Genomic DNA, 72,089 nt, shown 5'->3' with positions numbered 1-72,089 from the left:
CCCATTATCCATCTCCCCACTCTCCTCTGGTCACTGTCAGTTTGTTCTTTATTTACATGTCTCTGGTTATGTTTTGCTCACTTGTTTGTTTTATTGATAAGGTTCAACTTATAGGTGAGATTATATGGTATTTGTCTTTCACCTTCTGGCTTATTTCACTTAGTATAATACTCTCCAGTTCTATCCATGTTGTCTCGAAGGGTAGGAGTTTCTCTTCCTTTTTGCTGCATAGCATTCCATTGTGTAAATGTACCAGTTTTTTTTTAATCCACTCATTTACTGATGGGCACTTAGGCTGTTTTCCAGCACTTGGCTATTGTAATTTGTGCTGCGATGGACATTGGGATGCATAGATTCTTTTGAATTGGTGTTTCAGGATTCTTAGGGTATAATCCCAGCAGTGGAATCACAGGGTCTAAAGGCAGTTCCATTTTTAATCTTTTGAGGAAATTCCATACCATTTTCCATAGTGACTGCACCAGTCTGCATTCCCACCAACAGTGTACTAGAGTTCCCCTCTCTCTACATCCTCACCAGCACTTGTTATTTGTTGATTTGCTAATGATGGCTATTCTGACCAGTGTGAGGTAGTATCTCATTGTGCATTTTTATTGCTGCATTTTTAACTTCAATGCTCCTTTTCTATGGCCTGTTCATTCCACTCACAGGCCATTCACTGAATTTTTTATTTTTTATTTTTCAATTCTAAAATTTTAATTTGCTTCTTCTTTATATCTTTCATTTATTTTCTGGGACTTTCTGGTTTTTATTTGTTGCAGATGTGTTCATTATTGCTCCTTGAAACATTTTTATGACTTCTTTAAAACCTTTGTCTGCTAATTCTAACATTTCTGTTATCTTGATGTTGGCATCTACTTATTGTCCTTGCCATTGTTAGAGATCTTTCTGGTTCTTTGTATAACAACTGATTTTTTATTGAACTTGGGCATTTTGTATTATGTTGGGAGATTCTGGCTCTTATTTAAACCTTCTGATTTAGCTGTGTTTTTTTTTTTTCTGACTCTGATCTGGCAGGTTAAGGCGAAAACACTGCCTCCTTACTGACAGGTAGAGGTAGAAGTCTATGTTCTCTCCACTTGGTCTTCATTGACACCTGGGGTGGATCATTACTGTTACACAGAGTTGGTAATTCTGGCTTTTTGTGCGGTCTCCAGTGACATCTGCTTGGGAGAGGTTTAAGTACCTTGTTATTGCTCTTTCATGGCCTCCATTGATGTTGGGGAAGTATGGGTGATGTTGGGTGACCCCGGGCAATGGTAAAGCCATGATTCTTCACTATACCTCCTCTGACCCCACCCTAGTCAGGGGATCAAGACACCTTGTTACAGCCTCTTAAAGGCGGAAGTCTATGTTCCACACTAGGACTTCACTAGCATGGTTGGGTTGGGGAATAATATTTTCTGTGGGGTTTGACTGGAGTAGAGCAGTTATTGTCTAAAAGGTTTCTGTCTTACTAGGCTACCCCTCTGTCATTTGGCTAGAGAAAGTAGGCTTTCCTTGGGACTGTTCTGTCTGTACCTTAGGCATTTTGATTTGCCAGCTTCTCCACCACCCATTCTAGGATACAGAAAGCAAAAGAATGCAAGAGAATCCACCATTGTTTGGTTCCTTGTGTCCAGAGTTTCCTACTCCACCTACCTTTTTCTCTCTACTCTTCAGTGTCTACAGGAAAGATAGGAGAAAGCACATGTAGCCCATCTTTCTGGACATGGAAGGCCCCAAATGTTTTCTGAAATTCAGAATTTGGGGGATTTTAAGATGGTTATGTGATACACAATTGTTCTTGAACTGGAGTATGCATTAGAATTGCCTGGAGAACTTGTTAAAGTACTGTTGGTAGGTGCTTCCCCCAGCTCTTCTCATTGGGTAAATGTGGGGTGGGGTTTGAAAATTTGTATTACTAACAAGTCCTGGACAATACTGCTGGTTTAGGTACAACATTTTGAGATCACTCCCTCAGGGAGCCCAATGATTCTCAAATATGGCTGTTAGTTTGAATAACCTGGTAAACTTAATTTTTAAAGAAGAATGTCCAGGCACCATGTATTCTCCACCCATCAGATACTTTTATGCTAATGGTCTGAGGTGACACCTGAGAATTTGGTAGTTTTAAAAGCTTCTCAGACATGACTATTCATAGAAGCATTATTTATAATAGACAAAAGTGGCAATAATCCATGTATCTATCAACTGATAAATGGATAGTCAAAATGTGTTACATCCATACAATTGAATAATATTCATCCATGTAAAGGAATGAAATATTAATACATGTTATAGCATGGGTGAACCTTGAAAACAATATATAAAGTGAAAGAAGTGAGAAGGCTGAAAGTGAAAGAAGTGAGAAGGGCGAAGAGTATATGATTCCATTCATATGAAGTGTCCAGTATAGGCAAATCCATAGAGCCGGAACTTCATGGTTGTCAGGTCTGGCATGATTGGTTGGAAATGGAATGACTGCTAGTGGCCATTGGCTTTCCTTTTGAAGATGATGAAATGTTCTGGAATTAGAGTGGTGATGGTTGTACAATCTTGTGAATGTTCTTAAAGCCACTGAATTGTACACTTTAAAAGGATGAATTTATGATGTGTGAATTCTATCTCAGTTTAAAAAATTCTCCCTAAGTGTCTGGGTAACTAAGGGAAGCAGTGTTCCCATAGACTTGGAGGGGCCTAATAACCAGTGTTCTCATAGCCTTGACACTGGGTCCGATAAACTGTTCCCATAACATGAAGTGAGCTTGCATGCACAGAATTATGTTATGTTATTTAATGTGTTGGCAGTTTCCCAGCTTTGTTCCCCTCTAGTACTTAAATAGATAGGGGCTCCCTGCTGGAGGGCAATGATGAGAGACACACTCAAAAGGACAGGTGCCACCATGGATGACATGCTGGGGAGCAAGGGCCATGACATGTGCCACTCAGAGACATGCAGATAGATACACAGCTTGCAGTGTATGTGGCTTGCCCACCCATGAATAAAAGCAGGCCAGACATCCCAATGGCTCCATGACTATTTTTCTGTCTGCATGAATACCACAAACCTGCCTGGCCTTGAAGGGTCACAACACAGTGATATCCAACATGTTCTGACAACTGGAACAATGCAGCATTATACCTCACAGGAAGTTGCACATGCTGACAGGAGTGATAGAAAATTTAAATGTCCGGATAAAGAGTTTATATTTATATCTGTAAGTCACAGATTAATTTTCTAAATTTGTCTGATTAAGAGAATTACTTGAGAGGTTGTTAAAAATATTGAGTCCAGACCCCTTCAGTGAGGATTCAGATTCTGGGTTATAATAACATTCAGGTTCCTGAAAAATCTGTTCTTTTAGCAATACCTGAGGTGGTTTTGATGTTCAAGCAATTTTGGGGAACATAGTCTTAAGTCATGTGGGGGCACTAAAAGTTTTTCTTCTCTTTTAATTGAAAATAATATTGTTCTCTAAAATGTCTCATTGTTTCAGTAGCTTATTAGAACAGAGCTGATTAATCAGAATTTTAATTTACCACATGTTTGCTGAAGAACAATTAAGTGTTCTTATATTTGAGCTATGTTAAACATAGAGAAACAGTCTGTGTATTTGTTTTCCATATGACATTAAGTCTAACATCTCTTGTCAGTTCTCACAGTTAACAGATGTGAATTGATGTCAACTATAGATTTCTAACTGCTTTCTCACTATTTCCCCCATGTTGTTTCTTTTTTCTTTTATCCATGTGTAGCACATTTCTAACATTTTCATCATCTACGCAATGTTTTTCAAAACAGAAAATTTCTTTCTTTACTGACAGCATTTAAACATTTTTAACTATAAAAGAGAAAATTAAAGTTCATAGATTTACTTATCTCCCAGAGAAAGCTTCTCTTAATGTTACGATATATATAATTCTAGACACTATGCATTTATACCAAATAAAATCATTCTATGCCTTCTCTCTTTTTCCTTAAATATAGCGAACATCTTTTCATGTCAGTGCTTTACAGATCTACTGTATCCATCTTAATGACTCTATGGTATGTCTGTATATACTATAATTTACTTGATCACTACCCTTGGAGACACATAACTTTTAATCCATTCTGTTGCTAATGTGCTTTCCCCTTTGGAGTAAAGATTTAAACATTTAAAAAATAAAATCATAAATGTACTAGGAGAAATATAAACATTTTAATAACCATAGATCAGGTAGGTCTTCTTAAACCATGACAAGAAATCAAGAAGCCATAAAGAATATTTTTATCAAACTTAAAAGCTGAAGAATAGTTACAAATTTAAAAACAGTTTTTAAAAATTTTTCAATTATAGTCGACATCCAACATTATATTAGTTTCAGGTGTACAGCATAGTGGTGGATAGTGATATAACTTACAAAATAATTCCCCTGATATTTTAAGTACCCACCTGGCCCCATACATAAGTTTTTACAGTATTATTGACTGTACTCCCTATGCTGCACTTCACATCCCTGTGACTATTGTGTAACTATAATTTGTACTTCTTAATCCCTTCACTTTTTTCATCCTGCCCCCTAGCCTCCCTCCCACCTGGCAACTATCAGTTTGTTCTCTGCATCTATGACTTTGTTTCTGAGGTTATTTTGTTGTTCATTTATTTTGTGTTTTAGGTTCCACATATAAGTGAAATCATATGGCATTTGTCTTTCTCTGACTTACTTCTCTTAGCATAATACCCTATAGGTCCATTCATATTGTCGTTGGAAATGGTAAGATTTCATTCAAAAATAGAGAACTTTCCTTTTAAAAAAATTTTTATTGATTTTTTTGAAGCAAGAGAGGAAGGTAGACAGAAAGAGAGAGGAACATAGATTTGTTGTTCCACTTGTTTATGCATTCATTGGTTGCTTCCTTTATGTGCCCTGACCTGAGATCAAATCTGCAACCTTGGCATATCCAGACAATGCTCTAACCAACTGAGTCACCTAGCCAGGGCAGAACTTTCCTTTTTTCTAATGGGTCTCTTTCAATGTCCTTCACCATCTCACCCACCTCACCATTTCTTGTCTAGAACAGTCTCCCTCCTCCTCCACATCATTCTTCACCCCTACCAGCCCTCCTTTGCCAGGCTACTTCCTACATTTCCTGTGAGTGAAGGCTTCAATGTCATATTCTTCAGGAAATCTCTGCACATCCCCCTGACCTCTCCACTCCCTCTAAATATACGCTTTTTCTCAGTGCTCCCACAATACCATGTATTTCTTCTCTCATAGCACTTATATCACATAGCATCTAATCTTGATTATTTTTCCTACTAGAATGTAATCTACAAGAGCATGAACTGTATCTATTCTTGCTCTTATTTAACACTTAGATAGAGCTTACTCTGTGCTACGCACTTCTATAAAGTCTTTTTAAATATTAATTCATTTAATCCTCATAATCTTATGAGAAACTATTGTTATTACCATTTTACACATGATAGGGCTGAGGCAGAGAGAGGTTAAATAAGTTGACCAAGGTCACATAGCTAGTAAATGGCAAAGCTTGGATTTGAGACCCCAAATCCAAGCTCTTAAACACTACAGTATACTCTTTCCCTTCTTCACCAATGTGTTCTCAGTGCCTGTCATATAGAAGGTCCACCCAATAAATTTTTGAATTAAAGAAAGAATGACTAAATGAATAAAGATAGTAGAAATAACAAATTTCTGGAAGCAAAAGATGTAGCTACAGACCGAGACAGAGATTAAGTTTAGGAGTCAGAGAATTCAAAAGCAGATAATTCAAGGTGTAAGGAAGACACCAGGAGAAGTGGCAGGGGATGGAAGACACAGTGACAGGGGTGAGGGCAGCTCAGAAGGGCAAGTGACAAATAGCTCTGCAGTCAACAAAGGAAAATACAGAACTGACCATGGGATTTGCCCAGGAGCTGGCCCCTTGGGAACTTAGAGCAGTCTCCAAAGAGTGCTGTGGAAAGAAGCCAGATTGCATGGGCTTGAGGAGGGTGTGGGTGAGATTTTGTTCCCTTCTGAGCCATGAAAGGTAGAATTTGGGAAGGGGTAGTAGTCAGGTTAAGTAAGGTCTTTTTTGTTGAGATGTGATTAGAACCTGCTTAAAGGCAAGAAGTAAGAAATCTTTGGAGAATAAGTCAAATCAAACAAGCCTTCACCAAAGCTAAGAGTCTGCTATATGGTGGTGGACCACACCATAGCCAAATATATGGAATGTAAACATGGACAAAGTGTGCTGTGAAGGAAATGAAGACCAGGACAACAGTACTTGGAAGGAAATCCTTCCTGAGAGATTTTTGGTAACCCTAGACATGAGGTAGAAAGGCCTGGTATTGAAGAGTATGGTGACTTGATTTAAAGGCTACTAGTGAAAGAAAAGCAGATAAAGAATGGAGACATGAAGTGGAAAGAGGAAACTATTTTTAAGAGTTCAAAAAGCAATAGAAAGCCAGAAAGAAGACAGGGTTGTTTAGTGAATGTCATCAAGTTGCCATAAGAAAAAGAATTCTGTTAACTGGCCAGAAGTCTGGCAGTGAAAATGGGCCTGATATTTGGGATCACTTGGGAAGAGGATTAGTTGAGTGAGCAAAACAATGAACAGTGACCCAAAGAAGAGTCATTTCAGAAGGGCAAGTACAGAGGTTCTGGATGGGGGTATCAGCTCAAGGGCTTGGCCTAAGGTGCCTACTAGGGCTCAAATCCAAAAATCTCTACATCTACAGAGAGAGGGTGCTGGGCATACTACCCCCTTGGGTAGGGAATGACAGGCAGGGCCAACAGACAGGCTGGGCAGCATGAAGAAAAGAGCAGTTGGAAAGACAATAAAAGAATGGCAGCCACAACATATTAAATTATTTCTTTGAACACCCATTTATTGAACGTGTACTTCACACCAGGTATTGGTTATAGGCTCTGCCTGCTCTCCAGGAATTAACATTCTGGTAAGAGAAAGCCAAAGCACAGATTGTCCTGTAACACAGAGGTTCTGATATTGATGTGTGCTGACGAAATGCAATAAAAAGGGTTGTATACACTCCAGTTAATGCAAGGTCTACTTTGCTTCAGGAGGTAGAAAGAGAGGCTTCGTGCTGACGTCTTGAGGTTTGGTTTAATCCAGGTAAACCTATAAATTCACTAGATGGTTATTTTTTGTATATTTTCCCTTTTCCTGTTTTAAAATGATACGAGTATTTTTCAGAGTCTATATTTACATCATTTCAATTCCATTTCAACATATGCCAAAAAGGGTCAATAATATGCCCTGTTAGAAAAAAATTAATACATTAAAAGACATACACCTGCCTGGGGAGCACATCCTAAGGTCCTACAGGGGCTACATGACCTCAACCTCTGCAGCACTGTGTGGCTAAAACCATTTGTGCTCCTCTAATACTGGTAAATCAGTGCTGAAAACTGTTTCAATAGTATTCACCTTAGAATAATTTTTTAACAGTTTGTATGTAATTTTTTAATTTAACCCCTTTTCTGATTATAAAAGTAAGGCATACGCATTGTAGAAAAGTTGAGGGAAAAGTATAAAGAAGATTTTCAATGTCATCTTAAAATAGCACTTGTGGCCTGGGGAGTATCTATATATCTTTCTATGTCTATATATATTAGATAATATATAAATATATATTTCTTGATATTTAATATATAATTTTGTAATTATAAACATATAAATATATATCTATAATAGATTATATTATATATCAATGAATATATAATGTTATATACATATTAACAAATATATGTTTATAGGTTTATAATTCCATATGTTTATATAAATGAATTTATTCTCATTTATATGTTATAAATATACAAATAAGGGTCCCCAGTCTCTCCTCAGGCATCTCCAGCTCACTCTGCTCCTGCCTTTGTCAGAACCCCAGTTCTAGAAGCCTGAATTTTGAGATCAGGTTGTGGGGCTGGATTGTTTTTTTCCTGAGGACCCTTCCCTTGTCTTGCAGGTGAGTATGTTTAAACTTCTTGTTCACAAGAGTTCTGGCCAAGATGGAGGCATAGGCAGAAACCCTTTGCTTCCTCACACAACCAAAAGGAGGATAACAACCAATCTAAAAACAAAAAACAACAAGAAGTGCCAGAAAATCAAACTGAATGGAACTCTGACAACAAAGGAATTAAACATTCACCCAGATTGATAGGAAGGAGGTAGGAAAGAGACAGGCAGCCTGGCTGATGAAGACCCGTGAAAGGTGGAGGACCATACAGGTGGGGCTGGCTGAAAGGTCCCGAGGCAAGGCGGTGGACTGTGCGAGTGAGACAGGGCTGCCTGAATGGGAAACTAAGACTCAAAGCTAACTGTAAACTATAGTGGGGTTTGTCATGGTGGGAGAAACTCCCAGTCTCACACAGGAGTTCAGTGGAAAGGGGCTAGAGCTAATCAAGTGAACAGCATTGTTCCCTCTCTGACCCTTTCCACACTGACAGCACCACAACGCAGCAAAGAGGGTTGCCCTGCCCTGGAGAATACCTGAGGCCCCACCCCCTTACAATATAACAGGGTGCTGAGACAAAGAAATGTGGCCTAAATGAAAGAACAGATCAAAACTCCAGAAAAAGAGCTAAGTGATGAGAAGATGCTCAATCTATCTGATGCAGAATTCAAAGCTCTGGTAATCAAGATGCTTACAGAACTGATTGAGCATGATTGAAAAATGAAGGAACAAATGAAGGCTACTCAAATGAAATAAAGCAAAATATCCAAGGAACCAACAGTGATGGGAAGGAAACCGGGAGTCAGATCAGCGATTTGGAACAAAAGGAAGAAATAAACATCCAACTGGAACAGAATGAAGAAACGAGAATTCAAAGAAATGAGGAGAGGCTTAGGAACCTCTGGGACAACTTTAAACATTCCTATATCCAAATTATAGTGGTGCCAGAAGGAGAAGGACAAGAGCAAGAAGTTGAAAATTTATTTGAACAAATAATGAAGGAGAACTTCCCCAATCTGGTGAAGGAAATAGAAGGAAGTCCAGGAAACCCAGAGAGTCCCAAAGAAATTGGGCCCAAAGAGCAACACACCAAGACACATCATTATTGCTACCCAAGGTTAAAGACAAAGAGAGAATCTTAAAAGCAGCAAGAGGAAAGGAGAGTTACCTATGAGGGAGTTTCCATAAAACTACTATCTCATTTCTCAAAAGAAACCTTACAGGCAAGAAGGGACTGGAAAAAAGGTATTTCAGGTCATGAAAGCCTGAAAGCAACATATAATTACTTGGAGTTGACTTTAACAAAAAGTGTGAACTAAGCAAAGTTTGTTTTCAGGTACTAATCCCATCTCCACTTAATGTTAGGCAAAATCATTAGGTGGCCCCCATTGTTTCCACCTCATGATGTTACCTCCTGTATATTCCTCTCTCCTGAGAGTGGGTGAGACTTGTGACTTGCTTCTAGTTCACAGAATATGGCAAGGGTTATGACTGGCACTCTCATAATTAAATCAAATTACATAAGGCTCCATCTTTGTAGACTGTAGTGAGTTCCCTGAGGGTCCTAAAGGAGCATACAACCATGCTATGAAGGAGCATACAGAGAGAGACAAGTGGCAGTGAACTGAAGCTGCAGATAGACTACAGACATCCAAAGAAGTGAATTCTGCCAACACCCTGAATGAGGTTGGAAGATGATTCTTTCCCAGTCAAGCCTCCAGATGAAATCACAGCCTGTCTGACACATTGATTGTAGTCTTGTGAAACTGAGCAGATAGTCCAGCTACGCCATGACCAGACCCCTGACTCATGGCAACTGTAAGCTAATAAATGTGAATGTTGTTTTGAGCTGCTGTGTTGGGAACTGCCCTGCCTGGTTTCAGAAGCTGTAACCCCCCATTGCTAAGGCTGGGTGAGAGACCTTGGGACCCTAAGCCACTAAGGAGACAAAGTTTATCTCCCTGGCAGGGGTGCCACCTCTGCCCCCTTTACTTAACCCTGCTTGGCCCAAAGTGGATGACTGGTTAGCCAATGACTGGTAAGGCTCCTCAAGGGAGGGATGATCTAAGACAGGCATGATCACAAAGAGGCCTTAGGGAAGGACTTGGGGGGCTATAGAAAAAAAGGGGTGATGGACCCTTGCCCCTCAGCTTTGACATAGCCTGAGTCCTCATTCTGTCTGCAAGAAGTCTCCTAATCTCTTGGCTGCCTTACTTCCCCTGCCTGACTTAAGCCTGAAACAATGCTGGAGGGCCGTGCAGCCCTGGGCAGTTTTTGAGGTGATTAGGCCTAAGAAAGAATGCATAAAATCCTGTGAAACCTGCTTTGCTAAGAATGCCCTCAATTTTCTGATAAGGGTCCAAGTATGAAATGAGTTTGTTTCCCAAATTTTTATAGCCCTTTAGCTAACTGACTCTGACTCAGAATAAGCCCTCATAGTTCTTTGCATGTTATCTATTAATTGATCCTTACTGACTGACAATGACTGATTAGCTTTACCTGTATTCTTGTGCAAATTGAACCCAATAAAAGCCCATTGAGGAAAAGGCTCCTGGCCCTTCTCCTTTGAGAATTCAGCCACCTTTCCTCCCTGAGTAGATCATGTCTTGGTAGATTTATTCTCATCCGTGGCGGACAGGGGACTCTGCTGAGTTTATGGTAATTTGTCACACAGAAATAGAAAACTGACACACCAGCCTCCACCAGTCTTGTACTTTTTGGCACTATAGCCAATGTAGGCATTGCCCTTCTCCAATATTTGTGTCAGAATAGAAATGGGGACTTTTAGGGTCTATTTCCCCATTTATCCACACCAAGGGTATCCCACCAGACTTGACTGAAATGCACTATGCATACTACTATCTCTGCCTGAATTTTTGTTTTCACCATTCCTTCCAACCCAGAATCCCACTCTTTCCCCTTTGTGCCTCATCCATCTCATCCATGAAGCCTTCTGAACTTCTAGACAACTGGACCATTGCTGATTTTGTTTGGATCAGTTGTTTGTCCTTGATTCGTATACTACCATGTTGCCTCTTCTGAAACCTTACTTTTCTGAAAATGTTATTTAATGTGTGCACATATCTCTAATATATAATACAAAGAATATATAAAAGATTAGTTAATGATGTACATATTAATACAATTATAAACTCATTGAATCTTAGGAGTCCACATTGTGCATAGCATCCTGCTAGGAATACACACCTCCACATTTAAAAATTGTGTTACATAAAGTAGTCAGCCAAGTGCAGTAACCGGTCACATATTGAGCCTCTCCTTGGAGCCAGACCTGAGAGCATCCCTCATTGTTACCATAATCTAGCTGAGCTGCACTTCCCTTTACTGGAAAGTGTAAAGTAGATGGCTACTGTAATCATTTCAAAGATTAAATGAGGCTAATGCATGTGCCTGACACTTCATAGGTGCTCAATAAATGTGAGTTGAGTCCAATCTTGGTTGGCAAACCTTCCACGTGCAAAGGCCACACAGACACAAGAGTGGGTGGATTTATCACAGGCAAACCAATACTTCAAAGAGCTCAATGAAACTGAAGAAGCTTGTGCACGCAAAGGGGCAGTTTAAGTAACTGTGTTTAAATTTCAGTTTCCTTTAAAAGCAGATATATGCGGAATGCAAGGCCAGCAACTGACATAAATACCAATCAAGAGTGAGGAGAGGCTAAAGGAATGTGAGTATGTATTGACAGGAATGACGTTTGCTGCCTCTGAAGTGCTTCGGTCTTAGCCACTAGCAGGATTGATCGATTGCAGTTAGCAAAGCATTTTCTGTGCAGCCAGTCCAGGCATCTGCTTCTGTACTTCTGTAAAACCGTTGTTCAAATTCACCCTTTTGAGTGAATCAACATCTTTGAAGAGCAAGAGAAACTCCACCCAACCACCCTAAGTATCCTAACACCTCCCAAGGCCTTTAAAGGAGGGTCCTTAACATTTCCACTTACCCCTGCCTGATTCAAACTTCAACTCCCAGGGTTCGCCCAAATCCCTCCCCTTGCTCTGTCATCTAATGAATATGCAAATATCACATAATTGCCAGCCAATGGCGTGGGTTCTGGTCACATGGTGCCGGTGGTAGGTTAGCGAACAGAAGTTATGTGTCGGTGAACGGAGACAGTTCTCAGTCTGGGGCGAGCGCTTGAGTGAGCTAGGACGGATGCTTGGGCAGTAGTCTGCGGCAGCGGTGGCATCGGCGGTGGCTGCAGTAGTGGTGGCAGAAGAGAGGAAGGGGAAGGGCCCCGAGGGCTACACACGCTCACACTTTCAAGTTCCCTGGGAAGGGGAGGAGGTGGGGCTGCAGAAAGAGGAGGCCAGGAGCAGTTTCATCCTCCCAGTCCCATCTCTTCTCTGGCTCCCTGAACCCTGGTTCTGCTGGAGTTGAGGGTTCAGGTGGCAGTCGCAGCAGTGAGGGAAAAAGGGCCAGGAGAGTGGGGAGCGAAGCCAGGGGTAAAGGGGGAAGATGCCCATCCTGCTGTTCCTCATAGACACGTCCGCCTCTATGAACCAGCGCACTGACCTGGGCACATCCTATTTGGACATTGCCAAAGGCGCTGTGGAGTTATTCTTGAAGGTAAAAAGAGGGGAGGGAAGAGATGGGAAGAGCTTCTGTGGGGGGTGGGGGTGGATTTAGGTGCTTCTGTAACGTTTGTGTCGCCCCCTCCTCCTCTTCGTGGCCCCCTCCGTCATCCCTCGTCCCGTAGCTGCGCTCCAGGGACCCAGCCAGCCGCGGAGACAGGTACATGCTGGTCACCTACGATGAACCCCCGTACTGCATCAAGGTAAAGGGGCCATCAAGGGGGTGGGGTGGCCAGAAATCGGGAGCCAGTCGGCTAAAGCGGCTTCCCCTTCTTGTCCTGATCCGAGTGGTCCTGCATCGTCCAGAGGGGCGTGCGGGGCTGGAGGGCGCTGAAGGCTGGCGGAGCCGTGCAGAGAGTGGTTTCGAGTCGCTGCGGCGCTGGAGGTCAGGGGAGGGGCAGCCCTGGGGAGAAACCACAGGAGAGCTTGGCCCGTGGTGGCGACAACCACTGCGGCCTCTGAAGATGGCGGACATTTTGCTTTTGTATGAGCTAGAGAGGGAGACTGTGGGCGCTGCTGAGATGGAAAGGAGCGAGAAGAGGGAGGGGAAGAGGCCCGCCCCTTCGGGGTACACCCCGGGGCTGCGGCCGAGGGGCAGGGCTAGCCTGCGACTCCGCCCAGGTGCTTCGGCCAGGGGCGGGCTTGCCTTTTGCCTCCGCTCCTCCTTCCTCCCCCTCCCAGCTCATAGCCGCTTCTCCTCCCCCCTTTCATCCCACTTCTCCCGCCCCCTTCCTGCTGAGAGCACGGCAGCGGCAGCCAAAGGCCCTCAAAGATTAGACTATTGCTTTTGCGCTTCTGTGGTCTTTAACCCGCCCCCGCCCAATGGAAAATCTGTCCGCTGAGCAAGCCTCTCTACCCGCAGACCAGAGAAACTTTTCGTTTCTTCTTCAGAGTTGGTTCGGCTGTCGGTTGCTTTAGCTACTGTTAGTGTTTCATTGGAGACAGCCACGGCAGGATGGGGCGGGGAGATGCCCAGTAAGAATCCACACGGGGCAGCACTTTTTATAGGAACCTGGCCTACCTATTTACATCTTAAGTTAGGTTTGTGTTAGCCTTGTAGGGATTTGTCCAGTGAAAAGCAATGGAAGGAAGAGAGAACTTGACTATACAAAGTTACAATAATAAAATTAGATGATTTGATCCACAGGATTCAGACCTACAGGCGAAAAGTAGGGAGAACTTACCTCCATGGGGTGGTTAATTATGTTACTAATGGAGAGGAGATAAAGAACCTCTTTGCTTGCAGTGAACCGATGAAATAGAACTCAGACTATGAAATTAACCCACGTAAGAGTCCTGCTTGCATTTAAACCTTAAAAATGTATATTACCATAATCCTTGAAGTCTTTTGCTAGAAGCCCTCATCTTCTCATAATTATTTTAATAGTGCTGGGGAGGAGCCATCTGGATGTGTTGTAGTTCGCGTCAGCCAAGTAAAGTATTTAAAAGAATGGAACCTACCAAACTGAATAGTTGGTCCAAGAGAGCGTTCCTTCAGAAAGAAAACCAAATGGGCGGGGTGGGGGGAGAATACAAAAAAAAGGGGGAGGCTTTAACTTTGAAACTTGCAGTTTGAACAATTTGATTACTAGGTTCTCCTTAAAACTTCTGGTTTTGATACTTTGTTTTCAGTTTTCAATTTGTCCATTTAGAAAAGTAGAGCAAGTAGACATCTTTCAAAATGCCATAATCTTTTTGAAAATGTCAATTTCCCAAAAGGGTGTGACCATTTCTTCCCCCTACAAGAGCAGATGTTTGCACATCCTAAGTCTAAAGGTCTACACCCCTTGAGTACTAATACAGATAAGAACCCATCATTTATACTGTGGGCATTTAAACTCCTCCTTTATTTGAAATAGTAAAAAGGATAAATTACAAAGAGTGTGCCTTTTATTTTCTTTAAAGGAACCACTTATTAAGCATTTTTCCGAATGTAAAGACTCAATTTAAAAATGGGTTTTGAACAAACACAGATACAGACAACATTAAAAATTAATAAAAATGGGTTTTAATCTATAAAAGTTTTATGGCAATATTTACAGAATTTGGGGGGAAAAGAAAGTTTCATCTGCCCCCATCAACCATTATTACATCTTTTTACCAAGCTTGGTAATCACAGTGTACATATTACTTGGTGTTCTGCTTTTTCCACCTATAATATCCCATGAATTTTTCTGGGCTGCCACATAATCCTTATACTAAAATTTTTAGTAGCTGTGCAATTTATCCATGATATTTTAGAGGCTCAAGATAGTTCTACAGAGGGGGAAACTTGAATATGGTTTTTAGGGGAAATTTCATCTGTTAGCTCTTCTTATTCTGCTGTCTTATACACTACAGTCTTTCCTGAAGTAAAAAAAGAATTCTTCCCAGTTGAGTTTAATCTTTTTTCCTTTTGTAGTCCAGGTATGGGAAGATACTTTCTATAATGCCTTTAATTATTAATCATGTTACTTTCTTATTTAGTCTTTATGCTTTCCCAAGGTTATTCAGGTTTTTCATTTTAATCTTACATAATTACATGTGCAGGGCATGGTTAATGATCTTAATGATGTTCTTGTCATGCTGCAATCTATACTTGAATTACTAATGATATGCCATAATATGGGAGCATTTTCTTCTTCTGAATTTCTTTCAGCTATTCCCTCCTGCTCACCCCAACCCTTCCCTCAGCATGTGGTAACTATTTGTTCTTTTGCTGTTAGGATCTAGCCATTTTGGAAGGTCTGAAATTTTAGAACAGCTGGTGGATTTTCCTTAAAATTTACTCTAGTTTTGCAATTGATCATCTTAGTTCCTACTTAAGTCTTCACTCTTCATTAGCAGCCTCAAGTCCTTTCAGCAAAATGATGTTAGGGTTTGATTTGTAGCTTGTTTTTCTGCATAATAATGTGAAGTATATTTTTCAATTTCTTTATGGTTGGAAGGCCTTTGTTTATTTTTTCTCAAAATAAATGCTTATTTCTTGAGTGTTGGTTATATCCAACTCTAAACACTCCAAATGAAAGGGTTTTTTTTCCACTACACAATTCAGTGTTATTGGTGTTATAGCAGGAATAAGTTGTACATTTGGTTGGGAGGGTTTTTTTTTCCCACTAATAGGCATGGAACTATTCCCAGTATATCAACTTACATGCTCTGACAATAAATCTTGTTGTGAAAAGTTACTGTGACTGAAACTTTTCACTAATGTACACTGTTGAGTATATGAATATAGTATTTCACCTAGCACTTAGTAACTTCTTACTGCACATCCCTTAGGACATGGATATGTACTCTTTTAAAATTAGTCATACCTGTTACTTGCATTCAGTTTTGGATAAATGGAATTAAGTTTGATTTGGGGGCCATATAAAATTATACAAAATTCAAGCATTGTGTGCTACATCTGTTTCAAGTATTACTTTGCAGACAAGTTTTTTAAAAAGTTTTTATTTATTTATTTTGGAGAGGGGAAGGGAGGGAGAAAGAGGGCGAGAAACATCAATGTGCGGTTGCTTCTCACATGGCCCCCACTAGGGACTTGGCCCACAACCCAGGCATGTGCCCTGATTAGGAGTCGAACTGGTGACCCTTTGGTTTGCACCCCACACTCAACCCACTGAGCTACACCAGCCAGGGCCAGACAAGTTTTATACACAGTGTCACAAGTGTTAACACTATATTTATACAATGGTATCTTTAGTGTACACTAAGATGAAGCTATAATATTTTACAATTTCCATTCTATCCTTATAAGACTAAATCATTATTTTTAAAAGTGGGGGTTTTGGTATACTAGTTCTTAATAGTTTTGTCTGTGGTTCTGCTGTCTTGTGTGTTTTGTTTTGCTATAAATCAAAATTTCATCTTATTCAGTGAATAACAAAGGTAAGCTTGCCACTACTACTAACTCTGGGTAAATTAAGGGCATCAAGAAGAAAGTGAGCCATGAGATCAAGGTATATAATAATGGAAAGGATCAAAGTAGTTTCATATTTCAAGTTACTTTCTTAAAATGAATTTTTTGTTGAAGGAAATGCTTTTCAAACATAAAACCAAGGTACTTTTCCTCAAATAGCTGAAACACATGTATACATAGTGGACAGAAGGTTTTTTTTTTTTTAATAAATAGGAAGAGGTGTTTCAAATAAACATCCCAAGTCTATAATTAGAAAAAAGTGAAAATTTCCCTTGAGTGTTGCTTTTTCACATTCCGTAGCTAACATTTTTTTACTGTTATCTGCATGCTTTTGTCAGCATGTATCAATAAAAGGTAACATTGTGGCTTACATATTTAGGGAGTAAACTTACACTTTTTTCAATTATCTGTGTTCCAAACATAACTTTTTCATGTGCCCATGAATATATTTTATGGGCTTTATTTTTAAAATTTAGAATGACTTTTAGGGGAGACTTGTATTGTGGTCGGAAGCTAAAGAAGTGGTTTTGAGTGAAACAGTAGCAACATGGCCTGTGAGAGCAGCCTGAGGCAATAGAAGGGACATTTAAATTTAAAATTCAAAATGCTACAAAGGCAATGCAGTGACTTATGATGAATTATTTCTTCTGTGACCTTATTTCCTTTTCACCTTCCTCTTTGGCCATGTGAGGCATATGATGATAGTTATTTTGAAATGGAAGGGGAGATAAGCCATCAAAAAAATTAAAAGGCCCTGGCTGGCATAGCTCAGTGGATTGAGTGCGGGCTGTGAACCAAAGTGTCGCAGGTTCAATTCCCAGTCAGGGCACATGCCTGGGTTGCAGGCTACGGCCCCCAGCAACTGCACATTGATGTTTCTCTCTCTCTCTCTCTTTCTCCTTCCCTTCCCTCTCTAAAAAATAAATAAATAAAATCTTTAAAAAATAAAAAAAATAAAAGGCAACCTACTAAATGAAAGAATATTTACAAATCATATCTCTGATGAGGGATTAATATTCAAAATATATAAAGAACTCAAACTCAATGGTAAAAAAACAAACACTCTAATTTTAAAAAATGGGCAAAGGATCTGAATAGACATTTTTACAAAGAAGACATATGGATGCCTAACAGGTACATGAAAAGATGTTCCACATCACTAATCATCACAGGCATGCAAATCAAAAAACCACAATGAGATACCATATCACATATGTTAGAAGGGCTACCATCAAAAAGAGAAGAGATGTGTTGGTGAGGATGTGGAGAAAAGGTGCCCTTGTGCATTGTTGGTGGGAAAGTAAATTGGTTCAGCCACTATGGAAAACAGTATGAAGCTTCCTCAAAAAATTAAAAACAAAACTACTGTACAACTCCACTTTTGGGTATTTATCTGAAGAAAATGAAAACACTAACTTGAAATTTATTTGTACCCCCATGTTCATTGCAGCATTAATCACAATAAGCCAAGATATGGAAACAACCTAAGTGTCTACTGGAGGATAAATGGATAAAGAAAACTTAATTATATTAAAGTTCATCCATGTTTATGTCACTAGGTTGATCATTATTTTTTAAAATATTTTATTTATTTATTTTTAGAGAGGGAAGGGAAGGAGAAAGAGAGAGAGAGAGAGAAACATCAATGTGTGGTTGCTGGGGGTCATGGCCTGCAACCCAGGCATGTGCCCTGACTGGGAATCGAACCTGCGACACTTTGGTTCGCAGCCGCACTCAATCCACTGAGCTACACCAGCCAGGGCTTGATCATTCTTAAAATATAATAAAGTAAAGTAGAAAGTCACTCCCCTACTAAAAATTCTTCAGTGGCCTTCCATTACACTTCAGAATAAAAGCCAAACTCCTTAACCTGGCTTTCTAGGCCTTCATGATCTTTTATCAGACCTTTCCAACAATGTCTCCCTACTCTCTTCTCCTAGACCTCAGGCTCCAGCCACAATGAGAAATTAGGCCATTTCTCCAGACTAAATCTACCTCTTGCTTCTGTGCCATTTCTGTTTTTTCTTCTGCCTGGGACACACTGGTTGGCCTGACATGCCTCACCTCTTCATTCCACATTCTCAGAAGTCATTCTGCTTCTCTGCCCCACCCCTACTCCAGTGTAAGAACTCCCATTGTGGTTTCTTAACACTTTGTCAGACCTTAACTATAGCAGTTGGCATGTTATGTGGTGATAGTGTTCATGTAGGCCTCCCTGATATGAGCTCTTTAAGGACACATATTTGAACTTCTCTTTATTTGACCCCAAGTACCTAAGGAAGTACCTGGATTTTACTAGATGCTCAATAAATTAGGATGGGGGAGATTTCAAGTAATGGGTAAATGTGAAATTACCCAGCCCCCCCTCCCATTTTCACTACTCTTCTCCAGACGGTGATGACCATTGAAAACTGCATATGTTTAATATTTATTACAGCTAGCATTTTCACGTAGGTCCAGGTTTATAATATGGTAGAATCGTACTTTTATGAGATCAATGTATTATGTGTCCCCATTCTTTTGTTATTGAAGTATAACTTATATAGTAAAATACATCAATATGAATGACTTGATGCATTTTTACATCTTTGTACATTCATGAAACCACCACTTCAAGCCAAGATACAGAACATTTCTATCAACTTATAAAATGTCTCTTGCTTCTTTGGGCAATCCCTTTCTCCCCTACTGATAAGTGTTGATCTGACTCTTATCACAATGTAGCAATATGATCAAAATGGTGTTTCTGGAAATTAAGTCTGACAGTGGATTACTACCACAGCAATGTAAGCATTCACTTACCATATGTTCACTGAGCGCTCTTTCTGGACCAGGCTTCATTATAGGGGCCTAATGTGACATCAAGAAAGACCTGGCCCTGGAAGAGATCAGAATAGTAATATAGTTCTATTCATCAAGGGTCTTGAGAATACTCATTGCAGAAAGGTGACACGATGTGGATTAAGGTGGGGGAGATGTGAAGAATGGTGGACCTTATTAACCAACAGATTGGAAGTGGGGGAGGATGAGCAGGACCCAGTAAAAATTCAGCTTATCTAGTCAAAATTGTGACGAGTTTAGGACTGGGTTACAAAAGGGCTTTGAAACCTACAAGCTATAGTTTGTGCACCTCTCTTGGGTTAAAGCATTATGATGGATTTGAAGAGAAATAAGGCAAGGCTTGCTGTTTGTGTGCTTGTTTGGTTATTACATAGAAGCATATGTTGTAGTGAGGTGGGGAGAGGAGATAATGAAATGTCGGGGAGACTCAAAAGATATAGTTGAAATTGTCTAGTTTTGCATTAGTGCTGGCCACTCACTTGAGAGCTTTTGGCCTTGAGTTTGGGATTAGGGTGGGAGGGGGATGGCAGAAGGTCAGGGCCACACTAAGGAAAGGGAAAATATTGTACTTTTCAGTTTGCCTTTGGTTCAGGAAGATAATTAGAACTGCTCAGGAGATGGAGTTCTTTGTTTCAGGGTGACTAAACATTGCAGCTGTTTCACAACTCAGGGAGAAATGTGCTTTCCAGAGAAGGGCAGATTTGAAGGACCCTCTTTATGGGAGAGGGGAACAGGGATGAAGAAGGGAACCCACTGGTTTAAGTCCTTAAATGAAAAACTGGTAATAATGGCTTTCGGTTCCCTTTCACTGAGTTTAAATGAGAGATCCAGGCAGTCCCTCTGTGTCCATACTGGAAGTTTGGAACACACTCTCTTCTGGATACAGTGTTCTAAATGCTGATTAGGTTCCCAGACCTTCTTCCCCAGGAAAGCTTTTTTAACCCTTAATGTTAGTTAACCATAGAACTATTGTGTTTGTTATTGTTTCTACTAAGGAATGGATTTGGGTTTCCAAGGTGATTGTTAAAAACACATGCTTCCCCCCTCCCTCCATCCAAGAGGGTGAAAGGTGAGGTGGCAGTGAGGGTAGACATGGCTCTTCAAATATACCAGTCATTTATATTTTAGATTGGCTGGGTTTACACTGTTTGGTACAGCATCCACTAGACACGAGTGTTTATGGAGCACTCAAAAATCAGTCTGAATCAGATATTCTGTAAGTGTAAATTAAATACCTGATTTTGAAGACTTAATACAAAAATATATAAAATATAATTTTAACAATTTCTATATTGATCACAAGTTTAAATAATATTTTTATATATTGTGTTAAATAAAATATATTATTAATTTCACCTGTTTCTTTCTATTTTTTATTATGGCTACTTGAAAATATAAAATTACCTATGTGGCTTGCACTATATTTCTGTTAGGTGGACGTGTCAGTCTATGAAGAAGTTACTTCTGGTGGAGGATCCTTTCTCTCAAAGTTCTGTTTAAAATTAACAATGCCATATAAACTCACTTGCATAAAAGGTTATCATACAGTTTAGAGTTGATGGGTTGATAACTATTAGCCCTGGGACAAAAATATGAAAGCATCCCATTCTTATTTGCATTGAAAGCCAGTTTGGGTGCATAGACTTTGGAATGTAGTTGGTGGTCCAACTGGTTGGATTAGAATTTTTTTCCTGGGCTAAGTGCAATAGAAGATATATATGAACTCCTAATGTAATTACAGTAATTCAGGATTCTGTTTGTAATATGTACTCACCAGTGGCACTAAATGTTTCATGACTTTAATGTTATTAGAAATATATAGCATATCCCTTATTAGTTTTGCATAGCTACTTGACTCAAGAATCGCTGGGAACAGTTATTTATCAAGAAAAGTAGGCTAAAGGATAAATGATCTAGCCTGGCATAATGTAAAACCTAAAAAAACAAAGGGGAGTTTGTACACTGCTGTTATTGAAGGCTTTCTTGATGTCCCCTAGCAGAGCCCTTGTCTTATATCATGGGAAGTCATCAGTTGCCTTAAAAGAATGGGAGAGGTTCAGATCCACACAACAGGAGGTCTCCCAGGATTATTACTTTCTCTAAGTTCAGTTCTCTTAATGGGAATTACAGAAGTGACCATGTTATTTTTTTGTTACTGTAATGGCTCCCATTTAAGGAATAATACTGATGTTTCTGAGGCTGGGTGAAAGCAGAGATGTTTTCATGAATAGCACGCATAAGAGGTGAGACCATTTTACAGCCCTAGTTTTGGGGCCTCCTAAGACCCTTCCTATAGTCAAAGGTATTATCTGGCTTTTATAGATATGGTTTGACTTATATCTACCTCCTTGAAATAATTAACAATAATATAATAGCTTTCCGATAATGGCACCAGCTGACATTTATAGAGTAACGCTTATGCATAGAGCAATGTGCCAATGAAAATAAAGTACTTTATTACATTCATCTTCCCAACAAGCCTAAGGTGTAGTTACTATTATTATCCCTATTTAACAGATAAGGAAGCCATGGCCCAGAGAGTTTACATAACACAGCTGAACAGTAACCCAGGTCTGTCTCTATTCCAGAATCTTAAGTAATGAGCCACTTCATTTTCCCCATCAATCATGATACAGCATTCCTTTTAATAACATCTCACTGGTATTTTCTAATTATGATATATGCCTCGGAAACATGTTTTTTTAGACAGAATTGTCATGCTATTGTTTATAGTTGCCTTTGGTATAACAGAGCTTGGTATTGTAGCAAGCACTTAATAAATGAAAATTGCTAGCACCAGTGTTACCATTTTTTGTTATTCTCTGGTTACTTCTAGGTGAATATTATGGTGCATTTGTTTGTGAAACACTTTAGCCTTTGATGTCCCACAGTTACGCCCCTGCTTAGGGACAGATGTGGAATTATCGGGATTCTAAATTGATGGAGCTTGAGATAGTATGTATATTTTGGGGGTGGAGTTTAAGGACTGGTGGCCTAAGCTAATAGGCCCTATAGGAAGAATGATAGTAGGTTTAAAAAAGTGACAAAGTAGTCATTGGCTATCACAGTGCCCTACAGAAACTGATTTGCCATCTTCATTATATCAATCTCTTGATAAATGTTTTTCTTGCATAGAAAAGAAAGACATTCAGTTTACTCCACAGTAACCATTGAGTTTCTCCTAATCTACAAACTGTGGAGGAAGCAGAAGTGGTTACATGAAAGGCCTGAATGCAACATACCATTTTTGGGGATGCTTTTATGTAGCAGCTTGTGCCTAACATAATTCTGTAGTCTTCACTTCATCCATATCTCCCATTCTCCTCAAGCCACACCCCTGCCATGGCCAGATAGCTTTTTTTCCTTCATGCTTGGTTAGATTGGTAAGGGGTGAATTTCAGAGAAGGAATGTAGATGTTGTCAAACCAATCACTGGGGGATAAACCAGAAAGAGTTATGTTAGACTTTTGTGTTGATGTGCCAGATGTTTGTAGAAGAAAATAGAGTTCTGCCCTGGTTTGTGTGGCTCAGTGGATTGAGTGCCGGCCTGTGAACCAAAGGGTCATTGGTTCGATTCCCAGTCCAGGCATGTGCCTGGGCTGCGGGCCAGGTCCCCAGTAGGGGGGTGGAAAAGGGGCAACCACACACTGATGTTTCTCTCCCTCTTTCTCTCCCTTCCTCTCTCTCTGCAAAAGAAATAAAATCTTAAAAAAAAGAAAAGGTAGAGTTCTGTATCTCAAACCATATTCACCTGATTAGATTATTCATTCGTGGCAGTTGCTCTTTCATTATTTATATCCTGCCCTGTAGGGTGAATTCAGTAAACTTAGTACCAAGAGCTAAACTCTGTACTTGAATGCTTTTGGACAAAAGATTTGAAACATTTATGTGTGTACAAGTAAAGAATAGTACTAGTGAAAAGAAGAAAATACGGTTTACTAAGGTTTTAGGATTTATTATATAGTTACTTGGGCCAATTTACTAATGTTTATTCTCTTTGTCCTTTACTACATTTGAAACTGTTAATTCTTCTGAAACTATTACTCCTTCCTTCATTCCTTCCTTCCAGAAACTTATCACGTCCTCTATTTTGTTTTTCCATCCTTCTCTGATAAATTGTTCCCTGTCTTTCTGATAAATCCTTTCCCTGTTGAATGCATCCTACTTCATTCATGTTTCAAATAGTCTTTCTACACTGAAGCCTCTCCATCTTCAGCTTCTCACCCAGGCATTTCTAGCTCACTACAGAACATCTCCACCTGGCAATCTCTTCTGCCATCAGCTCATACATAGTTAACATGTCAAGACCACCTATGGCTCTAAAGCCTATCCCCTCTCCCATATTCCCCATCTTTTAGTCACCTAGGATCGAAAGGTAGGCATTATTTAGCATTCATCATGTCCTTCATCTTCTTCTAAGACCCATTTATCATCCCTTTGAAATACTTCTTTTGGAGAGAAGGAAAGGGAAGGAGAGAGGGAGAGAAACATCAATGTGTGGTTGCCTCTTGCATGCCCGTTACTGGGGGCCTGGCCTACAAGCCAGGCAAGTGCCCTGACTGGGAATTGAACCAGCAACCCTTTGGTTCACAGGCCCACACTCAATCCACTGAGCCACACCAGCCAGGGCCCTTTGAAATATTTCTTACATATGTTCCTTCAACACAATTTCTGCTATCACTTGTGTCTGGATCCTGACCTTTTATGCTTTGACCATTATAACAGCCTTATATGTGCTCCCCTAGATACCTCTGAAATTCCTACTCTCTACCCATACCAACAGTCCACTTTCTAAAAATGTTGGTTTCATCATATCACTCCCCTCTCCCAAGCCCTCAAAGACTCCCCGTGGCTATGAATGCCATTCTGAGCTCTCTTGGATCTACTCCATATGTCTATATAAACTTAGTTTCTATCATTTTCCTACAGGAGTCCTGTGCTTAAGCCAGGCCTGTCTCTCCCACCCCATTAGAGTATCAGTTAACGTAAGGAAGAGGAGATAGAAAGGCTGGAGAGCTGGAGACCTGGGGGAGGAGAACAAGCAAATCAAAAGCATTCCTTTAAGGGTGTGGTTTGAGTGGGGTGCTATTTCAATGACAAGGAGTTGCAGAAAGAAGAGGGAGGGGCTGGTTATGACCTTTAGTGACTGATTAAACTGAACTACACCAAAACATTTTGATTTAGATTGTACTGGAGGCACTTCTGCTTAATTAGAAGCCCCAGTCTCTCTTGCATTGTCTCTGCAGAAGGAAACCCACATAACTAGACAGTAGAAATAGGATTCTAGGGAGAGTATCTAAGCTTTAATGCAGCCATGGCATTGGAAAGTTGGGAGCCCCTCTTGTTTTATTTCTTGTAGGAGATTGCTAAAGATATGCGGAGCAAAGCTCTCCATTTTTCTTTTTTTTTTTTTTTGAGATTTTATTTATTTTTAGACAGAGGGGAAGGGAGGGAGAAAGAAAGAGAGAGAAACATCAATGTGTGGTCGCCTCTCGTGTGCCCCTACTGGGGACCTGCCCCACAGCCCAGGCATGTGCTCTGACTGGAAATGGAACTGGTGACCCTTTGGTCTGCAGGCCAGCACTTAATCCACTGAGCCACAGCAGCCAGTGCTCCATTTTTCTTAAAAGCTTACATATGCGTATAGACATTATAAACTCCATTTCAGGGTGATGCTTATGAGCTGTATGTCAGAAGTCTGTTTAAGTCTAGGTACTTTTATAAAAATCAAATAAAAAAAACTGGTCACAGTACTGCCTGTCTGGGAAATTACACCATCCACTGTCATGTAAATCTGGCAATTTTTGTCACTTTAGCAGCTCTGTAAAGAATGTTGGGCTGGAAGGCAGGAGAACAGTGCTCTTAGCCAGTCTTCTACTAATCAGATATATACATGACCCAGGGTAACTCACTTAGCCTTTTTTTATTTATTGATTGATTTTTATTTATTGATGAGAGAAAGAAAGAAACATTGATCTGCTGTTCTGCCCATCCACGCATTCATTGGATGACTCCTGCATGTGCCCTGACCAGGGATTGAACCCACAACCTTGGTATATCAGCACGGTGCTCCAACCAACTGAGCTACCCAGCTAGGACTTAATGTTTTTTAGATGTCAGTTTTCTTATCTTTAAAATGAAGGGATTAGACTAGATTATTAACACTATTTCTTCCAAAAAACACAAGAAAGAATTATATAACTGAAAAGCAGGAAGGGGAATAATTGAAGCATGGAGTTCAGAGTGATTTCAAAATTGGTTTAAAGTTTAGAAAATAGTTCCTTTACATGTGTAATGTACTACATCTCACACTGGTTAAATCAGTAAATATCACTCCATCTTATTAACATTTTTGTTTGTTTGTTTGTTTTCTGCCAAAGGTTTAACATTCAGGAAAGAATCCTAGCAATAGTTACCTCTGAAGGGTGGAGCTGAGAGTTTGGTGAAGAGATAGACTGACCTTGTATTTCTGTTGGAATTTTTAACAATGAATGTGTGTTACTTTTATCATATAAAAAACAGCTCATAAAATTTTTGAGAGAGTTATTTTTAAAACTTAGCAGGAAGGAGATGCTATATAGTCTTTAGAAAGTAGTGAGTGGCCTTTGTGCTATCTTTTCTGTTCAGCTCCTTCTGCAATGTTTGGATGACTTAGTCTCACTCTTGTCCTTTTATATTTTTGCAAGACCACCTTTTAAATTTTTATTTTGTGTGTGTGTTCGGAAAATTTCTTATCAGAGCCCAAAATCTAAATAATTGAACATGAGATCTTCACAATAGCATTTTTTTTTCTGATAATAGGTATTGGTCAATAGCTACTATTGAAATGGTCTGAGAATGAGAGAGGAAACTTGACATTTTTACCTGAGCAAGTTTGGCAAATTCTTTGCAACTCTAATATATTTTTTTCCTGCAATAACAATGCAATTGATTCTAGGACAAAGGAGAATAATTTCTAAAATTCAGTTTCTACATGTTAGCATTCTCTGGTGAGGATCAAATTTCTTTTTTTTTTTAAGAAAATCATCACTTTATTCTAATTGATTTACAAACAGTCACATCACAAAAGTTGGTTTAAGAAGGCCACACAAACACTTGCCCAGCCCCAAACTCAGTATCACTTCAATGAACCTCTACACAGTAAGGACACTTTTTTCAATTGCAATCCTGACGCAAGGAAACTATTAATGATAGGAGTAGTTTTATACTTTCACTACCAATTATATCTTTATATTAAATTAACTTGGTCATGAGAGATGATTTTCCATTTCTTCAATATGAACTTCTTGATTAGGCTAATCCACTTGCAAAATCTGCAGTTTCAGCACCACCCTGAAACCCTCACAAAGCTTAAGGTCACACTGTTTCTGTGGACACTTCAAAAACTGTTTCATCTCATAGTGACATGGGTGGGCCAAATTGCTGGTATGTCAGCTGAGTTCCCTGAGGCTCCTGATAAGTGATGTCAGGCCTTGAGGTCTAAGCATTACTTCCTCCACTGAAGCCCGCAGTGATGGCATGACCTAGTGTATGGCCAACAGCAGAGCCCACAGCCACACCAGCTGCAGTGGTTATCTGGGCCATGAGACCTGGCTGCCAAGGGAAGCAGCAGGTGAACCCACAGCAGATGATGGAGCTGGCACTGGTGGCTGAGCTACTGGTGCTGGCCTGGGCGCAGCTTTCCTCTGATGTACCCTGCTGTCCTGAGTGGCCATGTGGGAGGTGCAGCTTTGGCTTCCATGTGGCAGTGCAACTACAGCTTTGAGTCTACAAGTCAAATGTCTTTTGATCTTGTCATGTTTTCACAGAGAGATGTGTTATTTCATAATTTTATTCTAATTCCCCGTTGTAAGAATGGAAAAATCATAAATGTATTTTGCAGGTATTTTAGACAAATCCTTATGATTGTTTATACACTAAAAAATTCATACTCATTATTTTAAAGAGACGGGTAACACAAAATAGTGAACTTTGTGTCAGTAGAATCAAATTGTGAATTATTTCTTTGCCAAGTTTATTTTATTTATTTATTTTTCAATTACAATTGGCATACAAGTTATATTAACTTCAGGTTTCCCAGGTTATTTTAATATATGTGGTCATGAAAGTCTGCCGAGAAAAAAAATTCGGCAGACCACAGACTGTCAAGTAAGCTTTTGCAATATTATTAAGGGATCAATTTCTTAACAATCTTTTTAAAAGTATAAGACTCAGTTAAACCAGAATAATTTTATATGCTCTTGACTGGTAGTATTTCCTAAAGTTTGTTCATGAAGATTTGTGGACCGAACCAAAGAGTGATAGCAATCCTGGTTCTCAGGGAGAGAATGGATGCAGTCATATAAAATGGACTTGGAGCATTTTAGCAAGTTCAGGACACTAGGAAGTGCCCCTGGGAAAGTAACTTTGAAAAAAAAAAAGGAATCCAAGAGAACTGGATATTTTTGAAACAAGTAATTTTATAGGAAAATGCTATCTTTGTATGAAATAAATACAGAATAAATAGAATTCCTCCTTTGAACCTAGAAGTGTATCAGTACCTGAGTCAAGTGAGAAAACCACAAAAAATTGAAATCAGACCAAATTGCTAGAGTATTAAGGGGAAAAACTGTGTCAGGTAGGGTCAGAAAATATAATGCAAGAGAGTTTTAAAAGGAGATACAAGAAGCAAGATATTTCATTCTTATAATGATACAGCATCTTCCTAAAGTGCACTTTGCAATTAAAAGAACTCCCTTTATAGGTGTGCTTCACAGATAGAGAGCAGGCTGACAACTCTAGGGATGGGGTGGGGTTGGGGAGTGGAGAGATTGAGCAAAAAGGAAAAAGGACTTATGGACACAAACAACAGTGTGGTGAGTGAGGAAGGGCAGAGGTGGAAGAGGGTGTAAGGGGGATAAATGATAATGGAAAAAATACAAAAATACGATAAAAATGAACAACTAAAAATAAACTGCAACAATAACAAAAAGACATTTGAACATTTTAAGGTGATTCAGCTCTCACAGTGTTTTGTTTACCTGAGGGGGCAGGTAAACCTTGTCTTATATCTATCAAAATTGGGGCCCGTTTTGATTGGGAAAAGAAAATTCTTGAAGTCGAAAATTTTAACTCACACAAATATTCCATATAGTGTTAGGGGGAAAGACCAAGGGGAAAGTCATTTGTCTCCTTGGGAGATAGAGTTGATTGGAAAAGCAGGGATTCTTATTTTTCATCTCATTCTGTTTCACTGGTTAGTTTACCAACATAAGAACAGTTTGTGATGACAAAGATGATAGAATGTTAAATTGGAGAATAAAGTAATTTGGTTGAAAATCACTGTTGAAATTGATGTATTCAAATTGTCTGGTTTGTTGCAGAACAAGTTTTCCCCAACCTTGTAGAGAACAGATGGAAAAAGGAAAATAGTTTCTCTTTCAACAAGAGAAATGATGGCCCTACTAAATTTAGACTATGGCTTTAACTTGCGACATCTGGGAAAATACTCAGATCCTTTAATCATGTAGTTTGTAACCACCTAGAAGAGCCCAAGGTCCAGGATGGCCCTCTATATGGGATAACAAAGGGCAAATATTATCAGGCTGTTTCCTCTAATAAAAGATAAAAAGCCTTGTCAAGGAGAAGAAAGCAACATGAATTGTCTCTCTGGGTTCCAGCAAGGCTTTTTATACATTGTGAAGGGCTTGCTAACAAGCTAGGAAGACTTGGACTTGAACTGAACTACTATCCAAATAGGCTTTTGGGTGTGTGTGCCCCAAATGGGTCAGTGCAGTGGCTCAGCACCAAGTCAGAGGGACATAGTAAGTGGTGCCTTGCAGTGAGAGGTTTTCTCACTGTTGTAGGAGAGAGCCTAGCTTGTCACTATCTAATACAGAAAGATTATTTTTTAAAAGATTTTATTTGTTTATTTTCAGAGAGAGGGAAAGGGAGGGAGAGAAACATTCACATGAGAGAGAAACATCCATCAGTTGCCTCTCATAGGCACCTCAAGCTGGGACCAAACTCAAAACCCAGGCAGGCGCCCCGACGGGGGATGGAACCAGCAAGCTTTTGCTTTGCTGGAGGACAACCAACCAACTGAGCCACACCAGTCAGGTCTAGAAGGATTATTTTTGCTCTTTGAAAAGATTCACTGCCATTCCCTTTCAATAACTATCATCCTAGAGAATTTTAATTATTCTATTGATTTACAAATATCCAATCTACAGTTTTAAGGGGCACTTCTCTTGTGGAAAGTTAGATGCAGCTACCCTAAAAATGTTTTTCAGTTACCTTGGATGGGGAAATTGATAGCATGTTCATTAAATATGCACATTATACAAAGTCTGACCAGGTCATGCGTGTTTTGGAAAAGGATTACAAGTGACCTTTAGACATAGACCAGCGGTTTTCAGAAAGGGCTCTAACATTATTCCCATATCCCCTTCGAGGATAATTGATCTGCTTTTATCTCTTTTACCTGTTTATACTTCCTGGCAATATTTCAATGGAGGAAAGCGTTCTTCTATTTAAAGAACATAATTAAAAATTACAGAATCAGAGAAATGATCCAGACAAAATAGGATGAAGTTCAGGAAGGACAAGTATTAGGATGTTGAGGTTTGGGGGACCAACTAAATAACACCCTCACCTTTCCCTCCTCCATTGAAACCAATGGAGAAATAAGACTCAGGAGCCAACCGCACTTCCAAATAACAGCTTTATTCCTGTAACTGGACTGGAGGATATACCATAGATGTGTGTTCACAGAAAGCTTACAGATAGCTCATGTATCAACAGACCTATCATATAGGTCAGTTGAAAGGACAGAGTCTACCTCTTAACCACCATATAACAGAGAACATACCGGAAATTTACAAAAAGCTTCAGCAATAGGCCTAGAGGGAGCATGTCAGTTTCCTGTTGCCAAACCCACTCCTCAAATAAGATGAAAATAAGGGTGCAGGGGGGTCAGAAACAGCCCCAATAAGGAGTAAATGACTTACTCTGCACCATTTGCTTTGCTAGTTACAGCCAGGAAGAGACTAGGGTCTTCCAAGTCCTAAGCCACTGCTCCCACACCTAATTGGTCTGCATTTAGACAAGAAAATAGACTTAAACAAATTTGAAAATTCTGTTAAACTTGCAAACTTTTAAGCCAATATAACAAGACATATCTGTAAGGTGAATATGTGGAATATGTAGAAGAATCTCTAGTGTAGTGGTTTAAATTGGTAGGCGCTGAAATTAGGTTACCTGGGTTCAAATCCTGGCTGTATCATTTACTAGTTCTTTGAGCTGGGCAAGTTGCTTATCCTCTCTGAGTTTCAGTGTGCTCAACTATAAAGTGGAAATCGTAATAGCACCTACTTCATGGGGTGGTCATAAGGCTCAGATGAGAAGGATACATATAAAATGCTGTGCTTAGCATAAATAAATTCCTGACACATAAACATTGATAAATATTACCTGTTATTATTATTTATCATCACCATCATCATCATCATCATCATTTTACTGCTGGTAGACTTTTAAAACTTGACCAGTGAACACAGTAAACTCTTTAGGATTTCACCCATCACGTGTTACTCCTTTGTCCTAAACCTCCATTCTTTAGGTCTCCCAGGCTAGAAGTTGTATATTCATCTTTTACTCTCTGTGTTTTAGGCCCATAATCTGTCAGTCACCAAGTCCTATCTTGTTTGTTTCAATTGTTTCTCAACCCCTTTCTCTTTATTCCTATTCTAATTCAGGCCCTGATTCCTTCTCGGCTAGATTTAAGTCTCCTAGCTTATTTTTCCTGACTATAACTTCTCCTTCTCCAGTCTGTTTTATATGTCACTGCCAGAATGACCTTCCTGAAACACTGCTTTCATCCTGTATCCCCCTGCCTTGGAATTTGTAATGAGCTTATTGTCTGCTAAAGCAAGTCCAAGATTTCCTGACTGATCTTCAGGTCCTTCTAGGACATACCTGTCCCATAGATATATGATGTCAGCCTTACACAAAATTGAAAATGTTCTAGTAGCCACAATAACAAGTAAAAAGAAACAGGTGAAACTATAGTAATATATTTTATTTAACTGAAAATATTCAAAACATTGTTATTTCAACATGTAATCAATATAAAAATAAATTTTCATTCTTTTTTCTTAGTTCCAACTCCTCAAAATCCCATGTATATTTTATACTTATATTACATCTCAAATAAGATTATCCATGTTTCAAGTGTTCAGTAGGCATATGTCATAAGGGCTACTGTAGTAGTGCAACTGTAGAGTATAACTTGCTACCACTGTCACCTCCATAAACAAGACATACCTAAATCAATCTTACTTCTTCCTGGTATATTAAAAAAATAGGGATGGTAATACCATGCCAATTTTATTGGGCTGTCGTAAGCAAATGTGAAGTGTGGAAGTGCTTTGTAAGCTGTAAAGCTTGATGAGAATGTAGGGAAGTTATTATCAGGAGTAAAGATTTCACTGACGTGAGAGCAGGATATCTTTGGAGTAATTTGAAAGAAAAGACAGTGTTTAGAAGGCAAAGAGGCTGTGTTGTATTCATTTGTGAAAAAAATCAACTCCAAGCAATGAAATAATATAAATGTATACTTTCTCTTACAAGCTCTTCTTAATGATCTTTTTGAAAGAAATTTGTCACATTAATAAGATTTGCTAAATATTTAAATTAATCTGTAAGCCTTTTTCCCCCCTTCAGTATTTTGAGGAATAGATTTAAAAGCATTTACTGCTACCAAATAGTTTATTGCTTTGGGTAGTAAATGTAGCTCATATACTTTCTAATACTGAAGTAGAAGAAGCATTGGAATTAATTTGCTTCATTGCAAAGAATTGGAATTGACCTAAAAACTGAACACCAGTGATTCAGGTGGACAAATGATTTGTAAAATGTTTTCACCCATATTATAAGGGACATTTTAAAGAGTAATTATTCTGACAGGTTGATTAGTAAGATTACACAATCAGAGAACACATTATTTTAAATATTGATGAGTTATGGGGTGTTTGTTTAAGTGGTACACAAATCTTATTCCAGCCCTTTGCCAATTAAGTAGTCCACTAATTTTTTAGTCATGCCTTGAAACTATTTTGTATCTCTCAGGAATTCAACACTTGCTATAGATATAACTCTTAAATTTACAGTGTGGGAAGTGAGATTTCTAAATGAAGTAACTCCAAGAAAAAAACTCAAATTTAAAAAGTGGCTTCTAGCTTTACAGGTTTGCCCCAGCCAGAAACCTCAACCTAATGTATGACCCTTTTACCCTCACCCCTCCCTCTAATTAGGTACTCAGTCCTTCTGACTCCATGTCTGAAATACTTCTTTTATCTACAACTTCCTCTCCATCCCCACTGACCTCACTCAGGCTTTCATCGCTTTTCTTATAAGCTTTTGCAACAGTCCTCAAACCAGTTTTCCTGCCTCAAGCTTCAGCCTCCCCTCCACCCCATAATTTATTCTCCAACTCCCAGCAGAATGACCTTGGTAAAATACAGATCTGATCATGCCACTCCCCTAATTAAAAACCTCAAGTTATTCCCAGAGCCAGATAAGATCCAAACTACTGCGCACAATGTACAAAGCGCATTCCAGTCAGAGCCTAATTTATCAGCCTTGCCTTCTGCCATGTACCCTGAAAAATGATAATCAAATTACTCACAATTCCCCAGGAGGTCCTATCCTCTTACGAACTCTGTTCTTTTCCCTTGGCCTGCCCCCTCCACTCTTCACTTCAGTGTGGGGAGTCCCATTATGTTCATGTGCTCAGGCATCCTCAAATGCCCCATCTTCTGTGAGGAGCCTTCCTTAACTTTCTGATATTTCAGTCTCCATAACTGCATTCCTTATTCCTTTGTATCAGTAACTCCTCAAGGTTAATTCCTCTCTATATCCCCACCATATAACATTCTGCCCAACATATTATGGTTTGTCCATAAAAATTTGTTAAGTAAATGAAGGAAAGAATTGATGCCATCCTCCCGATGTCATTTCTCCCAACCCTATACCTTTCTCTTCTACCCTAACGAGGAAAGCTAATTGTTTAATTCAGTGTGATTTGCAATCACTTGCTGATATTTCTAGGTATTTGATGAGGACAATTAAAATCATAATCCTTCCTTTTAGCTCAAGTTTAGACTGTATAGTTCAGTAAGATTTTCCTTGGGCCACAAACAATTATTCTCATGTTCTACTTACCCCTGGTACTTTAAAAACCATATACACAATCTGGACAAGAGAATATCTGGGAAGGCTTTACCTTTAGATCCTTTGACACATAGAATATGTTAGGGCTATTTTTTTAAAGAACTAATCACATCTTTAATTATACAGAATCCCAGACTATTGAACTGGAATGGATCTTAATTAGGACCACTTTCACCTTGTATGGTTGTGCACATTGTGTATTGTTCAGCCTTAGGGAGCACCATTCTCATTCACCATTACAATGTGAATGACTCTCCTCCAGGGTTGTATCATTCACAGCCTTACACAGTGTCCCTGTTTATCTAATCCTCTTCATTTTAAGATATTGCAATTTAGGTTCTAAGAGCCAACAGGTTTGCTCGAGGTCACACAGATAGTTGATGGGAAGGTGTAGTTAATAATCTGCCCCTTTTTCTGCCTCTCACTCATTCTGATCCAAATTACTTCAGGAAACTGAAACTAGTAAAGATAGTATTTGCTATAGTTGTATGGATAGGGTCAGTATGCCTTCAGCTAAACATGAAATTTAAATCACTTTGTTTATCTCTGTATTTTATTTGCTCTTGCTTTCCACCTTCAGCTGTACTGCCCTAGTTGACATGACTTTAGCATTCAGAATATCACTGCTGCCCTTAGGGCTACCAAGACTCAAGTAGCTATTTTGTTCCAACAAGCTGCCAAACTGTGCTGTATGCTCTCTACCTTGCTGGCCTACTCCCCTGTGACCTACTGTTAGCTCCCTTCTTCTTTTGGCTTCTCTTCTTAGCATTTTGGGTTGTTTTGTTTTTATAGCCATCACTGACCAGTCAACATGATTCTTTGTTCTGTTATACAAACCATCCCTGCATAGCATGTTGGCTGTTGACCTTGGGTCTTTGGTTCTTTTCTGCTGCTTATAGCTGCTGGGGGCGCATAAGGGATGTTGCTTCTTTGCCAAAACTTTTTTGTTTCTTTCCTTTCTTCCCTTATTCTAGATCTGGGGCCTTCTGAATGTTTGAAGATGCCAGAAGGGTTGTCTACAAATATTTGTGGCTCTATTTCTATAACCACCTCCCCCCTTTACTCTTGCTTGGGAGGAAGAATCTTGGTTAGAAAAGTTTATGTAGATCAGACACCCAGTAGCCAATTGTCTCTTTCAAGGACAATACATTAAAAAATATTCCTTCCTCTGTCCGTTACTCCATGTTCATCATTAGTGCCAAACTAAGGTAAATACTGAGGTGTTTTGGTAGGTCCATTTGAGCCTGAACAGAAAACTGGGATTCTTGAGCCAAAGCCCTGTGGCCATATGGACAGTGAATTGTTTGCTTGCATCTTTGCTCTTGATCATTAATGTTGGAAGATCCTTCTGAAACTAATCACTTGCCTTAGTTCCACTTAGTCCAGATATAGAATAGAATTAGATTAAGGAACTATTAATTTGTTAGAGGTTTGATACTTGCTGTTTAGTGGTTGTTTGAACTTTATATATTATTCACTGTATAATCGGGAATTTCTTTGTAAATGTTTGGTTTTCAGGCTGGTTGGAAGGAAAATCACGCAACATTCATGAGTGAACTAAAAAATCTTCAGGCTTCTGGACTGACTACTCTTGGTCAGGCTCTAAGATCCTCATTTGATTTGTTAAATCTCAATAGATTAATATCTGGAATAGACAATTATGGACAGGTAAAAATTTTTTGAGTGAGTACAGCTAATTTATTTTGGTGACTTGGGGTAAGAATTTAAAATTGGGCATTGTTACCAAGTTTTGTGCTACTTTTTGTAACTTCCAAAAAGAGGTCCATTTATCTTTTAAATGTATAGTTTTAAAATATCCCTTTTTGGGGGGGTCTTATATGTGGCTTGATCATAAAGTAGTTAAAATTGTCTACCCATCAGATCATTAGATATCTGAGAACGAGATGAGGAAATTGCTGAGAAACACTGAGACAAGACAATTGAAGAGAAATTTTCAGTGTCCTGAACTCCCTCATCTCTCCCAATCCAATGAAAAAGCTCTAGCAGGGGTGCCCAACCTTTTAGCATCTCTGGGCCACACTGGAAGAAGAGTTGTCTTGGGCCACATATGAAATACACAAACACTAACAAAAACTAATGAACAAAAAAATGTTTTAAGTAAATGTATGATTTTGTGTTGGGCCACATTCATAGCCCTCTCAGGCTGCATGTAGCCCGTGAATTGGATACCCCTGCTCTAGAGTGAGAGGAAGGCAGAACAGCATTTGCTGCTGCTACCACTGTCCTTTCCTACTTTAAAAACTCTGCTCACAATAACCAGAGTCACTATCCAGGGCAGAGCCTAAGTCACTAATGGTCTCCTATCTGTGCCAGGATTTTGACTCAGGTGAATGGTGTGGATGATGCTGCCATTATAATCTAATATCTTTCTCTTATGATTACTTGGAACACAGAGGGAGAGGAGTATTTGGATGTTAAAGTTTGGGAGTTCCTGAATTATAAGAATTCCTCAGTTTATTCTGAATGTTGCCTCTTCAGGGATTATTTCAATGCCCATCTACTGAGTCCCTTAATCTTTTCCTTCTTATTTATCCAGGCAAATTTTATCACACTCTTAGGAGATCACTGGCAAGGCAAATGTAAAAGTTTAAATGCAATTTTATTATATCACATGGCTCTAATGCTTTTAAATGTATTTTAGGGGAGAAATCCATTTTTTTTAGAACCATCTATTTTAATTACCATCACAGATGGGAACAAGTTAACAAGTACGGCTGGTGTTCAAGAAGAGGTAAGATTTCATTTTTTAAATTTTTTGTTTAAATGGCAGAGGACATGAAGCTATTTCTGTGGGAGGCATATACTTCTGGTTAAGAATAAGTTTAATGAAACCTTCTATCTTGGTAATCCTTGAAAGATTGCTTAATTTTATTGAGTACGTGAAAGAAAAGTGAACCCTTTAATTCTTTAACTTTTTCTTTGGGTTTCTTTAACTTTTTGTATGGGTTGTTATGATGAAACTTTACAAATTTTGCCTTATCAGCTTCATCTTCCTTTGAATTCTCCTCTACCTGGGAGTGAACTAACCAAAGAACCTTTTCGTTGGGATCAAAGGTTATTTGCCCTGGTGTTGCGTTTGCCTGGATTGGCTTCTACTGAGCCAGAGCAACTAGGGAGTGTACCAACTGATGAATCTGCTATCACACAGATGTGTGAAGTCACTGGAGGTATTGACAATATTTAATATTTCTAAAAGAAGAATTCAAGGCAGCAGAGTATTTTTATTAAATGCCGTATCCAGTCTTTACTTGTTTTCCTTCAGAATTTTTAACTCTGCTGCTTAAAATCTGTATTAGTGTGATGTTTGCTGCCAAAGTAGTTATGATTATTTCAGGTTATATTTTAGAATTTCAAATGCTCCTATTGTGCCATAGCATTTTATTTGCTCAAACTTGTACTATTTGTTTTTCCTTCTGGTATAGGTCGCTCCTACTGTGTTAGAACACAAAGAATGTTGAATCAGTGTTTAGAATCTCTAGTTCAAAAAGTTCAAAGTGGTGTAGTTATTAACTTTGAGAAAACAGGACCAGATCCACTTCTTATTGGAGAAGGTACAGTAGATAACTTTGTTTATACCCTACAGTGTTATTGAGGAGAGCCATCTGTGATTGGAAAAACATTAAACTAATCATAATAAACAGTCTTCATTATCCACATGCATTTAAGGGGTTACAAACATCCATCCAAAGAGCTACTATTTGTTCATTTTCTATACCTGCATGTCAGGTAGCCAAATTCTAGCAACTTTAATTCAATGTGAAATCTCCCTAAGAAAATTATTCCTTTTCCCTACCCATTTCATATTCCCTGGCCCAGTCCTGGCATGACACTGAATTATTTACCTCTCTATTCACAGAATATCTGGAGATTTACTATGGAGTGCCACTTAACTGATTTTGGTCTTGTAAGCATCCCAAATGTGTATTCTGTAAGAGCCTACATCAGTATTTTCCCAGCCACTTTTTAACTACAGAAATTTTTCTCTTCAAATGAGATTTTTAATGAAAGTTCAACACCTCAAAGTAGATGAAAGCAGAGCTATTTTTGTATAGACGAAGGAACTTATCCCTCAAATCATACCTGGTATCACAAGGCTTCTCCTCATTGCAGACAATTCACATACATACATACACACTTTTGTGTACCTCATTACCAGAGTGCCGATCTGATCTGATCCATACATTTCAATTGCCATGGCCCCAATCAGTGGTAGCTAGCTGCCTACACAACAAAAGGGGTCAAGTGCACAGGGGCAGAAAGACATACATTTGTGTCTGAAGCAGTGGATCCTGTGGTAACTGATCTTTTTTTCTGTTTAGTTCCTGGAACCCTTTGAGAAACTGTTGGAAAAATAGTGTCCCCTCTCCCTAGAAAAATGAACATAGGCCACACACACAAAATTTTGTATTTAATTTCAGGTGTTTCTTGGACTCTAGTTTAAGAACACCAGCCATAGAAAACTGAGGTGTCACAGCCTATTTTAAATTAATCAAGCTAATCATAAAGGAAGCACATGTTATATTGCTAACAATTGACTTTTCAATCCACAGTTTTGTGTTCATTAGCTTCATATGAACTGGGAACTTTCATACTGAAAACCAATTAGTGTCATATAAATAGCTCAGGTTTTCTTTGTAGCTCCATTTACCCTTTGTCCAGACTTGTTAACCTTTAAGATTCTGATAAAGGCTGACTCTCTTCCCAGAAAAATGCACATCCCCAGAACTGTGAGCTCAACTTCAGAGAGGTTTCTTGTTTCCCTGAAGCAATTCCCTGTATTCCCTAGAGCCTCATAGATGCCAATAAATCTGCTGGTCTAAAGTAGTTACTTCTTTAAAGTAACAAATAAGTAAATCAAATGACCTGTAATTTCAGAAAAAATGAGACTCAAATAATTAAAACATATCTTTTAGAAATATAATTTAGATTGATGAATGATCTGTTTTGCTCTGTTTTTTTTTCTTTTTTCCGGAGAGGAGGCAAATGGAATATGCTAGTTTAAATCTAAAATGCATTGATGCAGCATTATATAATATCTCCAATATCTGTATTTTCTTTGGAATTTTAATGGTTATGGGGAAACTATCATGAATTAGTCCATTATAAACTTGATGCATTTGCTTTTTTTGCCCTCCCCCAACTCTGTACATAGAGTATATTGTCAGTAATTATTTTATCTTTAAGTGAGTTGGATAGTTTTTATTTTGCCTTTGTGGTGATTGGTTCTAACTGCTTAGTAAAGAATACTTTCGTCATCTAATTGAGTTTATAAAAAATCTAAATGGAACGTATGACCTATTTTGTCAGAGACCTATTTTGTCATTTCCTGGTAGAACTATGCCAGGAAATGAACAACTTCATTTGCCTAATTTGGAAAAATAACTGTAGTGGTTCGATGTGTTTTTTTTTTTTTTGTCTAAAACTCAGATAGTTTAAAACTAATTTTTCAATAGTTTTCCCTGTTCTGCCTATTTTGGTTGTAATTAAGGATGGGGATTGAATGTTGGGTTAGACGGGATGGATTAGATGAAAAGAATTGCTAGGGAGAACATTAAAAAATCCTAGTAGAATCTTTTTTTTTTTGCTTCCATTTTTCATGAATCACTCTTTTGTTCTTGATTTTAGCTGAAAAATTTGTACCAGCAGCACAGTAGCTGCAAAAGAAATTCATGCCTTCATCTGTCTTTTGTTCAACTTTTAGATGGATTTATGGATTCATCTAGGTCAGGCAATTCATTTGCTGCTCAACCATGGCATAGTTGTCATAAGCTTATTTATGTGCGGCCTAACTCTAAAACTGGTGTTCCTGTTGGACATTGGCCCATTCCAGAATCTTTTTGGCCAGATCAGAATTTACCTTCGCTAGTAAGTATAAAACAAAAGGTAAACATCCTTCTGGATTTTCAATTTGCTGATTACAGTGAACCTTTTAAAATAGCTTTGAGGCTCCTAAGCCCTGCCTTCTACCTCTTGCCAGAAGTCTAGCTTATACCTAAAAACAAGAGAGGACTTTCTATTCTGGCATTCTTTCTTTCAGTTGCCTTTGCCACTTGAACTGTCCCCTTTGGATGTTAAAGCATTGCTATTTTTGATGCTATTGCAATCTGTGACTTGGTTCTTATTTCAGGGCAGCTGACTTGATTTACATGGTAAACAATGTCTAAGTAGTGTTGGCATTGATTTTCATGTGTATCCTAAAGAAATTAGGACTCATTCTAAACCTTTTTTTAAAAATATTTTATTTATTTATTTTTAGAGAGGGGAAGGGAGGGAGAAAGAGAGAGAGAAACATCAATGTGTGGTTGTCTCTCATGTGGCCCTCACTGGGGACCTGGCCCGCAACCTAGGCATGTGCCCTGACCGAGAATCAAACCTGTGATGCCTTGGTTCGCAACCCACGCTCAATCCACTGAGCCACGCCAGCCAGGACATCTAAACCTTGTATAGGTTCTAGAAACACATTTAAATCATGACTTGGGGTGGTGAACGCACAATGCAATATACAGATGAGGTAATACAGACTTGTACACCTGAAACCTATATAATTATATTAACCAATGTCAACCCAATAAATTCAATGAAAGTAAAAAATAAGGTTTAGAAACACACTCAAGTTAGAAGTCATTTTACTTCCTCTCAGGGAGTCATTAGACAGCTAGTGCAACTTTGTAGACCTACTTTTCATTTTTTTATAATCATTGGACTTGTGTCCCTTGGCGACATTCCTTTCAATGAAGGGTGATTAACCAACATTTTAAAATGATCTCTAAGCAAGGATTTGCCTCTTTGTGCACTGCATTTGGTAGAAGGGGGGTTGATATTTTAGTTGTTCCTAGTACCTGATGAATTGGCTTTGGGGATGGGGTGATGCATAGTAAAAAGTGAAATTATATGAATTTAATTCTCCCTTTCATTTTCCTTCTTTCCTCCAGGAAGGGAGGGTGAGGGCCCCAAAAGGATCGCTACTCTTCCAGTTTAGCACCTTTCTGGTTAAACTGATCTGTAGTCTGTCTAAGTTTTAGAAATTTCTAGCATGAACTGCATATTTCCCTGGATCACTATTTTTACGCTCCTGCATATTTTTTTCAGGAGTGGACATGAAAGGCCTGAAGGTTCTTCAAATGGTTGAAGAACCATTTGAGCCTCTGCTGTGGGAGAGGGTAAATCTTTTTCTCCTTCCCTCAGGACTCTAAAGTGGCACACTGGTCAAATCTTAATGCCCCTTTAAACCCCAGAGTAAATGGTTTAGTTACGAAGTTACTTCATTATTACCAATGACAGGGATTCACTCATGTCATTATTGCTTTCTTACAGGTTTACATCAATAAGACAAAATATTTCTCAAGTTTAATTAAAATTAAAACCAGGAAAAAGTGGAGTAAAGAAATTCCAAGTAACTCACGCATAGTTCATGTTACCATGCCTTTAGATTTAAAAGCACATTTGGGGGCTGTTTTTCTCAGCTCCCAAAACATCTTGTAGGTTTGTAAATCATAAATGCAAGTTAGCAGGTTTTCCCCTTTCATAAAGGAAACATATTTTGTTATATTCATATTAGCCTTACAGTTCTCAGCAAGAATAGGGGGAGCCATGTCTCATCCTTGTCCCTGGGACTTGCCCTATCTCCTTATCTCTCCATATTTCCCTTGCTGCCACTATTTCTCTCTCTGATGCCCTCCACTCCCACAGGCTGTAGTTGTTAATAAAATGGCTGCTCCATCAATCTGCTCTGGCTCCCCAGGCACACAGGCCTTTGCAGCCCAGCCAAAAGCACCCCCAACTCTAGCTATTCAAAGCAAGTACGTGGGTGTGAGAAGTGCTGTAAAAAATCAACTAGAAAAAAACTCTACTGCGCCCTGGAGTTTTGACTGGCTCAGTTTTGGTCTACTCTAGTTTGCCTTTTCTATGCCTTTACAATTTTCATCTGGCTCGTTAGTGGTTATCTAGCTCTATTATTACCTCCTTAGAAAGGTTCATGGATTTCTTCTTTAGCAGTATCTGGACTATCTGTAACCTCATGGTACAAAAGAATGAAGGCCAGATAATGCTTGGAGGTTACAAAATGGATCTGAAATCCAGGCTTCATCCTACAGATTGTAATGACTTCTTAAACATATTCAAAGCAGTTTTATTTTTTATTTTACTGAGATTGTACTTACAAGTATTATAATTTACCTTTCTTTATCCTGTTGCCAAATAGATAGTAGAGATAAAGAATCTGAGTGCTCTCCCCCTACTAAAGTCATTGGTGATGCCTAGAGATCAGCAGCCTTTTCCTCAAAACACTAGTCTGTATCTCAGTGATGGTTTATAAAAGGGGTTGCAGAATTGTTAGAAATGTAAGCTCACTTATAACGGACCATGTTTTCCCCTCTTCTTTTTTAGCCTCCACGAACATCTCATCCTATTGTGAGGTTCTCCTGTATAGATTGTGAGCCAATGGTAATAGAGAAACTTCCCTTTGATAAATATGAACTTGAACCTTCACCTTTAACTCAGTACATCCTGGAACGCAAGTCTCCCCATACCTGCTGGCAGGTACTCATCCTTACCTGTTAGACAAGTATCTATAGCTACTCTTGGATATGGGAATTGTTTAAACAAGTTTCAAAGGTTTATCTAGAAATAATTAGGCTGAGTCTATTAATAATATTTCTCAAAAATGTCATCAAATGGACAACAGGGCCAAGCAAATAATTTCACACTGATATGAATCATTAGCCTACTGTATATTGCCATTTAAGGCAGTCAAATCTGATGAAACCTGTGTATCTGAGGATTTGGAGGATTCCCCTGAAATCTATTCAGGGACCCCTGGTTAAGAATCCCTAACCTAAGGGATATAATTCTATTTAGCTGTGGCTTCTGCAGCTAAGCAAAGTTCTCAACCCTTAGTGTGAATTTGACAGATTAGAAGTACAAGATATTTTGACAAAAAGCTGTAAGCCCTGAAACTACTTTCTGTATTAGTGTAATGTAATCAAACTCTTTTTGTGGTGCCAAGCATATTGGTGTGTGTAGTGTGGATTTTACTTAGACAAAGCAAATGCACATTCACTGGCTCTTGCGAGTGTGATCCTTCAACCAGAAGATCTTGCTGATTTTTTACTAGATTCACTTTTGGATTTTAATTTGTAAAAATCCAGACACTGCAGTCACAGCCTCTTTATTTGGATGTGATAAGGAAGTTGTTCACTGTAAAGATGTTTGTTCTATTTCTAAACTATAGCATCATATAGCAATCAGTAATTGTTAGGTTCTATTTACACAAGGAACACTTTCAAACTGTCATCTGTTGCATACTAAAATATGTTTTATGCTATTGCTACTAGTTGTCTTTAAACTATTTAAATCCTCCAAATATGCTAAAACTGGGTAGAAAAAAGGAAACAGGCTTAAAGCAAGGATATAAAAGTTCAAGAAACAGAATAATCTCATAAATATAATATTGAACAAAAGAAGGCAGACATGAAAGGTCACATACTTTATGATTTTGCTTTATGTATATTCAAAAAGAGGACAAACTGATTTACTTCATTAGAAGTCAGGATAGTGGTTTCTCTCAAGGGTGCAGAGTAGTGACCAGAAAATGACATGAGGAGGCTTCTAGTCATGTTCTATTTCTTGAGCTGTGTGCTGATCAAACATGTGAATTCACTTTGTGAACATTCATTAAGCTACAATATATACTTATGATTCATGCATTATTTTGGATGTATGTTTATAATTCAATAAAGTATACCCAAAAATGTACTAGAAATATAGAGATATGGGTAATAGAATACTAACTTAAAGTCAACATAGTTCATTTGAAACAAATAAAATTATAAATTTTACCTTTTCCCTAAAATAAACCCTCTTTTCTATGTAGCACATTGCATGTGAGTGTTCTCCAAAGAAACTTAAATCCTGTCCTTGCTCCTTGCCCCACCCCTCAGATGTGCCATATGCTTTTCTCCTGTGCCTTGTGTTACTTTGATTTAGAATAGTTTTAATATGATTAATTAGTTAGTGGGTGTAAAAAAGAATTAGATGAATCAGGAGCCAGGATATCTGTCAAAACCATTATGGAGACTGGATTTTAACCCTGGCTGTGCCACCAACTATCTGGTTTTGAACCAGATGCTTATTTTTTCTAGACTAGATGGTCTCTAATGATCACTTTGAACCCCAAAATGCTATGAATCTGCAGGTGATACGGAATTTGGAAAATTCAAGGAGCTCAAGAGGCTCATGGGAAATAAGGAAGGTAGGAAGGGAGGGAGGGAAGAGAGGGAAAGAAAGTGAGAAAGGAACAAAAGCAGTGCTTTTCCTTTCATGGGAATCACAGATCTGACCTTTGATGGCTGTGTGCAACATTTTTTATCCTTTATGATGATCCCCCACCCACTGCTTCTAGCATACACAATTAGGAAACAAGGGGAAATCCAACATGTTTTATTATTGTTTTCTGTTTTTATTAAGCTTCAAATGAACACATGAAATCTAGTAGATGAGTCATGTTTTAGCACAACTCATTGTTTTGTGGAGTCATAAATTACATAGGAAGGATTTATTCTTAGCTATAACTAAGTATAGCAAGGGTTTAGGGAACTGGCAGGTGATAGTGCTGGTACCAAGAATTAACAAGGTAAATGGATCCTGTTCACCATCAGGGTTTGACTTTTCTCTTAAATGATACTGTTGAAAGACTCATGAAACACAGAGAAAATGTGGTAGCTAGAGGACTCCAGCACAGCATATCAAGTGTATGGGACCTGATGATACAATATATATCAAATCAAGAATATCAATAAGGAATCAGATGATAATCATATGAAATAAAGATTAATGTTTTCATTGTTATTGAATGTTTGCTCTACCAGCATAGTTTACAAGATCAATGGCTTCCAGAATGAACCAAAGCATCTCCTTGCTGCCTCAAAATAATTAGCAGCAGTGCCTGGCTTATCAGTAAATATTTATTGTAAAAATGAAAAATGAATAGTAGGTAGGAGAATTGAGCATCGAAGGGAAGTTGAGCAAGATTTAATAGTAATACACATGAGGAGTGTTAGCATAATCCTTTTTTAGCATAATCCTTCGAATGGGCTTTGTTTTTCTAATTGCCTGCTCTAGGCACGGGGCTACGTTCCATTTCCTAAAAGTCTTTACAGTGGTCACCATTTCTTCTTTTGAAAAGTCAATTTGTTTTAATGGCCAATATCATTTAATTATATTTCAGCCTTATTTTCCATGTGTTATCCAAGTAAATATTTGGGTATTGGTGATGTAGACTACAAACTGAATGGTTATTGCATATTACAGTTTCATTTATTTTTAAAAATATTTTATTTATTGCCCTGGCTGGCGTAGCTCAGTGGATTGAGCGTGGGCTGCAAACCAAAGTGTCGCAGGTTCGATTCCCAGTCAGGGCACATGCCTGGGTTGCAGTCCATGACCCCCAGCAACCCCACATTGATGTTTCTCTCTCTCCATCTCCCTCCCTTCCCTCTCTAAAAAATAAATAAATAAAATCTTTAAAAAAAGATTTTATTTATTTACTTTTACAGAGAGGGGAAGGAAAGGAGAAAGGGAGAGAGAAACAGTAATGTGTGGTTGCCTCTTGTGTGCCCCCTATTGGGGACCTGGCCTGCAACCCAGGCGTGTATCCTGACTGGGAATCAAACTGGTGACTCTTTGGTTCACAGGCCATCACTCAATCCACTGAGCCACACCAGCCAGGGCAACAGTTTCATTTTTTTATTATAAGTTATGAAAGAATTGCAGTCTTAACATTCTTATTTAGTATGATATATTTGACATAAACATAGGCTAAAAGCGCTATTCCCATTTTAAAATTACAATTAAGTTGTGCCATAGATGTGGCTATGGAGTGTTGCTATGCGTTTAGTTTTACATAAAATCCTTATCGTCATAACTGTATATTATGTCATGTTATTCTCAGGTATTTGTTACTAGCAGTGGAAAATATAATGAACTTGGATATCCATTTGGTTATTTAAAAGCTAGTACAACTTTAACTTGTGTAAACCTCTTTGTGATGCCGTACAACTACCCAGTTTTACTCCCTCTTTTAGGTAAGTAAAGTTTGTCCTATTTAATCATCTTTAGAATACAACAAAAAAAATATATGATAGGCTAAGCACATTACATATATCAAAGAGCAGCTGATATCTGAATATATATAAAATCTAAAATCTAAAAACTGATTTGGAAGGATAGAATTTGCACACTGTTTTCTGTTTTGTTTTCTGTTTCTTGTTTTCACATCAAACAGAAGAGACAGCTCTGGTGTGTGATTTTTATGCTGTTCTTTATGTTGCAAGGTCCAGTGCTGTCACCCCGACCCTAACCCCCAGTTTTAAGTGCACTTGCCTTTTCATAGACCAGTTTAAGCCAAAAAATACCATTGATTGGGATTAACGCTCCAAAAGTATGATGGTTTTCTTCAGAAAATAGGACTTCTGTAGCAGTATTGGCTCACACTAATTCCTCCACAAAAGAATATTCAATGCTCTTGAGGCATTTGTTTTAGGTACAAGAGTAAATTCTGCAATAATTGTAGTTGTAGAAGCTGTGGTTTCCATGGCAATATTCTAAAAGGATCAACTCCCCAAGCTGTTATTCAGATATCACCAAAACCTGTGTTGAGATTTTTTTCTCATTTAAAGAGCCACATCTGTTTAGAGTAATATAATACCATATGGTATCCTTCTAGTTGTAAAGTTGCGAGCATTATTTGGTGGAGTTTCTTAATTTTTGCAAAGAGGACCAAACCTTTACTGAGTTTTAATATAATCATTAAAAGCATAATATTTTTATTATCAGTGAAATAATCCAGATATAGATAAATAGCATATGATTTCATGTATATGTGGAATCTAAAAAAATAAATGAGCAAAGCAGAGGCAACTCACAGATATGTAGAACTTTTTGATGATTGCCAGATGGGAGGGGTTTAGGGGGTTGGGTGAAAAAGGAGAAGGGATTAAGTTGTGCAAATTGCCAGTTATAAAAACTGTACAAAGGCTATGTACAAACTTACAATAGCCAAGTACAGCATAAGGAATATACCCAATAATATTGTAATAGCTATGTATGATATCAAATGAGTACATTAGGTTCCTCTTACAGGTGAGATCATATGGTGTTTCTCTTTCACTGCCTGGGTTACTTCACTTAGCATAATGCTCTCCAGATCCATCCACACTGTAGCAAAGGGAAGAGACTCCTTTCTTTCTGCTGTATAGTATTCCAGTGTGTCAATGTACCACAGATTTTGATCCACTCATTTAATGATGAGTACTTACGCTGTTTCCAGCACTTGGCTATTGTAAATTGCACTGTTATGAACATTGGGGTGCATAGGTTCTTTTGAATTGGTGTTTCAGGATTCTTAGGATATAATCCCAGCAGTGGAATATCTGGGTCAAAAGGTAATTCCATTTTTAGTTTTTTTGGGGGGGAAATTCCATACTGTGTTCCACAGTAGCTGCAACAGTCTGCATTCCCACCAACAGTGTACTAGGGTTCCCTAGTCTCTACAACCTCACCAGCACTTGTTATTTGTTGATTTGTTTATGATGGCCATTCCAACCAGTGTGAAGTGGTATCTCATTGTGGTTTTAATTTGCATCTCTCTGTTCGCTAGTGATGCTGAGCATCCTTTCATATGTGTCTGGGCCCTCTGTATGTCCTCCTTGGAGAAGTGTCTGTTAAGGTCCCTTGCCCATTTTTTTAATTGGATTGTTTGTCTTGGCTGGTGTGGAGTTGTGAGTTCTTTATATATTTTGGAGATCAAACCCTTGTCTGAGATATAATTGGCAAATACATTTTTCCATACAATTGGTTCCCTTTTTGTTTTGCTACTGTTTTCTTTAGCTGTGCAGAAACTTTTTAATTTGATGAAGTCCCATTTGTTTATTATTTCCTTTATGCCCCTTGCTCTAGGGAACATATCTGTGAAAATATTCCTGCATGGAATATCTGAAATTTTCTTGTCTATGTTCTCCTCTAAGACTTTTATGGTGGTATGACTTATATTTGTATTTTATCCATCTTCTGTTTATTGAAAAATAAAAGTTATTTTTAAAAACATAAGATTTATTTTAGCACTATAAATGATATATATATATATTAAATGTACCAAAAAGGCAATTATTGTAAGTGTTCCATGTTGCATAATTTTTAATTGCATTTATATGGGTTTAAAAGTTCCAAGTTAAGGTTAAGAATGGGTCATCATAAATATACTAGCATGATTGTTCTGTATAGTCTATTTTCTTTATTTCTTAGTCTAAAAGTATCTTCTAAAAGGTGATTGTCATTGATGTATAATATAGGTGTTGTCTCTGATTAATAAGTCTACCAACAAAAACTCCCTGTATTTTGTGGATTTACTTACCCCTTTTTCTTTTTTTTACTTGCGTGTTTTGGTTTTTAATTCAATATAATAATTTTCAGTTTTCTTCTTTTTTGCTCATTCCAATTCCATGTTTTGATATTATACTTTGACCCTGAATCATTGATCAAGGTTTATAGTAGGAGAATAAAATTTATGTTCTGACAAAACAAGCTACCTTTATGACCCCAGTTTTCAGATTATACAGTGAAGGATTACACTAGGTACTCTTTATTTAAACCGTAAATAGTATTATTTTTCTATTTTAAGTACACTTTATTTTGAGGAAATTGTAGATTTACATGTAGTTGTAAGAAATAAAAATAGACATGACACCAAAAACACAGAGAACAGAATCAAAAATAAACACATGGGACTTCATCAAACTTAAAACCTTTTGTACATCAAAGGACACAACCCATGGAGTGACAAGGCAACCAATGGAATGGGGAAAATTTTCAAATCATATATCTGGTCATTTTGGGGGGAGGTGTGTTTTCTGTTATGTATATTGGGTGATTTCTTTTTTAAAAAATATTTTCTTTTTTAAAAGATTTATATATTTATTTTTAGAGAGTAGAGAAGGGAAGGAGAAAGAGAGGGAGAGAAACATCAATGTGTGGTTGCCTCTTGCATGCCCCCTACTGGGGACCTGGCCTGCAACCCAGGCATGTACCCAGACTGGGAATCGAACCAATGACCCTTTGGTTCGCAGGCTGGCACTCAATCCACTGAGCCACATCATCCAGGGCCATATTGGGTGATTTCTATTCTATTTTTCAGTTTACTATTTCCTCTGTATCCTCCATTCTACCTTTGAGCCCACCCATTGTGATATTTTTTTGGTTATTGCTTTTTTCAATTCTGAGATTTCCATTTGGTTCTTCTTTATATCTTCAACTCTCACTTTCTATTTCTTTGCTGAGTCTTTTAATTTTCTTTCATTTGTTTCAATTGTGTTTATAATTCGTTGTTGAAATATTTTTTTTGTTATGGTTGGTCCTTTAAACCTAAACTGAATATTTTAATCAATTTTTTTGTTATTCTGTTACAGTTGTCCCAATTTTTCACCCTTTGCCCTTTTCTTTCCCTGATTATTTTTTATTGTTGTTCAGTTACAGTTGTCCCCATTTTCCCCCTGTTGCTTTCCCCTGCCCTGTCCAATCTCCACTCCTAAAGCCAATCTCCACCCCATTATCCTTGTTCATGGGTCCTTTATGCATGTTCCTTGACTTGACCCTTCCCCTTCTGTGATTTTGGTGTTAGTGTCTCTTGATTGCCATTTTGAATTTGTTTTGAGATCTTCCTGGTTCTTGGTATGGTGAATGATTTTCAATTGAAACCTGAACATTTTCAGTATTGTGAATCTCTGGATATTCTTTAAACCTTCTGTTTTATCTTGTTTCTTCTTACACTTCTCAGGAAGAGATTTTGAGGTACTGCCTCATTAGTGCCAAGAGGGTAGAAGTCCAGGTTCCCCATTGGCCTCTGTTGACCCCCATTCTGCCCTTTGGCTTCAGAAGGAGGGGGCTCCTTGTTATTGCTGTGCAGGGATAGGAGTTCTGGATTCTCACTAGAATGATACTGTCCTGGTTGGGAGAAGTAAGGGTTCCTCATTTCTCATCCTCACATGGTCTCCACTGACACCATGGGGTAGAGATGCCCTCATTACTGCAGGGCAGTAGAAAAGTTCTTTAGAACTATTATGGGTTGAATTCCAGTATTTCATCTTTGTTCTAAACTCAGGTTGCCTTCCAAATCATTATATGAAAATGCCCCTAAGTAGAATAGCTGATCTTCAATCAGAAATTGAGATACATAGCACTTTATAATAGCAAGACCCACCCTCTAAAATTGGTCTTGGCTGGTCTTACAGGTAATAGAGGTCAAATGTGGACAGGACATAACAGTTAAGAGGAAGCATTCAGATCTTCCTTTGCCTCAAATCTTCTGTGCTTAAGTTGCCACATTCTCAGAGTCCCCAGTACTATGTAAGGTCAAATCCTGACACTGTCTTCCTGGTTACCTCTTAGTCTGTATCACTCTATTCCCTAAATGCCAAGTTTCCCTTCTCTCTGAAATGTCTTCTAACACCAGAGAGACATATGTGGCATTTAACATGGTCCTCATTAACCTAAAACACTGAGAATCCAGTCCTACCTAAAGCATCATCCCTTTGCAAATATCCCAAACCAGAAACCTCTAAGGCATCTTTCATTCCTTCCCCCTCCCTAAACCCACATGTCCATTTCAGGGCCACCCGATCCTTGACTCAGTTCCCATTCTGCCCTTTGGCTTCATATACCTATCTCTAGGCTTTTCTATAACTTGTATATTCTAAGAAGCATGGAGTTTTCATAGCCTTTGAGGCTGGAGGTCCTTGTGCCCATGAATCTCAAACTTGGGTTTCATGTTGAGGTTCTGAAATAGACACTCTTTACATTTCTACCATTACTTCACTTTCTGGGTTATGTAGCTTCCATAGTGCTTAAAAGTATGGACTGTAGAGCTTAGCTATGCTGGTATGAATCCTGGCTCTGCTGTTTCCTAGCTTTGTGACCATGGATAAGATACTTAACTTCCCTGTGCTTCAGTTATTTCATCTATGAAGTGAGAATAATGATAGTTACTACCTCAAAGGGATTGAGTTGGGATTAATTAATACAGTAAATTGCACAGAACTCACCTGTAAAATATTGCGTGATAATATTATTAGCTTTATTATTAATATTGTCATTATTAATAGCTATGTTATCTTAGTATCCATTGAAGGCACTCTTTTATCCTGAAGATATAATATAAAGATATAGGACAGTTTTGCAGTTTTAGTGGGCAGGGCATTTAGTAAAAAAAGCAAATTAAGTCAATACACTACATAATGCCAGGAAGCATCGCTGCATAGTACACTACTGCATAGTACAATATTTGTCCATAAAGATGACTCCTGTTTCTTTACCAACTCAAGATTTCCATCAAAAGTAGTTAAAGGTTTAATTATTTAAGCATTAAAACTTACATGGGATAGATAGTGAAGTTTAATTGAATCAATGAACTACCAGAAGAATCATGTTAGTAGGATGGTAAGCAGATTATCATAGTTGGCAAGAAGATTATCCCTCAATTAGGAAACTAGGAAATTATTATTTGTTTTTGTTGAGGACCAATAACTACAGAAATTAAGGCATCTATGACAACTTTTCTCTAACATACCACATTCAATTCACCTGCTTGTTTTTTTTAATGAAGAACTAGCTCCATATTGAGACCAGGAGAAGCAAGACAAAATAATGGAAAGAGGATAACTTGATGTGTATTAACCACTATATATTCAGTTTCATTTTATTCAGTGTTTTCATGTACATAATCTAGTTCTCAGAACAATCTTGTGTGTAATGCAGTTATCATTAAACTGATTCTGTAGATGGAATGGAGGCACAAAAAGACGAAGCAATTTCTCAAAGCTTACTCAGCTAACTATGTGGCTGACTTTCAGACCCATGTCTTCTTCCTCTTTAAAGCAGGGAATGGGGAGAAAGGAACTGGAAGACAAAATGTCAGTAGTTTTTGAGGTGTTGGCAATATCATTTTAATCTCAGTCTACATTCACTTCCTTGTCTTTCAAATGTTGATTAGCTAATTGTTTATGACATCTTTACTATACCCTCCTAGAGACTCTGTGTGAATGGAAATTTAATACCATGGAAAGCATTTTCTGAGCTATAGAGTTAGTGACTAAACTCTCTGTACCCTTAATTTAGACTGTGGAAGATTTTCTTTCTTTCTCCCACCCTGTTTCAAAAAAAAATACGACAAGAAATAATTAGACTAAATTGACTGCTAGGTGGATTATTGCAATCATCAGTGTTAGAAATATTAAGACTATTATTGACTTTCATTATTTAATCTATTTATATCTAAATGTCTCTCCATTCTTGTGGAATTTGTCAGTTAGTTTCCAAAATCTGCCTAATTCCCAACAGACTTCACATAAAATACACAGTGTAACATGATATTTCCATCGTTTCTCATTCTTTTCTGTTAAGATACGAATGATCTTTTTTTAATGGTCTTTAAAAGACCTTGGTGCTACAATGAGCCAGCAGTCTCTTTAGATCTTTTTTCTTTGTTCTTTATACTCTGATTCAAAAGAACAAAAAAAACCCTCCATTTTATGACGTCATAAATTTATTAAATTAGTTTCAGCAGGAGTGAGTAATTTATTTATAGAAGTAAAAGGAAGAAAATACACAGTTACTCCTTAACTAAAGTAATTCAGAATTTCAAAGAACAGCCCTATTTGTAAAGAAATTATGCATATGGCATAGGAATTGCCTTGTCATTGGAAGTAAAAGCATTTGATTTTGGATAAGAACCAATGAAACCTGAAGAAACAAAATAGAGGTTGAATTTATAAAAATCTTTGGTATTTATGGTAAGTGTGGCAGGTTCATGTTGATATCTGTGGATGTCAATTTTGAATTATTACATTATGAAAGAATATTTTGTCTTACTCTTGAAAGGAAATAATGAGATGTTTTAGAAATTTTCATGTGGTATATAGAATCATTTAAGTTATTAAAATAATGAATTATAGGTGTGAAAAGATAGGGGGATCTGCTTATTTAAGGGAAATATCTTTAGGTGTATTAATGCACATGATATTCAAGAAACATATTTAGTTGTGCAGAATTTAAACTTCAACATAACATTTCTACTTGCTTTTACTAGTGCCATCACCCAATCTTTTAAAATATTTTTTTATTTTTCAATTACAGTTGACATACAATATTATATTAATTTCAGAATATACAACCCAGTGATTATACATTGTATAACTTACTAAGTGATCATCCCAATAAGTCTAGTACCCACCAAGCACCATACATAGTTATTACAGTATTATTGACTGTATTCCCCATGAGGTACTTTACATCCTGGTGACTATTCTTTAAGTCCTAATTTGTACTTCTTATTCCCTTATCCTTTTTTATCCATCCTCTCAATCCCACTCCCATCTGGTACTCAATTGTTAACTAATATTTGAGAGACTCAAAGTTTGGCTTAAAATGTCTGACCATTGAAATAAAATAAATAAAAAGGGGGAAATATGGCTAACAAAGTTTAGGCTGATTGTAGATAATTCAAAACATAATTTAGAGTTTGCCATCATTACCTAGAAATTAGAGGCTTAACTTTTGTGCTCATATACTTTGTACAGACTCTTACTTTGGTCTTTCAGCAAAAAGTATGACAGTATATTTGTTTGTTTATTTGTTATTGAAATATAATTGATATATAACATTATATCAGTTTTAGGTATATAACATAATGATTCAATATTTGTATATATTGTAAAATGATCACCAGAGTAAGTCTAGTTAACATCCATTACCATACATAGTTACAATTTTTATCTTATGATGAAAAGTTTTAAGATATACTATTAGCATCTTTCAGATATGCACTACAGTACTATTAACTATAGTCACTGTGCTGTACATAACATTCACATGACCTATTTGTAATTGGGAGTTTGTATTACTCGACTACCTTCAGTCATTTTGCCCATCTCCCACCCCATGCTTACCTCTGGCAACCACCAATCTGTTCTCGGTATGAGTTCAGTTTTGTTGTTGTTTTTCACATCCTCTATTTAGATAAAGGTAATATTCCATCAACAAGTGACCATGGATTTCTTGTCAAGTAAAAATCATGACAGTTGAGTTACCAATATATAAAAGGTCAAAAAATATTTCACATAGATCAGAGTTAGTGTTGTAATATTATATTTTATGTAGCCTCACAGGCAAAAGAGAAATATGTAACTTAAGAATTTATTTCATTTTCTAGAAAGATACCATATAGAACTTTGGAAAATAGTACCAAAAAAAGACAAATGAACTCCAATGAAAGGTTCATCTAATGTAATTAAAACTTGAGTTTTCCAGGAAATGATGTAATAGAAGTGGGTTGCTTGATTTAGATCTTGATATTTGGGATCAGAATAATGTAATATTTTATTTGATTTTCTCTTACAGATGACTTGTTTAAAGTTCACAAGCTTAAGCCAAATCTGAAGTGGCGACAGGCTTTTGACAGCTACTTAAAAACTCTGCCTCCATATTACCTATTAGTATGTATTTATGTGTATATATGTATTAAATGTATCAGTGATGATTTTTGCCACAAGAAATATATATTGAGTCAAAAACTTTACCTGTGGAATGAGATTTTTTTTTAATTTATAAATATTTGTGTTGCCATTGTCTTCTCAAATTATGTATAAGTGCTTGGAGATGTCATAGTAGAACAAAGAGAACTGTTTTGTTTATATTATTTCCTTTAACTGCCATGGTTATTTTTATAAAACACATCTATATTTCTCTTATTAAAATAAACCTTATGAAGTTATAATTTTGGAATTGAAGAAGAATAGGTCTGGATTCATGTATTATATTAACTTTCCTTTTTAACTCTAGAAATTCTCAATATGGAGTTTCCCTCTGAAAAAAATTCTGAAGACATATTTACTTATTGCCTGTTAAAATGTGTCCTAGACACAGCATGAAGTAGAAACACTTATGTAGGGGCAAAAGGTCGGGATCCAAAAAGAGTTAAAAGTTACTTGGCCTCATTTCAGTGTTTACCATTGAGATACATATTCCTGATGATTTTGAACTGGTCACATAATCTTAATCATGATTTATCAAATCATTTCAGAGGTGGATATGGTAAACTTGAAGTCAAGTTTCTAGAGGTGAAAAGGCAGAACCGTGGTATCTGGTGTCACTGGGAGGAGAAATTGGGGTGTGTTAGTAATATTTACCATGGCAGGAATGGGGTGCACAATAAATTGCAATATGAAATAATTTTATGAATTGGAAATTAAGACTGAAAGAATTTACCTGTTTGAATTTGCTATTACTTGCTCTTCTTATCCCACTCTTTTCTGATTGTTTTACTTTCTGTTCCTTCTCTGCTATTTTCATTGCCACTTTTTAATGTTCCATGTTTGGTTTTATGTGCAGCACCTTGACTTCTAAGAAATGAATCATATCCCTTTGCCCCTTATAACTGAACTTTGAGTATTTTAAGATTTATTCTATTCTTACTGTTGTGTATTTTGTTTCCTTATAGCCATTAAAGAAAGCACTAAGGATGATGGGAGCTCCAAATCTGATATCAGATAATTTAGATTGTGGACTTAGTTACAGTGTTATCTCTTACCTTAAAAAACTCAGCCAACAGGTAGTATTGGTAAAAACAAACAAACAAAAATCCTTTGCCCTCAGAAGTGCATTTCCTTATTCTCTAGTGTAATTGTAACTTTTCAAATTAAATGTGTATATATTTCTACACTTTATGGATTAGTACTAATGTGATTCTCTATGGCTTCTAGCTTCACCATTAAACTGCAGTTAAGGGTTTGTCAGTATCATCTGATGCTGTGCCATTTCTCCTTTCGCTTGCCAGTTTGTCCTACCCGCAAGCTGGTTGATATTTTGTGGCCTAAGAGGGACAGAGGCTATCCTCAGCCTAGTTTTTCCTAAAATCACATTGGGCTAGAGCATCCCCTTGTATAGGTCAGCACATTGAGGCATGGTATGATTAAATGACTTGCCTGAAATTAGTTTTCAGGCAATAAATATCCATATGCTTTTTCTTGAAGAGGGGGAGATGAGACCAGTATTCCTCATACTAGAGGGTGATAGACCCAAGGGGACCTGAAGAGTGGAGTTCAATCTCCTCTCTTCTTGCCCTCCATCTGTTACTTTATACCCACACCTCATTTACCATTATTCACCTTGTCCCTTGCCTGCCCCTCTCTATTAGTACCTCATCCTCCACTCACTCACCCCTACTTATCATACTTCTCACCTTTACCTAGCCCATTCTTGCAGGATGGAAATGTTTGAGAGCTACTGAGTCAGAGCTTTACTGCCATACAAATGCATTATGTTATATGACAAACTTATGTAGCAGCTTTACTTTCTTATGCACAAATGTATTCCCAGGTAGGGAACAGTAGTAGCATTTTCAGGGACTAAAAGCTTTAATTTGGATATGTTTGGAAGTTGGGCCTTTAAAAAACATAGAGTAGTAACCAAAAAAGTGTAATATTTCACTAAAGACCCAAAATGCCTCCACAATGTGGGATGCTGACACATCTTGCTGAGGACTGACAAAAAACTTGAGTATGCTCTGGAGTTTAACAGCTCCCACCAGCCCAGTGTGGTCATAAATGCAAAGAAAGGAAAGGCAAACCCAGATTTTTGGTCTATCAAGTGTCTTCTTAACCCCCTTTTTTCTCTGCTGATATATTTTTGTTGTTAATGTTTTCTTTTTGGTTATTGTTTATTTATTGATCTATTGATTTATATATTTTATTTGATGTTTACTTTAGGCCTTTAAGGCTGTGTCAGCAGGGTGTGGCCACAAGGAAGAATAGTGAACAGAGTTGAAACTCATGCAAGTTCTGGGACTTTCTGGGATACATTGCTTATATACTTTTATAAATGAGCTATCAGGACCATATATGGAAACAGACCCTTCATTTGTTCTTATCACTTATATCATGACTTGATTAAAAAAATATAATAAACATACTTAATTCCAATAATTAGGGAAAATTAATGAATCTCTAACCAAGCCACAAAAAATTCAAAATTATTTTGAGCTTACCGGACATTGGTAGAATTCCACCTTTTAGAAAAAAAAAGAAAAGATAATTACTAATTTAAAATAGCTCTAATTACTAATTTAATAAGTATGTCACCAGTGTTTCTTGAACTGGTTCAGATGTATGTAAATCACAAAATATGCCCAATATGTTGTTACAATACACTTTTAAGCACTATTTATCAATATGGTATAATAGTGTTTAGTAAGAGCATTTTTTGTTATAAGTTAGTAAGAAACATTGAGCATATATTACATATTATTGGTAATACTTTTTAAGCATTAATTTTTGGATGGTTCAATATTAGAAACAAAAGTTTGATTTTAAAAATATAATACTAATCTGCACAAGTTTACATTTATAAATATAGGGTCTTAAGCTTTTATGAATATGTAGACTAGATTCTACAGTAACAAAATGTGACTTTAAATGTTTATGAATTAATTCTTATCCCTGGTTTCCATTCCCTCCACAAATTCAATCATAAATTTGAAACAGGACACGATAAAAAACCATATGAAGTTATTTGTCTTTCTAGCCCGCCCCCCGCCCCGTTTGCTGTGGTAGTAGAGAGAAGCACAGTAAAATGTTTAATTACCCTTTTTTCTGTGATTTACAATTGAAAATTTTTCTGTGTGGTTCTTAAAGTATTATCTTTCTTAAGTAGTAAAAATGACAGTGATAATATAGATCTTTTTATAACATACTATGTACTTTCATTTTAGACCAAACTAGAGTCAGAACGAATTTTAGCATCAGTGGGGAAGAAACCTCCCCAGGAAACTGGAATCAAAGTGAAAAATCATTCTGGAGGTGGTGTGTCCTTGACTCACAGTAAAAATTTTAGAAAACTATTGAAAGAAATCATAGGGGAAACTTCGCCAAGACTGACAGAATTGAATACCAAAGAATTTGCTGGCTTTCAAATAGGGCTCTTAAACAAGGTAAATTATAACATAAATAGTTTGTGTTTGAACTTGTCTGATATATTTATGTCTTTCATATTACTTTAGTTTTTAAATAATTACAATCCTGTTTTGGACCTTATAGTTATTGACGGACCAGTTTAGGGATTATCCTGCCAGCAGATGCCAATATAGAATTAAATGTACAAGATATGTTTAGGGGGTAATGTCTGTAAAAGATAAAGGGAGAAGGAACAGGAGTAAGCAGGGAGAGCCTTCAAATTACACTGCTGATTTAATATGCTCTGGAGTTTAAGGAAGGGGATGCAAGGAAGGAAGAATGGTTATGAAGAGCCTCAGACATTGGTATAGCTGGGAGAAAATCTTGACCTGCCCAACAGGGACCTCTGGCACCAATATTTCCCATAGAGGAGGTTCACAATGGGCAGAACTGGCCAGGCCAAAACACCCTTCCCCCACCATTCTCAGTCACTGGCAGGGAGCATCCTGGGGAGTGCATGGCCTCAGTTCAAATGCTTAAGTAGATCCCTAAGTTCAGCAAACTGTACTCCTCTCAGGATAAGCCATTGCTTTCTGAAGGGATATTGCAGCAACTCGCCTCCATGGTGCCAGAAAAACACATCTAGATTATAAGCAGTAGGCCCGCAAGGCAGCCACAAACATGATTCTCAGAATTTGGAGTTAAATGGCATGCTTGAAAAAGTATATTCCCAGTGGCTTTAATACTTTGTGGGTATATTAGAATTCAGAACAAGGCCAGCAAAGTGTAAATTTCCCACTGGGAAAATTCTACTGTAGTCAATTGTATTGAATGTAGAGTCCCTCACTAAGATTTTAAGAGGGTTAAGAATTGTATTTTTATATTAAAAGCTTCAGGAGTAACTGAAATTATTTTTTTTCATTTCAAATAGGATTTGAAACCTCAGACATATAGAAATGCCTATGATGTTTCACGTAGAGGTCTTTTAGACCAGTTAACCAGAATGAGATCCAATCTGCTGAAAACACACAAGTTTATTGTTGGACAAGATGAAGGTAAATAAACATAAAAATCATCTTTGTTGATTAGGAAAATGCCAAGCCTTATGTAAGTGGTGTTTATTATGTAATGACTAGGTTATTTTGTAATATTTTAATGTTTAGAATGTCTGTTTTCACTAAATCCCTGTATCTATCCAGGCACAAGTTTATTATTCCCAGGTTTAAGGAATAGTATACATTAATCAGTGCATATATTACACAACCCATGCTTTAACTCCTACAAGCCTCAAAATAAACCCATGAAATAGATAATATTTCATGCCTGTCTTATGATATGATAACTGATAGTGAACATTTTAGTAGTTTGCCCAGGGTTAGTGAGCTGGAAAGTGGCAGAAACTCAGTCTGTCAGATTTTGGAAATTGCATGCACCAATACTGTATCCTTCAGCCCACTGTGGTGAATTCAGTTCATAATTCCTCAGTTACATGAAAAGAATGAACCTGATAGTGTCCAGAATAATTGGTGACAGTGTACAATTCCTCTATACTCCATTTCATTCATTTTAAATAGGGTCATTTTTTTTCCATTAAAATGTATACATCTTAACCTGGCCAACCTCCCAAAATTATACATCAAGGTTTGTGGGGAGAGGAGGACTTTTCTAGGAAAAGAGCTTGTAGCTTTAACCAAATTCTCCAAGAGGGTGAGACCCACTAACCAAGGTTCTCTGGATGATAACAGAAAACCATGGAGCTTAGGCTCTTCAAACAGAGCAAATATGGTGTTTTGGGTTGGGGTAGTAGTATAAGAGATGTCAGCCCATTGTCAGACCTTGTTGGAAGGTTAACAGAATTTTTTCTTGACATGGTGATTTAAGCTTGTAGGCAGTAGTATTGGTAGACTGGTAATGAGTGGGGTGAGGAGAGATAATTTTAGGTCCCAGAATGCTAGATTTGAGGTTTTAGACTATCACATGCCAACACATGAGGTCTGTCCAGAAAAAGTCCAGCCGTAGTTAATATAATGAGAATGGTTTGTGCAATATCGATGTAACCTGGAAGCCAAGGAGAGTGAACTGGAATGCCCATGCATGAACAATGACAACTTGATTGTGCTAGTCAATGGGCACAGTAGATGCCATTGAGTGAGCATGTGTACTGTGTGGCAGTCACATTCAAAATGACTGAGCGAGTAGAGCAACAAATCTGCATCAAATTTTGTGTTAAGCTTAAATATTCCTCTGTGGAAATTATCAGATGATTCAGAAGGCTTTCAGGGGGGATGCAGTAAGTGCAGCACAAATAAAACTGTGGCACAAATGCTTCAAAGATGGTCAAGAATCTGTTGAAAATGATACATGTTCTGAAAGCTTGCAACAAGCAGAACATCTGAGAATATTAAATGTGTACGGGCTGCAAACAATAAAGTGGTTACTGACAGTGCAAGAACTAGAAGCTCATGTGGGGATTCCAAAAACTACTGTGTCTCAGATTTTGACTTAGGATCTTGGCATGAAACATGTGGCAAAATTCATTCCGTGGCTTCTGCTACCAGAGCAGAAGGAGCATCGTGCTGCAGTTGCTAATGATTTGATTCAAACTGCTACCAATGAACCACATTTCCTCAGGAGGATTATAACTAGAGATGAATTGGGGGTCTATGTCTATGATTCAGAAATGAAGGCCCCATCATCCCAATGGAAGTTGCCTGGTTCTCCACACCCAAAGAAGCACAGCAAAGTTGCAGCAAGATCAAGACCATGCTAACTGTGTTTTTTGATTCACAAGGTATTGTCCATCATGCTTATGCTCCTCCAGGCCAAACAATTAATAAGGGGTACTACCTCAATGTTCTTTGTCGGTCAAGAGATGCGATATGATAAAAACAGCCACAGCTATGGGTAACTGGTGATTGGCAGCTTCATCATAACAATGCACCCGCTCATGCTTCAAGTCTGGTGCAGAGTTTTTTGGTGAAACATGGAATCACCCAGGTGACTCAGCTGCCCTACAGCCCAGATTTAGTGCCCTGCGACTACTGGCTTTTCCCCAAACTAAAATCACCTTTGAAAGGGTAGAGATTTCAGACCATCAATGAGATTCAGTAACATACAATGGGGCAGCTGACAGCAATTGGGAGAACTGTGTAAGGTCCCAAAGCGCCTACTTTGAAGGGGATGGAAGTGTCATTGTCTTGTGTACAGTATTTCTTGTATCTTGTATCAACTTCAATAAATGTCTTTTTCATAGTGTATGGATGAATACTTTCTGGACAGACCTTGCCTATATTATTAAGCAGACTATGATCATGTCCTCTCAAAAAGACCATACACTTAAGTTATATAGCATCTGTTTCTTTTCTGGTGATTTGGCAGATTCCCTTCACAGTGTTCCAGTCGCACAAATGGGTAACTATCAGGAATACCTAAAGACATTGGCTTCACCACTTCGAGAGATTGATCCAGATCAACCCAAAAGACTGCATACCTTTGGCAATCCATTTAAACAAGATAAGAAGGTAAGATACTTATTTCTATGTCTTCCCAAATTGTGCTATTCTTGCTATAATTCATTTCTTCTTGGTAAGATGGATATAAATAAGATATTCTCATGTTTATTTAAAAGATAAAATATGACTCCAGGACACTTTGTGAATAGAAAGTGGGAGCTTCCTGATGCGGGATTGTCTTGGTTGAAGAAAATAATAGCTGATGTTTATTGAGTACCTAGTAGGAGTCGATGTCTGAAATGATCACATTTAATGTTCACAACCATTCTGCAGATGAGTATTACTATCTGCTCTTTAATAAAGAGAAATCAAAGTTCATAGTGGTAAAGTGATTTACCTCAAGTGACACAGCTAATAAGAGCCAGGATTTAAACCCATATCTTTGCAGTTCCAGAGTCAGTATTCATTTCCACCTCCATGTACTAATTCATTTAATATTGAAATCACCATGTATTTCCTGTTTCCATTATTCAGAGGTCTAGTGCTCTATCTAGATAGTGGTGAAGTGCTCCTCTTGAAATATGAAGTACGAAGTGATGCTGCTTTATTTGGATTGTCCTACTACAGATCTAAATATAAGAGGGGTGTGTGGGAGAGAGACAGACAGAGACAGAGAGAGACAGAGACTGACTTGACCATTTAACCATGAAGACAAAGAAGATTATATCTGTACTTAAGGAGAAGACCATTAAGGTGAAGACCATGTAATAATGTCTTTTGTAACAAAACTAGACTGAAAGGTATTCCACTTCATCCCAATCCTCAATTAATTGGAGTTTTTCTGAATCTCGCTGTGTCTTGGTTTCCTCATTTGCAGCACTAGGGATAATTGTTACACCTAACTCATGGAGCTCTCTGGAGGATTGAGTTAGTACATCTATACCATTTAGAACATTACCTGACATGTAGTAAATGCTAGTGAATATGTTTTCCCTTTCTGTACTGTTTTGCTTTGGAAAATGCTTTGGAAAAATAATTTATCATGATTTTATTAAAATGATGCAAGTGTATATTCTTGGGCTATCCTTGGATGAGAACAGTTTTTAGCTAACCTTGTATATAAGAAGCTCTCATGTTTTATCTGCTCCAAGAATGAAAAGTTCCTCATCCTTGTCTAGCACCAAGGTAGACATATCTGAATCTCTATAAGATTGCTGTTGGGGGAATTACATTTTTGTCTGTTTGCTCTTTATCATTTATATGCAGCACTCTGTACAGTGATAATCAATATTTCTTAATGGTGAGTATAAGGCACAAAAGCACACAAAAAGGGATAATTTCCCTTGTCAAGGGTTGATTCAGAATGTTTTGTACTTCTTCAAAGGTCACTGTGTTTATTCCCATTATGGTTGTGAAGAGTTGCTCATTCTTCAAGCTTTCTGGTTAATGATTGTATTATGCTTGATCTTGGGCAACACCTTATATTTTCATTTCTTCCTTGTTCCACTTAGACTGGATTAAAATTGAGTGGCATTTCCTGAGAACAGAGTTTGTGTGGGGCATGATAAGTATTTGGCCCATGATTAAGACCAATGTTGATGATTTAATACATGATTGTATATGCATATGAAGAGAGCTTCCAGTGTTGTCTTTAATGGAATATGTTCATTGATGTTTTTTAGGGAATGATGATTGATGAAGCAGATGATTTTGTAGCAGGGCCACAAAACAAAGTGAAACGTCCTGGAGAACCCAACAGCCCTCTGTCATCTAAGAGAAGGCGGAGTATGTCCCTGCTGTTGAGGAAACCACAAACACCACCTACTGTAACTAACCATGTGGGCGGAAAGGGACCACCCTCAGCCTTGTGGTTCCCATCTTATCCAAACCTCATAAAGCCCACCCTTGTATATACAGGTATAGAGTAGTGGTTGTGATTTCCTTATGGCTCCTAGAGGACTAAGACACTAAACAATTTTGTTCCCTTTGTATCATTCCTTTTGTATTCACTTTTGTTTTCATTAAGTAAACCAATATGAAGTCATCGAAGTGGTAGGTACAGAGGGTGTGGGGAAGAGGGGAAGCAGAGACCCTGTTTCAAAGATCTCAATTTCTATGAGGGGAGAAAGATCCATACTTATATAGTAATTAACACAAAATTGAGAAGCGGACAGATATGAGCCTGTTTTCCTGCTCAGGGCAAGGCATAATAATGTGCAAACATCTGGAATTGCTATTCAAGTCACAGTGATGGAGCAGGTTCCTGAGGCAGTAGGAGCAAATGGGCTCAATAAGATCAGTCTGCACTAGCTCTCTATGTCCTCATCTCCTCTTTATGCTTTAACCCAGTGTAGTCTGGTTCTGCCTCCCCTACTCCACTGAAAGATGTCTAATCAAGGGCCCTACTGTCTGCTGTAGATTGCCATTACTTAGCATCATTTGACACACTTGTTCACTGCCTCCTGCATTGAAACATTCTTGGGTTCCCTGAAACCACAAACTCCTGTTTTTTTTCCCATTTCCTAGCAACTCTTTTTCATTATCTTTTCTGGTTACCCCCCCCCCGCTTTTTTCCCACCTCTTAATAGTGTAAGGACCCAAAGCTCAATTCTGGACCCTCTCCTCTTCACTGCATTCTTTCTCTAGGTGATCGTATGCAGTCTTAGGGCTTTAAATAAGATTTATATTTCAACAACTCAGATCTTTATACCTCTAGATTACAACTTGTTTCAAACTCGACTCAAATTTAACTCTGGACACAGCATCTACATTCAGCTGACTAACAGACGTATAAAACTCAGTAGGTTTCATTTGTTTCAAATAAACTCATAACATTGACTCTTGGAAACAGCTCTACTTACAGCCTTCCTCTACTTACAGTCTTCCTCAGTGCAGCTGATGACACCAACCAGCAGTGTACTGGTAAAGCTGTGAGAGCCAGCTGTCCATAGGTGCAAGGGTTGGGAGGGTGGAGAAGCCATGGATCATAGTGTTTGCAGATTTCCACAGTGTAAACAATGCCAACATTATCAACATCAAGCTTTCAATGTGAGGTCACTGAACCAGATCAGGAAGAAGTGCACACAATCCACTCTTGTGAGCAGTTGTGCACCAGTACCTGCATACCACTGGCACTATTTACCCAGCGGTTCAGGTGAAAAACCATAGTCACCATGATTTCTCTTTTACTCTCCTCTCACTTCCATACATGGACTAATCTAGGCAAGTTCATAACCAGTATAATCACTGCATCCCACATTTCTCTGCATCTCTCAGTCTATGATGTCATTATCTGTCTGTCACCAAGCTATGACAGTAGCTTCTTATTTGATTATCAGGCTGCCCATCTTCTCCTTGTCTAACCTATTTCTGCCCTGCTGCCAGAGTGATCATGTCAACACAGAAATCAGATCATGCCATGTCCATACTGAAAACCCATCATGAACTTTCCTATACACTCACAACAAAATCTAAACTCCCAATTCTAGTCAACAAGATCTGCACAACCTGGCCCTGCCATTCTCATTCTATCTCTCTCCCACTCCCACCTTCCCTCCCTCCCTCCCTTAAATTTTTATTGAATTTATTGGGGTGACATTGGTTAATAAAATTATGTAGGTTTCAGTGGTACAGTTCTATAACACATCATCTATATATTGTATTGTGCACTCACCACCCCAAGTCAAGTCTCCTTCCATCACTGTTTATCCCCCTTTACCCTCTTCCTGCCATTTTCTCTTAACATGTGTCTTGTCTGTCTCCTCCTTGTTCTCTCTGTCTCTGTCATTTACTCTATGGTCCTGGCTTGAAGCCTCCTAAGGGTCCTGTACTTGCCCTTACTGCAGCCTGGAACTTCCTCTGCATGTGCACAGGTCAGGCTCTTTTTCCTCCTTCAGGTCCTGCCCGACCACCTCAACCATTGAGAATCCCCCTTCTGCTGTCTGTCACATTCCTGCTTACTTTTCCCTAACATAAATTCAAACTGTCATTATTTCATTTGCTCATTGTGCCCTTACTGTCTGATCTCACCATTAGAATGTAAGTTCAGTGATGGTTGGGATTGTTTCTGTCTATCTTGTTCACTGCTGATCCCTATCTACTGGCACAGTGCCTGGCACAGATGAGGATGAGAAAATGAAGTAGGGTGTCAGACTTGGAGTAAGAAAGAAATTCACTTTCCTGAGACTGAAAAGGTAGATAAGGAGGATCATATATGGGGTGGGATTTTTGATTATGGAGTGCACATAGAGTCTTCACACCTAATGGCCACCTCTGTTCTTTCAGAACTTTTGAAGTAGGTCTGGTGTGAAGCTTAGAAAAGCACGGAATTTTATAGGTCAGTTACAGAAATCATGACATCAAGTGAGACTTGCTGTTTTTCATCTTGTAAAGCACAGCTGCCACTAAGCCACGAGTGCCAGGGATCTGAGAATATTTATTAGTTGCACTGTCCTACTTAGTTTCCATATGTATTCATAATGCCATGAGGAAAAGAAAGTGGTTTTATTTGTATTATCTTCCTAAGCTCAGTTTGAGGGGTCTCAGACTCCATCTGGTAACATCTTCTTGCTTTATGAAACAACTAATTTCCTCAAAACTGAGGAGCACTGGGATCTACCTGTGGAGCTGATATAACACACCTGCCTCACAGCTCAGCTTCTAAATTTGGTTTCCAGATGCTACTGTCACTCACGAAGTCCATGAGGAAAAGATGGAAAATGGTCAAATCCCACCTGATGTCTTCTTGTCAAAACCTGCTGCACCAGAGGTTATGAATATAACAGGAGATGGTATTCCACCCAACCAATTGGATTCTCTGTCTGATGACTTCACTAGTCTAAGGAAAGATGGCCTGATTCACAAATCCAGTAGTAATGCATTTGTTGGAGGAACCAAAAACTGCAGTGTCCCTGCATATGATCGAAAAGTCTCAGTAACATCCACATTCAGAACTGTGCCAAATGCGTTGCAAATAACTCCTGCTATGGCACAAGGAATCAATGCTGATATAAAACATCAGTTAATGAAAGAAGTTCGAAAATTTGGACGAAGTAAGTAGTGAAAGAACATTTATGAATCATAATGGGAGGTCACCCTGTATAATTCAGAGTAGATTCAAGCTCTCTCTTGACATGAATTTTGGGGAAGCATTGCTTGTCCACATAGTTTAAAGTGACTCCTCTTGCTTTATCTGAAAAAATCCAATATACCTTTCTCTCTTTTTTCCCCTTATTCAATGTAATGGTTTCCTTTTTGCTGCTGTAACAAGTTACCACAAACTTTGTGGCTTAAAACAATATTATCTTATAGTTAGAGAAGTCAGAATTCTGAAATTATTTTCACTGGATTAACACAAAGGTGTTGAAAGGCCAGCATTTCTTCCAGAGGATCTGGAGAGAATCTACTTTCTTGCCTTTTCCAACTTCTACAGGCTGTCTGCATTCCTTAGATCATGGCCCCTTCCACTTTTAAATAATAATGTTAGCGATATCTCTCCTCTCTAACCTCAGCTGCCATCTGTACATCTTTTTCTCTGATTCTAACTCTGCCACCTTCCTTTTAGAAGGATATCTGTGATTATTTGGGCCTACATGCACAAACCTGGGCAATCTCCCCATCTTAAGACCCATAACTTATTTATATTTTCAAAGTAAAGTCCCTTTTGCCATATAAAATAACATTCACAGGTTTGAGAATTAGGACATGAACAGTGTTTGGAACTATGATTCAGCCTCCCACATTTGATTAGTATTTACTGCATTTCCTTAGTAGGTATGCACAGATGTTTTGATTTGAGTGTTTAAAATACAAACTAACTTTCCACCTCATGAAGAATGATTACTGAGGATGTATAAAGCTTGAGTTTTATTTCCCATCCATATTTTTTTTAAATACTAAAGCTTTTTTAATATCTTCAGAATATGAAAGAATTTTCATTTTGCTCGAAGGCGTGCAAGGACCTCTTGCAGTCAAGAAACAATTTGTTGAATTTACCATCAAGGAAGCTGCAAGGTGGGTGCCAATAGGAGCTTTTTGTTCTTTTTTAAGCAGTAGTGCCCAATGTGGGACAGGGGGAAAAAGTCTCTGCCGTGCTTTTCTCAAACCCTGACCCTTACTCACAGTTAAAGCTGTCATCAGAAGCATTTAGAATTATCTGAGTCCAATTCATTCATCAACTCTATGGAGCCTTGTAGGCTCCCCACAGTCTGAGGTGGACACTGTTAGTATTTGCTAAACTGTCTTTACATGAGGATACATTTCTATTCTATGTTGATTGTTAGTTCCATTTGTACTGTGTACAGCATGCTGCATTTCACAGTCCTTTAAGTATCTCTTTTAAAAAGATTTTTCATTTATTCACTTTTAGAAAGAGGGGGAAGGAGAGAGGGAGAGAAGCATCAGTTGGTTGCCTCTCAAACATCTCCGACTGGAGAACTGGCCCACAACCCAGACATGTGCCCTGACTGGGAATCAAACTAGGGACCTTTTGGTCTGCAGGCTGGCACTCGAGCCCATGAGCCACAATAGGCAGTGCTGCTTTAAGTATCTTTTAGTTAATAAAAGTTTCCTTTATTTTTAGGTTTAAAAGACGAGTCTTAATTCAGTACCTTGAGAAGGTACTGGAAAAAATAGATTCCCACCACCTTCTCAACAACGTTAATCACATCAACAGCAGATCATCATGTTAATGCAAGGAACAAGGAGAACAAGGAGAAAAAAAGGACAAATTTTCTGTGCTGTAGTATGGAACAGAATATTGTTGAAACTCCCTAGAATGTGTTAGTAACGGGAATTGCCTTCCAGAAGCTAAGAAAAAACAGTGGAAATTTTTTTATTTTATGATTCTCTGGCAGTAAAAGCTGGCTTTTGCCCTAAGAATTTTCTCTGAAAGATTAAATTGTTATTTCTTTTCCCAGTTGAGGAAGGTAATGCAGCAGGTTAAATTCAGCACACACTGTCACCCCTACCACAGGTGATAAGGGTTCACTCATGTGAACTTTGCTGTTCTGGGCATTTCCAGAGTGACTAGGGCCCACCTGCAAGTGGAGCACTACTTGGTGCTCTTACTATGTCCTTTAGAAAGAATAGATGTTCAGAACCCAATTAGTAATCTTGTGTGTGCCGAGCAAAGTTTTCAACAATTTCCAGCTGTGCCTTTTAAATCATGATATATTCAGGACAGCTTGAATCAAAGAGTAAGAAAGCTGCTATTTGGGTAATTTATTTCTCTGTGGGAGGGGGGGCAGGGAGAGTCACCAAACAATCTACCTCCAACTCTCTTCTATTTTGTCTAGAGACGTTACAAAGTGCACCTGAGGCTGCCCTAACCCCTGACATTTGTTCTTGCATGTGATAACAGAATCTTCAGGTGGACTTGTACATTTTGTGCTTTGAAAGCACTAGAGTGAAAAATGATGTATACATTTCCTTTAATGTTTATACAAAGGTTTATATGGAGCAGTATTGTTATGTTTGTATTAATTGGAAAAATATGTATACAAAGAGATTTTGACTTTGAATATATGAAATAAATAATTTTATTGATTTTCACAAGTGTATTAATGCTGGAGAAATTCCTAGTTTTGTCTTTCTTATGTTATGATTAATTATTCCTTTCAGAAAAAAAAGGAATCACTATTCAATTAAGATGCTAATATAATGATTTAAACTTCAAAATGTCACTCACAGAACTGAGTGATGGTTAAAATGGTGGAGTAAGATACTCTGGAGGTCCCTCTCCAGAAAAACTGAAAATACTGGGAAGACACTGTCAGAATCAAGTTTATTTGAACTCTGGACGATAATCAAAAGTTCATAGCAACCAGTAGTGAGAGAGAAGACTTATAACCTCAGAGAGACAGAAGAATCAGCTTTAGCACAATTTGATTGCACCTGCACAACAGCATACAAGATATGGTGGGCAGAGTGACCCTTAGACAACCAGCTGGAGGGAAGGACCCACCAAAAAGTAACCCAACAACACTCAAAACACAATTACATCCAGAGAGCCAACATAAATGACATAAAGGGCATTCCAAGACCATCAAGTTCAGGAGATACTGGAGATTGCACTACTGAATCCCACAGGTCTCCTACCATAGAAGTTCACACCACAAACTCAGGGAGTCAAAGAAGATCAATTTGTCAACAGAAGCAAACAAGAAGAGTCTCACAAATAATGGGAAGACAAAGAAACAACCCTCAATTAAAAGGAAAGGAGGAATCCTCAGAAAGAATGCTAAATGAAATAGTTCAAGTCAACAATCAGATATTGAGTTCAAAGCAATGGTTATAAGGAAGCTCAATGAGCTCAGTGAAAATTACAAAGAGCTACAGGGAAACTATGAGGAACTTACTGCAAACTATCAGCATGAAGAAAGAACATAGAAATTATCAAGAAGAGCCAAAAGGAAATGAAGAATGCAATTTCTGAATGGAAGAACACAGTAGAAGGAATCAAAAGCAGGCTAGATGAAGCAGAGGATAGAATCAGTGAGCTGGAGGACAAGGTAGAAAAAAAGTCCCAGAAAGAGCAAGAAAAGGAAAAAAGACTCAAAAACAATGAAGAGGGGTTAAGGAAACTGCAAGACAACATGATACGTAATAACATCTGTATAATCGAGACACCAGAAGGAAAAGAAGAGGAGCAAGGAATAGAAAACCTGTTTTAAAAAGTAATGATGGAAAAGTCCCCTAATTTGACAAGAGAAAAAGTCACAAATACAGGAAGCACAGAGGGTCCCAGTTAAGAGGAATACAAAGAGGCCCATTCCAAGACACAGCATAATTAACATGGCAAAATTCAAAGACAGAGAGAATCTTAAAGGCAGCAAGGGAGAAACAGGAAGTAACATACAAAGGAGGCTCTATAAGTCTAGTGACTTATTTCTCAACACTACAAGCCAGAAGGGAATGGCAAGGAATATTCCAAGTAATGGAAAGCAAAGGCCTGCAACCAAAACTACTCTGCTCAGCAAGGTTCTCAATTAAAATTGAAAGCAAAATAAGGAGTTTCCCAAGCAAAAGAAGGCTGAAAGGACACACCTCCGCTGAAAGAACACACCTCCACCAAACGAGCACTGCAAGACATGCTAAAGGGACTGCTTTAATGTGAAGGAGGAAAAGAGTAAGAGAGAGGAACACAGGTACAAAGGACGTAAAAAGGCAATGAATAAGTACCTATCAATAATAATCTTAAATGTAAATTGATTAAATGCTCCAATCAAAAGACATAAAGTAGCTGCATAGATAAGGGAACATGACCTGCACATATGCTGCCTGCAAGAGACCCACCTCAGAACAAAAGACTTACACAGACTAAAGTGAAGGGTTGGAAAAAAGATTCCAAGCAAATGCACAGGACAAAAAAGCCATGGTTGTAATGTTTATAATAAAAAATAGACTTAAAAACAAAGGCCAGAAAAAAGAGACACTGAAGGACTCTTCATAATACTCAAGGGAAGACTCCATCAAGAAGGTATAAACATTATAAACATGTATGCACCCAACACAGTAGCACCCAGATATATAAGGAAAATTTTGGAAGACTTCAAGAAAGATATAGATAGCAACACTATACTAGGAGATTTTAACACCCCACTGTCAAATATGGATAGATCTTCCAAACAAAATATCAACAAGGATATTGCGGCATTGAACAATGCCCTAGACTAAATGGACTTCACAGATATATATAGGACCTTTCATCCCAAAGAAGCAAAATACACATTCTTCTCAAATGCACATGGAACATATTCAAAGCTAGACCACATGACAGGACACAAAACAAGCCTCAAAAAATCAAGAAAATTGAAATTATAACAAGCATTTTCTCAGACCACAAGGGCCTGAAACTGGAAACCAACCTCAAGGAATAAATTGAAGAACACAAATTCATGGAGATTGAAGAGCATGCTATTAAATAATGAATGGGTTAACAATGAGATCGAGGAAGAAATCAAAAATTTATAAAAACAAATGAAAATGAATCCACAACAGTCCAAAACCTATGGGACACAGCGAAGGAAGTACTGATGGAAGTTCATAGTGATACAGGCCTACCTAAAAAAAAGATAGAAACATTTCTAATAAACCTCCTAATCCTACATCTACAAGAACTGGAGGGTCAACAACAAAGACAGCCCCAAGCAAGCAGAAAGAAGGAAATAACCAAGATCAGAGCAGAATTAAATGACATAGAGACTAAAAGAACAGTTCAATGGATTGATGAACCCAAGAGATAGTTGTTTGAAAAGATAGAATCAAGAAGCCTTTAATCAGACTCATCAAGAAAAAAAGAGGACCCAAATAAAATAAAAAATGAAAGAGGAGAGATTACAACTGATACCACAGAAATACAAAAGATTGTAAGAAATTATTATGAACAACATTATGCCAAGAAATTTGAAAACCTGGGTGAAATGGACAAATTTCTAGAAAAATATAATCTTCCAAAACTAAATGAAGAAGAAGCAGAAACCATGAACCGACTGATAACAGATGGTAAAATTGAGGAAGTAATTTAAAAACTCCCAGCACACAAAAGCCCTGGACCAGACAGTTTCACAGGAGAATTTTACAAAATGTTTAAGAGCTAACCCCTACCCTTCACAGACTATTCCAATAAATCCAAGAGGAGGGAAGGCTCTCAAACTCTTATTATGAAGCCAGCATCATCCTAATCCCAGAACCAGATAAAGAAATAACAAAGAAAGAAAACTCCAGGCCAATATTGCTGATGAACAAAGATACTAAAATCCTTAAATATATATATATATACAGGCAAACCACATCCAGCAATACATGAAAAAGATCATACACCATGATCAAGTGAAATTCATCCCAGGGATGCAAGGATGGTAGAACATTTGCAAATCAATGCACATAATGCATCACATAAACAAAAGGAAAGACAAAAACCACACAATCATATCAGTAGATGTGGGAAAAGCATTTGAGAAGGTACAGCACCCATTTATGATAAAAACACTAAGCAAAATGGGAGTAGAGGGAGCATACCTCAACATAATAAAGCCCATATATGGGAGACCTACAGCCAACATCATACTCAGTGGGAAAACCTAAAAGCTTTCCCACTAAAATCAGGCACAAGACAAGAA

At 38.0% G+C, this 72,089-nt stretch overlaps 1 protein-coding gene and 1 pseudogene across 4 annotated transcripts; one reads left to right on the top strand and one right to left on the bottom strand.

The window, feature by feature from the left end:
* The first annotated feature begins 12,061 nt into the window (after window positions 1-12,061).
* Window positions 12,062-68,514, top strand: LOC123819117 (integrator complex subunit 6-like). 4 transcript variants are annotated; one of them, XM_045839443.1, is made up of 18 exons: window positions 12,062-12,548; window positions 12,679-12,756; window positions 35,025-35,174; window positions 36,169-36,258; window positions 36,511-36,694; window positions 36,950-37,078; window positions 39,229-39,392; window positions 41,913-42,065; window positions 45,475-45,607; window positions 53,970-54,064; window positions 55,069-55,179; window positions 57,337-57,555; window positions 58,449-58,572; window positions 60,896-61,038; window positions 62,652-62,754; window positions 65,646-66,020; window positions 66,888-66,981; window positions 67,550-68,514. In XM_045839443.1, the coding sequence occupies exons 1-18, from the start codon at window positions 12,438-12,440 to the stop codon at window positions 67,656-67,658; spliced, it is 2,565 nt and encodes an 854-aa protein (XP_045695399.1). In that variant the 5' UTR covers window positions 12,062-12,437; the 3' UTR covers window positions 67,659-68,514. The 4 variants fall into 4 exon arrangements, with proteins under 4 accessions (XP_045695399.1, XP_045695397.1, XP_045695400.1 ...); XM_045839441.1 differs by having other exon boundaries at window positions 62,652-62,886; XM_045839444.1 differs by lacking the exon at window positions 55,069-55,179.
* On the bottom strand, window positions 26,524-34,690 carry LOC123819036 (annotated as a pseudogene).
* Window positions 68,515-72,089: the final 3,575 nt, after the last annotated feature.

Source organism: Phyllostomus hastatus, unplaced genomic scaffold, assembly GCF_019186645.2.
Source record: "Phyllostomus hastatus isolate PE091 unplaced genomic scaffold, TTU_PhHast_1.1 phas_contig_30, whole genome shotgun sequence".
NCBI lineage: Eukaryota > Metazoa > Chordata > Mammalia > Chiroptera > Phyllostomidae > Phyllostomus > Phyllostomus hastatus.
This window is presented reverse-complemented; position numbering and strand designations above follow the sequence as displayed.

Coding starts and splice junctions, on each gene's coding strand:
- LOC123819117 (XM_045839441.1), top strand. CDS start 12,438: ATGCCCATCCTGCTGTTCCTCATAGACACGTCCGCCTCTATGAACCAG. Junction 54,065..55,068: donor TGCCTCCATATTACCTATTA/GTATGTATTTAT, acceptor GTTTCCTTATAG/CCATTAAAGAAAGCACTAAG. Junction 66,021..66,887: donor AGTTCGAAAATTTGGACGAA/GTAAGTAGTGAA, acceptor TAATATCTTCAG/AATATGAAAGAATTTTCATT.